The following is a 72,089-nucleotide window of genomic DNA, read 5'->3' as shown; positions in this document are numbered from 1 at the left end:
GGGCCTGGGAGGAATTCACTCCCGTCAACAGGTGCGGCTCCTGGCCACCGACTGTCCCCTCCTCTGTCCTCCCGTTCTCCCATCCTCAGGCAGCGCCATGCGCGGGTCAGGGCAGCCTGTCCTGACCTGAGTGCCTCCTCCTGGGTCGTCTGCCGGAGCACGACCATCCTTTTCCCAGACGTGCTGTTTCTGTTGGGTGGCACGTTAAGCGATGCCCCTGGGGCCGGAGCTATGAAAATGGAATCCCTCCCGGGAACAGAGCCAGTCCATCGCCAGCCCCTCCTCAGCCGCAGGGCTGCAGCCACGCAGGCTCCCAGCGCTCAGCACTGTCCTCCTAGGAAACAGGATCACTAAGTGACTTCCACATCCTGCCCTCTTCTGGTCCCCAGAGATCACGGGCAGCCCTGGCCAGTCCGTGCGTGCGTGGGCTCCAGCTCTCTTGCTGTTCATTCTTCTTGTCATCGAAAAAGACGTAACAAAACACTCACATCCTGATCCCTGTTAACGGCCCAGTCCCCCGAGCGATCCCCTTGGCCCTCTGTCCACATGCCCTCCCCCTCCCCCACCCGCAGCGAGGCCCAGCATCATCATGGAGGTGGAGGTCAGTTCCCAGGGCAGCAATAACTGGGAGTTCTCTGCCTTTGCCATTCCCCCCCCCACCCCGCCCCATGATGAATCACTCCGCAGTGAAGACGCTAAAGTGGTTTCTAACTTGGGACTTGTGTTTCTAAGACACTGAGGATGCTTCCTTCCAGGAGCAATTTCATCAACTTATCAGGGACTGAACCTAAGACAGAGGTCGCCTACAGAGACAGTTACAATTAATTTGAAATCCGGAATGATTGTGGCCTGGGTAAAAGCTTGCTATTATGTCTTCAGGCCCAAAGGTGATCTTCCGCCGCAGAGCCCAGTGTTTCTCCACTGAGGCCCTTGGCCTCCTGATCCCACTCTTCTCTCACTTTGTAACATTTGGAGACATGGTTGGTTGTTACCGTTCAATGTGCGTTTGCAGGGCTGCTCTTAGCATCTAGCAGGTGGGGCTGGGGATGCTGCCCAATGTTCTATAACGCACAGGGGAGCCCCATGCAACAGAAGGTCCCAGCCTCAAATATCCACGGTGCCAAGGTTGGGAACCCTGATGTACATTAGGGTTAGTTATGATTCATTCATTAATTATTTGATGCGCTCATTCATTTAGCACTCGACTAGGGGGGTTCAGTATATATCCAGCACTATTGCACATGCTAGGAGTTCAGCTGTGGCTAAGACAGTGGGGGCATCTGTTTCCAAGGAAATGGTATTCTACTGGTATACTCTGACCATAAGTACCTACGTAAATAAGATAATTACGATAAGGTGATCTATGCCACCAAAACTAAAGCAAAAATGTGAAAGAGCGAATTTGAGAGAGGACTCGGGCCCCATTAGCCAGGGAAGTCATGGAAAACCTTCCAGAAAGTCAGTATTTGCTCTGTGACCCGAAATGTGGAAACCAGCAAGCAAAAAATTACAAAGAAAAGTGTTTCGAACAGGAAATGGCAAGTGCAAAGGTCCTAAGGCAGGAAATGCTTGCCGTGTTTGGGGGAAAAGAAGGAAGACCTGTAAAAGAGTGAGTAGGAGGGAGAGGAAGCAGAAGAGAGAAAGGCAAGGTGGGCTTGGTCTCCTCATGGAGTAGGTGGTATGCAAATGAGTGGGTGTGGCTGTGAGAAGGGGTTTGCATTTTAAATACCCATGGACAGTTTCAGGCAGGGGAATTAATGATCCTGTTCACAAAGATAAGCCAAACCCTGGGCTCTGTGGCCTTAGGCATATCATTTCCTCTCTGAGCCGGAATATCCTCATGTTTAAAATAAAACTGGCCCATCCCCCTCCTGGATGGGTGCTAGGCTGCGGTGCCCCAGATGGAGTGCAGTTTGCAAATGGGAGTTAATCGTGACTGCGAAAAACGCGCTCCATCTGTGGAGGCCCCGAAGCCTCCCGTGCATCTCCGCAGCCTTCTAGTGTGAGGATGGCTCCGTTTCAGAGCTGGAGGAACTTCCTGAGACTCCAGGAGGCCAGAGCACTCACTTGCGATCCCATAAGGCAGAAGCAGTGGTGTTTGGGCTGCATCTTTTTCAGCTCAAATATAGACTGCGTGCTCCCCCCCTCCTGGGTGGGAGCTTCATGTTCTTAGCAGGGAAGTCGCCTCTCTCCTTCGCCTCCCTTGTCCTTCCTTGACCTTGCACCCTGTAGTCTGGCCCAGGAAGCGCCCATGGGCAGCTCAGAGTGAGTTCATGGGGCCACAGACAGACAGGGGCTGCTGGGTGCTGGGAGGAAGGAGCAGGCTTTTGGGAAGTGCTGGGAGGTTGAACGGAGCCCGGCTTCCCATTTCCCGTGGCCTTCTCTGATCTGGCTCCTTCTGTCTCTCAGCCTTTCCTCAGCACGGCCAGCCACAAAGCTCTCCAAAAATGCTAACCACCTGTTCCCTTCTGGGCCTTTGCACGGCTGCTTCCTGCATCCTACCTTTCCCTACTTTTTTTATTTTATTTTTGCTTATCCAGTGGCTTCCCATATGGCTCTGCATCCATGTCACCCCCTCCAAGTGGCCTGCCTGGACCACCCTCTTTAGGATGGAAGCACATTCCTCCCATCACTTTCTACCCATGGATTCTGCTGGGTTTTCTCTTTCTGGTGTATCACATATTCCTACCTGGTATGAAGCTCTATGATGTCCCATTAGAAATATACGCTACGTGAAGCAGGGATCCACCATGTGCATGGCTATATCCTCATCTCCCACCCACTGCATTACCCACAGCAGGTATTAATACATTTGTGTGGAAGGAATGAGAAATTTCATTCAGGATGGGAGACGCCTGGTGCTCCCAGGCAGCTGCTCATGAGTTAATCGGGTATGGAGTTGAGCTGTCTGGCAGGTGGCAGGAAACTAGCAGTTTGAGATCCAGGAACATACATGATGCAGACTGTATTAGAGTAGCACTGGTTGCTAAAACAAATAAACCCCCATATTTTGATGACTAAGACCATCTTTACTTCTGACTCACAACAGCTCACTGCAGATTGTCCTATTAAAGGGAGATTTTCCTCCAAGTGGTGATTCAGGAACTCAGGCTCCTTCAGTTTTGTGGCATTGCCATCCCTAAGGACTGCGACTCCTGCTGCTGCCAGTTGGTAGATGGGGAGAAAACGGGTGGAACTGGCATGCCCATTTCTCCTCCACCTTGGCTCGGAGAAGAACATCATCAGTTCTTGCACTCCATCCCATTAGTGAGAACAGAGGCTGGGAAATGCTGTTCTCACTGGTTAACTGCTCCCCACAGGAGCCCTGCACTAAGAAATACTCTGCTCTCTACGCTCCCGATGTTGATGGATGTCGGACTATGTTGGATTGTCCAGCTCTCCTTTTCTCTCCTTATCTCTGTGTTAACAACTTAGCCCAGTACCAGTGCCTACAAGTGGCCCGTAGGGACCTTCTTGCTTTCCCTCCTACAGACCCTTTCCTCTTCCCTAAGCCTTTGCAACACACGGATGCGATCCCACTCTTCTCTCCCCGTTGCAAAACTTCTACAAAGAATTCTCCACCAATCTCACTTTGCTCACAGAGTATTTACTTCTTAGCTTACTGACACTGCCCCCCTTCAAGGTCATCAATCACCTTCTAACTCAGTCTGATATTAACACATTCTCTCCTTGGCTCTAATGCTAACGTCTTTTCGGCAAAAATTTGACACTGAGAAGTGGCTCCTCCCGCGTGCAGCTCCGGTCTTCCCGAGGGCTGCTTTCCCAGGTCTCATCTCACCTTTCTCTGTCTCCGTTCTATTTTCTACAATGTTGACATCAACTGGCTTCTGTCCTTGGATCTGCCTCTTCCCTCCTCTGTCCTACTCTGAGGTGGAGAATGCCTTCGAGGACTGAAGCCTTCTGAGTTTCCCGGGGCTACCTTAACCAGTGCCACAGACGGAGGGCTTAAAGTAACCACAACTAGAGGATGGAGGTCCCAAATCCAGATGTAAGTCGGGTTGGATCCTCGGAGGACGTGAGGGAGCATCTGTTCCATGTCTCTCTCCTGGTTGGCTCTGGTGGCTCCAGGGATCCTTGGCGTTCCTTGACTTGGAGATCATTACGCTCTCTGCCTGTCTTCATATGCTTTTCCCTCTGTCTCTGTGTCTCAAGTCTCTCTCTCTCTCTCTCTCTCTCTCTCTCTCTCTCTCTCTCTCTCTCTCTCTCTCTTTCTCTCTCTCTTATTTATATGTGACAGCAAAAAGTATTACAATTCTTGTTACACATATAGAGCACAATTTTTCATATCTCTGGTTGTATACAAAGTTATTCACACCAATTCTTGCTTTCATACATGTACTTTGGATAATAATGTCCCTCCCATTCCACCATCATTTCTAACCCCATGCCCCCTCCCTTCCCCTTCCACCCCTCTGCCCTATCTAGAGTTCCTCTATTCCTCCCATGCTCCCCCTCCCTGTCCCACTATGAATCAGTCTCCTTATATCAGAGAAAACATTTGGCATTTGGTTTTTTGGGGATTGGCTAACTTCACTTAGTATTATCTTCTCTAATTCCATCCATTTACCTGCAAATGCCATGATTTTATTCTCTTTTATTGCTGAGTAATATTCCATTGTGTACATATGCCACATTTTAAAAATCCATTCATGTATTGAAGGGCATCTAACTTAGACTTGACTGACATATATAGAATATTCATCCTTCAACGAAAAAATACACTTTCTTCTCAGCAGCACATGGATCCTTCTCTAAAATAGACCATATACTATGCCATATACAAAGCAACTCTTAGCAAATATAAAAAAGTAGAGATACTACCCTGCATTCTCTCAGATCATAATGGAGTGAAATTAGAAATCAATGATAAAATAAGAAATAAAAGCCACTCCAACACCTGGAGACTAAATAATATGATACTTAATGAACAATGGGTTTCAGAAGACATCAAGGAGGAGATTAAAATTTTTAGAGGTGAATGAGAACATAGACACAACATATCGAAATCTCTGGGACATTATGAAAGTAGTTCTAAGAGGAAAGTTCATTGCATGGAATTGAAATCTCTCTTCTTATTATTATTAAAACAACAATCATTGGATTTATGACCTACCCTAAGTCCAGGACTATCTCATTTCAAGACCTTTGAAATTATTATCGGCAAAGACCTTACATCTAAATGAGGTCACATTTTCAGACACGGAGGGTTAGGACTTGAGAGTATCTTCCAGGAGACGCTACGCAATCCACTATACCTCCCAAATCTGTACCTATGTCGCCAGCTTCTGTCCTGGGATCTAGACCCATATGTTCAACTTGCTACCACATGTTTCCAGCCACAGGACATGGAAGAACCTCACATGCACGTGGCCGAACTGGCATTTAGAATGTATCTTCTTAATTATAATCATCCTTGATTTCCTGTCATGGGGGATGGCTCACCATCTGTCCACTCTTCCCAGCTAGGAGCATGAGACTCATTCTGGATTGCTTCCTCTCTTGCCTCCCACCTTCAATCAGGCACCAAGTCCTGTTGATCTGTCTGGGAAACGTCTCCCAGAATCCTCCTCTCCAGCATCTCCACCTCAGCACCTCTCTGAGCATCTCCCAGTGCTTCTCTACCTTCTTCTCTACCTTCCTTTTCTCCTTCCTGCAGTTTGTCATTAATGTTGCTGACAGAATGTTCCCCCCTTAAAGCTTTTGAATCCTATCATGGTGGAGGTTCCTGTTCCTTTATCTAAAACTTTGGAGTCTTTTAAAAATTCAGCATCTTTTGGGGTTTTAGAAAAGGCAGACACGGCATATTACATAGGTCTAGCAGCGGGCTCTGGAGCGGCACCCGGTTCTCAAACACAGAGACGCGAAATGGATGAATATTCACACGAGGAGGGATGAATCAAGACCGTGAATAGCCTCCTAGCAGCTCAGTCAGTGTTGACTGCCAAATGATTTTGTGCCAAACTCATGGAAAAACCCTCCCGTTGTCAGTTTTTAGGATTCCAGGAGTGTGGGTGATGGATTGTGGGCTTGTACTTTCTTTCTTGAAACTTCCTTTGGCTTCTGATGGTCGTTTTCAGCAGAGTTTGGGAAAGGGTGCCTTGCCCCGTTCCCTGGTCCACACACACGTCATGGTCATGTGGGGCGTTACAATGTTCATAAACATCCAAGATGGAAAGCCCTCGGGCAGACGTCCAGGTCCTCGTCAAGTTGCACAAGTGTCCACCAGTTCATATCTTAGTGACCCATCACTTCACCACCTACCTTTCCGCCTCCTCCCTTGAAGCATTTGTCTTTGAGTCGTGTGCTCTCCAAGTCAATAGCTGCACACAGTGTGGCCGGCCAGGTCCTGCAAAACAGAGTCCCAGGCTACTTCTGCAGGCTCACCCACCCCTTCCCTTTGTTACCCTCCCCCCTCAGCATTCGTACCCCAGGAACACATTACCCAGGTAGGTGGAAATCCTTAGACTGTCAGTTCAAACTCTGCCTGGCATATGCTCTTGCCTCTGCCTAAAATACCCTTTACACCATATTTCTGAAAACCACGATTCGTTTATTCTACAAGTGTCTCTAGGACATCTGTTCACCAGTCCCTAGTGCAGTTCTAGGGACACACAGAGAACAAGACAGGCAAATCCCCGCCTTCCCAGAGCCTACATGTTCTACCAGACTCAGCCCAGATATCCCGAGCCACCTGTGGTCCAACTGTTAGGTCAGCGTGACATAGTTTAGATTTTTGTAATGACAGCCCTCAATTTTCAAGAGTTCATTTCTGTATTAGTCAGGATGGCGTAGGCTTCGCTGCAGTCATAACCACAAAATCGTAATATCTGAACACATGCTTCCTTCTGGTGATATTGTGGGTCTGAAGGGGCTAGAAGGAGGCTCCTTTTGACAAATGGTGGCACAGGGAAATATGTGGCAATTTGTATGTTTCCTCAGAGACTTCTTTCTGGGAGCGACACATGACATATCTGTTTAGAGGTCTTTAGCTGAAGCGAGCAATAGATCACATGTTGGTACGGGGTCGGGATGCCCTGAGAAACCGAGGCCGTGTGGAGGCTGCCCTTCAAACCCTGACTAATTGGGAAAGATTTCAGATGTCACTCAGAGTAACAGACATGAGTTTATTAGAAAGGACAGGACAGGGGAAAGGGGGACACTCTCAATGGAGAGAAGGGGTGCTCTCGGAGAGGAGAAGGCCAATGTGTTCTCTTGCACTCTATTTTTATTGGGGATCCCAGAGAAGTTTCCAGAGAGTCCCAACCATGTCTACTTCTTGACTTTAGACCAACAGCAGATGACATAAGACTTTGGAGTCCCCACTGCCGTGACAACTCTAGGTCACTTTGATCCATGCTGACTGGTTCTAATTGGATTTTCACCATAAATTTTTATAGATTTTATGGTTAGGAGGAGTTATTTTTTTTCCCTTGGGTTTCAGGATCTCAAGGGTCACAAAATTCTCTCCCTTCAGGATAACTTGGGTTCCTCTTATCAACATTATTTGGGGCCCGCTTTCTCCTGCAGATATTAGAAAGTTTGCTAAGGAGTGTGACATAATTTGTCCGCTGAAGCCAGGCAGGGCTGCAGGTAAGTGGCTTCTTGGAAATGAAAGCATATAGGGGTCAGCACCGTGGGCCATCATACAGAATCATTCCCTTAATTTCATGTTACCACCATTCAGATCAGTCTGTCTCCTCTCCATAGATCCATCAGGGAGTAAGAAGGCGTCTGGGAGGAGGAAAAGCAGATTATCTGTGAATACATCAGTAACTACCATAATGAGCACCACCTGTCCAAAAATTTTGCATGGCATGGGTCAGTCTTCTAGGGGTTCTGAGGCAGGAAGGCCTTAGCTCTAAGTCAAGGGGGACCTGGTTTTGGTCCTAGCTAGCTCACATCTCACACATGAGCTTCTTGGGGACACCTCATATCTTAAACCATAACATTTCACCCGGCCCCCAAAAGCTCATGCCCACTTCACAATGCAAAAGTAAACAGCCCATTTCCAAGAGTTCCCACAGTCCTAACAGGTTTAGCATTGCACGAAAGTCCAAGTCCAATGTCTCCTCGGAGACTCTAGGCAAACTCTCAACACGAGCCCTTGTCAATATCAAAAGCAAGTTACATATATCCAGTATATAACATTTCCACTCCAAAAGGAAGAAATAGAGGCATAGAAATAATGGATGGGACCAAAGCAAGACCAAGATCCATCTGGGCCAACAAGTCCTATATAGCTCCAGGTTCTCAGCATCTGAAGCTCAGGGCACCATGACGTTCTCTTCCAAGGGCTTGTGTGTCTCCAGCCCTATGGCTTTGCTGGTTGCAGTCTGTGTCTCTGAACTTGATGTGGGGCCTTCGGGGTATTCCCTGTGTTGAACATGCCCAGCCTCCGCCATCTCAGGCAAGTGTGGCGTGAAGGACGATGGGGAAGAGGAGCTTCTCTTTGAGTCAGTGGAGGGGGCCGTGGGAGAGGAAAAGAGGGCTCTTTGTGGAAGAATCTCTCTGCGCTCTTGGTGGCACCTGCCCATCGTCCACTCTGAGGAATCCCAAGAGGAAACAAGTCCCTGGCACACACCTGGTTCTCTTCTAATTTGCTCGGCTCTCTGAGTCTGCTGAGCAAACTCCCGTCTCTCCCAGAGCAGGCAGAAAGAGCATGGCGGGAGAGATGAGAGGGAGGAAACATGGCCAGAGATGAGGGAACAGCATCCTGCTCCTCTCCGTAAGGCGGAGTGATGTGCAGCCAGCATCTTCCTCCAGACGCCCCAGGCTCCCTAAATTCTCTCCCTGGACATCCACTCTGCTTATCTACATATGCTCAGGCTGGGGGAGGATCTGAGAAGAGAGAACCATCAATTGTGCTGTCAAATGGGATGGTACAAGGAATTCGTGAGATGAGTGCCCGGCCCTCCAGAGAGCAGCCAGATGGAAACAGGTTCTAAATAAGGCCTGAGGGCTACCCTGGGGACACTCCGTCCTTGACATCTGTGCATCCGCTCTGGGTTCTCGGCCACCAGCCAGAGGTCTGTCTACAGATCTATTTCTTTACCCTGCCTGGCATGAGATGGTCATTGGGGCTGTGCCTGAAAGCAGCCCATTCACCACACCTGGTCCTTCAAGCCAGTTCTCTTTTTCCTCTTGGTCTAAGAAGGACTGTGTTACAAGTTGAAGGGCTGCACTGTTCCCCCCACCATCCTACCCAATTCATGAGTGGAAGCCAGAGAGGTGACATTGGAGGCGGGACTTAGGGAAGTAATTGGGACTAGATGAGGTCAGAGGATACAGCACCCCCAGGAGGGGACCATGGTCCTTATAAGAAGAGGAAGAGACCAGGACTTACTCTCTTCCCGCCACATGAGGGTGCAGGAAGAAGAAAGCCAGGTGCAGGCCAGGAAGAGGACCCGTGCCAGACACGGAAATGGCTGCTACCTTGGTCCTGGACTTCCCAGTTTCAGAACCACGAGGAACAAACCCCCACGGGTTAGGTCACCCAGTCTGCGGTGTTTTGCTCTATCTCGCCTGTGTAGACTAAGACAAGCTGCCCGTGCCCACTGGATCTTGAGCTCCATGGGCTGAGGCCAATTCACCCTTGAACAACCTTCTTTGTCTAGTCCATGTGTGGCACAATGCAATGACATAATTAATACTTGTAAAATGAATGGTGAGCAAATAAAAAAAAAGTTGAGGCAATTGCCTGTAGATGGTTCTCTCCAGGTTGTTCCTAATTTTTTGCTTCACGTAAGCATACAGTCCTAGGCATGCATACGGCTGCAAGTAAAAGGAAGCCGGCAGACAGGGCTCATGCTTGTGGATGTATATAATTTATTGAGTTTATGGGGCACTTCCTGAATGTTAGGCACCGTTCTGTGGGGTCTACATGCATTATTTCATTCAGTTCTTCAACAAAGTAGGCATTATCATCCTTTACAAATGACAAAGTTTAGTGATAAAGACATTTGACCCACTTCCTAAGGATGCATAACTAATACATGTTGGGGTCTTGGTATTAAGTTTAAGCAGCCTGGCTTTAGCATGCACCTTTGAGGATGATGCCTTGCTAGTATCTGCATATTCTATATAGTTTGCTGGAGAATGCATCAACCACTGTGTCATGGGAATCCCCTGGTCAAGTGTTCAAAGAAGACACTAAATGAGCCACAAAGACCACGCAGTGGGGTAGCTCCTCTCAGTCTATGTCAACTGCTGTTCCCTCTTGGCTTTCTCCTGGGCAGCCAGACTTCACGTTTGATTGACTCAGGGGGTCAAGGCACTGCAAGCCAATGTGGGTGTTTCCTATGAGAACATGTAATGATGTTCTTTTTTAAATGAACACAGCGGATAGTGGGAAATAGATAAAGGAAAAATCCTTTTATTTTCGAAGCTCTATGCATCTGGTGCTTCACATCCATTATGATGAAATGTTCTGTGCAGATGGACATCATTTATTTTCAGGTGAGAAAAGAAAGATAAAATTACATATTCAAGGGCACAAAATTAGAAGTGGCCAATTGGAATTTGAACCCGTGTGGGCCTAACTTAAAAGTTCTTTTTTTCCCCCCTTTCCACTGTGCTACATTGGATAATGTCACTAATTATAACAGAGAGGATAGCCATCATGTAGTATTATCAAAAGAAATAAAAACTATCTCATGAGAAATCTCTGGGCCTTTTCTTATGGGTACCAGTATGAGATATATGTCATCCTTCATACTGATTGATGGATGGATACCCTCACTTGACATCACTGAGTGAGCCTTTGAAAAGTTGGTGTAAGTTAGTTTGGAAAACAGAATATCTTTAGGTAAATTTTTCTGGGGAATCCATGTAAAGGCAGGACCCTAATGTACTCAGTCAATATAAAGGAGGAAACTTATTGTATTCCCTTGTAACATATGTAATATGGCTGTTCCGTCAACTTTCTCTTTAAGGGAAAAAAAATCTGGCTTTCTTAAAGGGAAACTCCCCTGCTGTGGTGATGTGTGGCCATCTGCAGTACATCTGCAGAACCATCTTTGATTTAAAAGCAAATCCTTCCTCAATCTGTATCAGCATCACCATAGCACCATCCGTGGGTCATTGTCTATTATGTGGTGCCAAGTTTTGAGGCATTTAAGACACTAAATAAATGAATAAATTTAGAGAGCAAATACCGGGACAGGACTGTGTTGGATGTGAGATGATTCTGAGATGAATAAGATCCAGTTCTTGGGTTTAAGGGTTTCAAGGTCTGCAGTGGAATTGAAGACTCTGAGACAAATCTACATAGATACAGTCAGCGGATCCTTTCCATAAGTGCCAGAGACAGACAGTGGAGAAAGAGAGCCTTTTTAACTAATGGTGCTGCGAAAACTGGATACCCACATGTAGAAGAAAGAAACTAGATCCCTGTCACCCTGCACAAAGATCATCTGTAAGTGGATCAAAGACCCAGGAATTAGATCAGAAATGCTAAAACTGCCTGAAGAAAATATAGAGGCAACATTTCAGCATATGGGAGAAGGTACCGACTTTTTCAACAAGACTCCAAAAGCTTAAGAAGTAAAACCAAGAATCAATAAGTGGGATGGCATCAAATTAAAACACTTCTGCCCAATAAAGAAAGCAATTAAGAAGGGTTGTGGCTCAGTGATAGAATGCTTGCCTAGGATGCATGAAGCACTGGGTTTAATCCTCAGCAACACGTAAAAATAAAATAAGATACTGTGCTCACCTAAAGCTAAAAAATAAATATTAAAAAAAAGAGTATGAAGGGAAGGCTTTCAGAGTGGGAAAAAAATCTTTACCAGCTACTCTTCTGACAAGGGATTAATATCCAGAATACATAAAGAACTCAAAAAAGTTAACACCAAAAATACTAATAGCCCCATCAATAAGTGGGCAAAAAATCTGAACAGATATATCCCCAAAGAAATACAAATGGTCAATAAATATGTGACACAATGTTCAACGTCGTTAGCAATCAGGGAGAGGCCCATCAAAACCATAGTGAGATTTCATCTCACTCCAGTTAGAATGGCAGTCATCAATAATACCAATAACAGTAATTGCTGGCGAGGATGTGGGGGGAAAGGTACACTTAGGTTTTTGATGGGACTGAAAAATGGAGCAATGACTTTGGAAAGCAGTGTGGAAATCCCTCCAAAGACTGGGAATGTATCTTGTTTATGTGACCCAGCTATTCCACTCCTTGATATTTATCCAGAAGAACTGAAATCAGCATATGGTAGCGATATATTTATAGCAGCACAATTCACAATAGACAGGTTGTGGAACCAGCTTAGGGCATCTGTCAACAGATGAAGGGATCAAGAAAACGTGGTATATATACCCAATGGGAGTTTTGCTTGGCCATAAAGCATGAAGTTATGTCACTTGCAGGTAAATGGATGGAACTGGAGGACACCATTCTAAGATAAGTCAGACTCAGAAAGTCAAGAGTTGAATGTTTCCTCTCATATGAAAGAGTAAGGGAGAGGGGGGCGTCAGGGGGAGAGGGAAAGGAATGGGGAATCGCACAAAAATACAAGAGAGAACAATAAAGGAAGGAGATTGAGAGGTAGGGGGAGGGGAGAACATGGGGAAGCACTGCGGAGTGAAATTTACCAAATTTTGCTAGATCCATCTATGCATATCCCACAATAAATCAGACATAGGATTATAACACACTAGTTAAAATAGCAATAATAAACGGGAGATCCGTGGACTAGAGTAAGCAGATCAAGCGAGGGAGGAGGGAAGGGAAAGGGAAGGTACTGGGGAACAAGACTGATCAAATTATGTCTGTCCATGTGCAAATATGCCATGATGAAGCCCACTATTGTGAATCATTGTAATGCACCCACCAATAAAAAAGTCTCATAGTCTGAAGGCAAGACAGATATGTAAACAGTTATATATGATAGTTTGATCCATGTGACCAGAGAAATGTTCTTTTGCTATCTGTCATCCATTTATTCGAAATTGTTTTATATTTAGTGCTTATTATTCACCATGCTGAAAGGCGAGGGCTGGTACAGTGGAAGAGAGAGCTGACCTGGGAGCTGAGTTCCCTTCATCTTATGGTTTTCTCTCACTCTTGCATACCAGGCAGCATGTCATAGCATCTAAGTGCAGCGGTTCAAATCCTCCCACTGCTAGTTACTTAGCTAGCAGCTCAATAATTTGTGCAGGTGACTTAATATTTCTCTGTCCTATGGGCCTAAAAGTGGTATAGCACCTACCTACCTGACAGAGTCATTATGAGGATCAGGTGAATTAATATTTGAAGCTATGTAGATGTGAGACCCAGAACACAGTAGAATGGTAGGTAATAAAACTGAGTCGTTCTAAGTGTTTGCCAAGTCCACAGTCCACCCATACTACCTATTATCTTTAAATTGACACATTTTTTAAAAAATGTAAATGTTTATCCATGGACTATCAAATATTGCAAATAAACCCACTACTGGTGGGTTACATTGCCATAGATCTAAAGACTGCTCAGGATACTTCCTTTGTGAAGCCATTTGTCCCCAGGCAGGACCAGCAACTCTATCCTGTTTTGCACAGAACTTTATTCCAAACTCTTATTACTGCTCGTCAGCAGGTCTGGAGATCCAGCCTTACTCTTGACCAGTTGCCCAATGTGAGGCTGCTCCCTTGGTTTGCCCTGACCCTGGAGACCCAGGAATGTAAAGATTGAGAGCCAGAAAAGCCCACTGGTTAAGACACCAGACGCACTTAGACAAGCTCTTTGCACAAAGCGCTTGGAAGCTGTCAGGTGTCATGGGGCTTTGCTGAACCTATGTGTCCATCAGGAGGCCATGCCCAGGATCAAGGCTTCCCACATAGGGAACCTATCTGCTGAGTCTGAGCACAGGGCAGCCAGGGAAGGTGGGTGTCTGGGTGGGAGGGGAACAAAAGGTCATGTTCTGAGGTTGTTTCTCACTATCTTTGTAAGACGGGGAGAAAAGGGGTGGAAGCTCAATCATTCTTTCCAAATGGCCCGAGGGGGGGGGCCAAACCCCAAGGTGCTGTGGCTGAAGGCAGGAATGAAAGCCCCTTGGAGTGGGTGGTGCCTGGAGGAACTCTGTTTATTCCAGGGGTGCAGAAAGCAGATCACATGACGAGCAGTAGAGAAAATTCATTCCAGACAGAGGGAACAGCATAGAATCAAAGGTGCCCAATACCACAGAGTACACAGTTAATTATTGACCTTTTGACAGTATTTTGAATGAACGTAGCAGGTCGACCAGGTGCAGTAAAGCAAGCCTGTAATTCCAGTGGCTCAGGAGGCTGAGGCAGGAGGATTGCAAATCCAAAGCCAGACTCAACAACTTAGGCCCTAAGCAACTTAGCAAGACCCTGTCTATAAAAGAGAATATAAAAAAACAAAACAAAACTGGGGGAATGTTGCTTAAGTGATTCAGTGATTAAGTGCCCCTGGGCTCAATCCCTGGTACCAAAAAAAAAAAAAAAGTTTCAGATATTGAAAGCAGCAGGTCACCTAACAAGCTTCAAGAGAAGAGAATAGAGAGGTGGGTGGGGAGCGAGTCCTCTAGGTCCTCAAGGGCCCCCAAGCCTCCAGGATGGGTATTTTAGAAAAAGGTGAAGAAATTTGAAAAAAATCCTTCTGCTGAACCACTGTTGTGGGCAGGTCACTCAGAAAACCCACCAAGTCCCAGGTTTGTCCAGACTGAAGAGTCTTTATTTAGCCGGCCACATGGAGACTGCTCCCCACAGGACCCATAACTGTCTCTGCAAGGAACAGCCCTCACCCCGGGCATTTTAGGATATTTAAAGGCAAAAACCACATCCAGGTTGACGTAGCTGCAAGCAAGCAGGGACAGGAGCTGGACTGGGCAGTTAGGGAGACAGCGCAATGGTCACATTGGTATTTCCCATGGGACTTTCCAGGTTGGCACAGCAGCAAGAAAGCAGAAGGGAAGTGGTCAAAATGACCCTAGTTGAGTGCCAGTCAGGGAAGGGTCACTAACGTCTAGACAATCTCTGACAAGGTGCATTGCCCAAGAAAAATGGAAACCAAAGAGAACAGTTTTACATGGAATAAGAATTGCTGTTTTGAGTTGCCCAGTGTGTTATCCTAGGTGACTATTAATGGGTACAGAGGTGGGAGCATTTCTTACATGATATGGAGTCTCGGGGTGAAATGGAGTCTGTTTGGTCATTGCCCACAGAGCCTGGCCCATAACACCAGCACTGCAGCAAGGGGTCTAAATGTAATTCATTTTTTCCAAGTAGAATGTCTCTTTGAATACCTCTGCAGTAAGCAGGCTGGAGAATCTGGTGCTAAAAGACATAAATGTGTCTAAAATACCCCACCACAGCAAAGTCTCTGAAAATTTTTCTTAATTGTTAGAAAAGACTACTTCTGTAGATGCTTAGAACGGTTTTTTAAACTCCACCCTTTGAAAAGACCATTTCTCTGAACCAGAGCAGCCGGGGAGCTGGGGTTCAGAGTCACTTAAGGGAGGGGCCGTTTGTTTCCCCACACCTTGTCTGTTCACATCGGGGCACGGTTTTTCTCTGATGTTGGGTGAGTGCCTAAAAGTCAGTGTAGACGTACAGCCCTGTACAGCCCGGCGCACATCACTTCATGGGTTAAGTCACCTCTGTCTACCCCGCCTGGAAAAGGCTTTGGAAAGTCCTCTGGCCAGAACGGACTTTGACCCATCCTATTTGAATGAGCTCTGTGCACATTTACCATGCCACCACCTCGCCAAGACACCTCAAGCCAATGCCTGTCCCTGAACAGCTTCCTGGAAAGTACACTCTGCAGAGGCGATGGGAGGAGAGCAGCAGTTTACAATGGAAGGCACAGGGGGAATGGACTGGATTCTGTCCTGGGTCTTGGGCCAGGGGCCTCCTCTGCTGCCACACCTCCTTGGAGGAAACCCCCTGTCCCCTGCCCTTGTCCTGGGTGTTCACTGAACCTGCCCTTCCTTGAATGTAGAGGTTAAACAATTTAGCTGGTGCATAATTTAGCTCATGAATATTTGTTGTCTGTAAGTTCTCATTCTCACGGTCATTGTCACCTCCCTTGTAGGACCTTTGATAAGGGAACCCTGTTATGCAGACTGGCAGCAGTGCTCACAAGCCCCAGAACAGGGTGCCCTTCTCATCTCTCAGGGCTCTGCTGCTGCGCCTGCTGCCTGAATGCTCCTTCATCAGCTCTGCTGCTTCTGCTGCAGAGCATTCCTCTCCCTCCCTTGGTTATTAGACTATGGTTCTGCTCTGAGATTGGCATTATTTCTCATCGTTCTGGAGACTGACCTCTCTTTCTCCTTTATGCAAAACTACTAACCTGCATGGCAAGGACCTCACCCTTATGCTCCTTCTAACTCTAATTACCTCCCAAGGCCCCATCTCTGATGGCCATCACTTTGGGAGTTAGAGACTCTACCTATGAATTTTGGGAGCACACAGTTTGGTCCACTGCATTACCTTTCCCAATTCCCTGAACATGGGGTGAGCCTCCTCTCTGCAAATCCTTCCTGTTGTAGCCCAGGTCAACGGTGCCACTGCGGGTGATTTATTTGTCTGTCTTATTTGATTGTGAGTCACTTGAGGGTGGAGCTTGTCCTTTGTCTCTGACTCCAGTATATAGAGTCTATAGTAAAAGTTCAGCAAATGACTTAACAGAAGAAAGTGACAAGCAATTATTTTTAGAAGAAATGCATAATAGATGAAGGTGATTATCTACTCCTTACATGATTGTTACCAGAACAGATCATGAATGTCACTTTATACTCCAGATCCCATGAAAGTCGTTTTTTTTTTTAATTTTTAAATTATTTTTAAAAACTATTTTAGGGCTTGCCAGCTCACTGACCTCCTAGGAAGGACAGGAGCAGGAAAATTGTTTTACATCTGTTAGTGATACCCTGACATTTTAATCAACGTGTTGGATCCTTTCTTTCTTTCTTTTTTTAATTCAGGAAGGTTGCTGAACCCTACTTCTTCAGCCTGGAAATTGTGGACGGCCTTCAGTAAGTGTGGTTAGTATGTGAACCTAAACCCCCAGTGAACGTCCACCTCCTTTCTTGGGGCTAACTACTTGCTCCCCCAATTCTACATTGGAGCCCATGGTCCTACCTTTTCTTCTGGATTCTTCCAGGTGTGCTCTCTGCACCTTCACTGCACCCCAGGGTTCAAAGGGGCCATGTAAGGGCTGAACTTCTGGAACCCCCCAAGGTAAGGCACAGCCCCATCACCACCCCACAACTCCCAAGGGCCTTGTCATTCTCCTGGTCTCCTGCGGAACTAGGCATGGTGGCCCTCAGCTTCTCCTTGGATGATTTCTCACTCTTGTTTGGTCAGCCTCCTTCAGAGCCCTGGACCTTCTGCTTTCATCTCTATATGTATATTTAACTGTGTGTCCACCAAGTTCTCCATGACCACAGTAGTGAACTTCAACCCTATGGTTCTGATATTTTAGGGTCACCTGGGATCTCCTACAGAGAACCATTATACCTGAACCCCAACTCGGACCAGGGGAAATAATCTCTTGGGAAGGAGAATACAGAATGGCAGTTACATTTTTTTTTCTAATCTAGTGCTCAAAAACTATGGTCCACCGCCCGGCACTGAGCATCACTTAGAACTTGGTTAGATATACAGATTCATGGATCCTGCCCCAGATCTGGTGATTCAGAGTCAGGGGCTGCGTGGTGGAGAAGGATGGACTTTGAGCTCTGGGTGGATCTGTGAGACGCTCCTGGTCCACTTTCCCTCTGCACTGGGAACTGAAGGCAGAGTGTTGCAGCAGAGTGGCTTTCCTGCCTCTGTCTGTATTTTGCGACCCAGCATTCCCTGGCAATCCCTAGCCCCTTTCTTGCTGGCCCGGCTGCCATGGCCTGTATTATACACTTGCTTCTTCAAGCATCAATTATTGCCATGCAGCACTGGTTAGTTGACCTGGGAGATCTTTTTTCTAAAATTAGCTACAGGTTAAGTAATGTGCTCCAAGCCTGCAGCACCTCCTTACCCCCCACCCCCTGTCTTTTTCCAAGAAGAGAACAATGTGTGGTCTAGTTTTCACCTGAACACAGAAAAATAAAGAGAAAAAGCAGTGACTTCCACGTGCTGAAGCGCAGTCTGCCTCAGGCATGTATGACCATCCACCTGAGGACCAGAGTGACTTGGAGCAGGGAGACAACCATGCATGGCAGGGGACTCCACCCAATAAGGACTTTCCTCCCGGGTCCCTCTATTCCTTCTGTGGACTCCCTTGCATGAGGCTTCTGCATGTCACTTGTGTCTTGGCATTGTGACAGCACCCTGGGGATGATGTGACTTTCTTACAGGTTTGGGAGTTGTACCTGGCCTGTGGGGGCAGGGGCACACTGCACACAGATTCTTAAGCACTCTGGACACAATGGCCCCGTGGACAAAGGGCCTGCACATGCAGTCGCACTACACTGTGTTGGGCACCACAAAAGACACTTCTTTCTTTCTCCAATACTGTTGCAATTTTCTATCAGCGGACCCAATCCAGTGTTCCCTTCCAGGGCTTTCAGTGTGTCCTTTAGCTTTTACAACTCATTAATTAATTTGCAGAGAGTGGCTCTTCTCCTGTTTCCCTACAAGTTAGAATCTGAGTGAAAGGGAGAGGGTGTCTTATGTGAGCTAAGGAGGTGGTAGGGAAGAGGGAGGCAGGATCTTTGGATTCATCTCAAATCCTTGGGCTCCTGTCAGCTGATGCAGAGTGACTGGTCAAAGGATCTCCATAAATGTGCAGACCCCGAAACAGACTGCATCAGATGCCATCTGCTTTGTGTTTTTAATGAATGTTCCATTTTCCATTTTAGAACAGTTTTGTTCTGCAGAATTATTGCAAAGATAATACACAAAGTTCCCATACAGAGAACACTCAAGTTTCCTGCATTATTGATATCTTACATTAGTATGGTATATTTGTCACAATTAATGAACCAATATCGATAACATTATTACCAACAACAGCCCATGCTTTGGTTAGATTTCTTAGGTTTTCTTCTAAATTTCCTGTTCCTGTTTCAGGATCCCACCCAGCATGCCCTACTACATTTATTCATCAGGTGTCCATAGATACCTCTAGGTTATGACATTTTCCCCCAATTCTTCGGTTTGTGATGAACTTAGCAGTTTTGGAGTGCTGGGCAGTTGTTTTTGAGAAAGTCCCTATTATGGTTTAGCTATGAGGTACCCCACCAAAGCTTGTGTGTGTGTGTGAGAAAGTACAACATGTTCAGAGGTGAAATGATTAGATTATGAGAGTTGACACCTAATCGGTGGGTTAATCCACTGATATGGATTAACTGGGTGGGTCACCAGGTAGGTAGGTAGGGTATGGCTGGAAGAGGTGGATCACTGGAGGCATGACACCCAGGTCTATATTTTTGTCCCTAAAGAGCAGAGCTCTCTCTGTTTCCTGGCTGTCCTGGCCTGAGCTGCTTCCTCCACCACGCCCATCTGCCATCTTGGGCTCAGAGTTATGGAACTGGCTGACCAGAGACTGAACCTCTGAAATTGTGAGCCAGAGTAAATTTTTTTCTCCTCTAAGTTGTTCTTGTAAGTCTCATGTGAGCTTAAGGAGGTCACTTTTGGTCACAGTGACATAGAAGTTGACTAAAACAGTTCTTCAGGGTTTGAGTCTTGGAGGGTCTCGGTGACCTGGCTTGAGGTGGTGTGTGTCAGATTTCTCCACTGAAGAGTTATTCCCCCTTTCCACATTGGTCTCGTTGGAAGGCGGCACTCTGTACAACTCACACTCACAGTGGGGAGTGATCCTTCACCTTGAGGGTAGAATATCTATGCATGAGCATTTATCCCTCCCCAATTCATTCATTCATTCATTCATTCATTCATTCATTTATTAATCAGTATGGACTCAGGATATTTATTTTCTACATTGGCCTACAATCTGACATTACTTCATAGATATTGCTCATATTTCCCCAGCCTTGGCATCAGGAGCTCTTTCAGTTGACTGCTGTATCCTTTTGGATATGTGCCCGTCGATGTGGACTGGGCTTCTGCTCTAGTTGTGGGGTCCTCTGTTCCTTATGGGTTATCATTGGCTGTTGGTTTCCGTGGTTGCTCTGCTCTGTGCTCTGTGGGTTCCCTTAGCACCTTGGTGTCCCCTCACTGGAGCATGTGGGTATTTCTGATCCCTTGGCCACAGGTATAGTCCTTGGGGGCCCAGCACATTCTTTCCCTCTCCTCCATCCATCCGCTCCCATAGCCACGTTGGCACCTTTATTTCTATGCCACTTGAACAGGACACTGAGCCGGAGGCTGGCATGTGTGGCAGCTGAAGCATCTCCTGCCACATTTCTCTTTCAGTCTTCGCCAAACTTCTCAAAGGAGATACGTGCATTTGATTTCTCGCCTCCCACATAGCCCTGATCTAACTCTTAACCGTCTTCACCCCTCTACTGAAATATCTCAAGAAGGTCTCCAAAGATCCGCACGTCGCTGCCTCCTACAATCCCTTCCAACATTCCTGTTGCTTTATCTCACGGTAGTTTTCAGCGCTGATGGCTTTTGGGCATGCTCTCCTCCGCGGTCTCCCACCTCCCTGGAGGCTCTGCCTGGGTCTTCTTTCCTGCCTTGTCTTTCTCCGCCCTGAAATGTCAGAGCTCTGTGCAATTCTAGGTTTTCTGTGAATTCACTACCTTCTCCCCGGGCTATCACCTCATGTCTGCCTCACACCTCCCTAAGTCCTCAATGCGAATTCCAGTTATGAGTGGATTTCTTTGGAAAATAGAGGAAGGTGGGCTGTTTACCAAGGAGATTTGGGTTTAAAATAGTGATACCGTGAGAGGATGCAGGAATCCAAACCACAAGGAATTAGCAGAAATGTCATGGTATTTGGGGACTTCTCTAGGCCATGGCAGGTGGAATTTCAGGGAATCATCTCTACACATCCAGAACTAGGGATTCAACAGCTTTGCTATTTTAACCATATAGGATTGGGGTGAGATGCGATGAGACCAAAAACAGATTGGGAGAGAAAACTGGAAAATGTTTTATGGCTTTGTTAGTCACAGTTCCCTGGGTCCCAGGGAGAAGCAGCAGGTGGCCACAGGCAGAGAGAGAAAGGTCAATGGAGCAGGAGCCTTGTGTTTTTCTGGGAGGAGCAGGCAAGACAGGGCCAGTGGGCTAGAGTCGGCGAGTTTAGATGGTTTAGTGGGTTCTGGGGCCTGTTATAGAGGCTGTCCTTGATTGTCTGGTGCCCGACCATAGATGTACAGATAGACTGTGGCTCCGAGTGTGAGCCTGGTGAAGGAGCTGGTTGGAGTGTGGACTATATCAGGTGCTCCCAATCTAGCCAGGGCCTTGAAAGTGAGTCAAGGCAGCATTTAAGAAAGAAATATCTAATACGTAGCCCCAATCCAGGGGAAAACAGATTCTGGGAGGGGGTGTGATAGCATCTCTTCTGTTAATTGGGGTAGTGTCACGATCTAGAATGGTATTTTGCTCACTGTTGTTTAATGAGTAGATCCTCAGTTGATAGTGGTTGAAAGAAAGTGTTATAAATTCTTCTTAAAAATTGAAGAAAGGGTTGAGAGTGTAACTTGGTTGTGGAGGACTTGCCTAGCATGTTTTCAGTTCTACAATAGGAAGAGAAAGATTGAAGGAAAACAATGAAAAAAAATATATATATGATATATATGTGAAATATAAATATATAAAACCCATTGGAAGATCACTATTGAGCTCAGGATTTTTAAAGGTCACGTTCAAAAGTACAGTATCAGTGCGTAAGAAAATTCAAATAATGAGCAGAAGCAGCTCATATGTTCAGAACAACAATATGTTTCAGAACAAAAGAAGGAAAAGAAAAGTCCACTGTGTAAATATTAGAATATTAGAAAACATTAAAATATTCGAAATGAACTGCAGAACCGTCGAACCATTCCATTTCAAATTGGCTCCACCAGGACCAGCAGGGGAAATAAGATTTATATGGAAGTCTAATTTTTACCCCTGGAATTTTGCATCTGCTCCTCCTCCCGTTGGCAACGGCACCTTGATTTTCCCTTTGGGGAACCACTCATCCCCCTCCTCTCCAGCCTTGAGGCTCACATCGGATCCATCAGAATCAAGTGAATAGTTTCAGATCAGATTAATGATCCAGTTTAGGCCAATGGGAATCAGTTGCTGAAACTCTGTGGGAAAGAGGACCTCTTTCTCCTGGAGTGGCTGGTCATAGGATGAAGACTGGGCTTGCTGGGACCACCTTGCCACCCCCACAGGCGAGCTCAAGTGAGACTGAAGCTAGAAGGGTAGATGCTGAGGGCCATTGCCAAGTAGGAATGACGCATCGAAATTTCCTTGCCAGCGTACCCCATGTTAAATGGACTTGCCTTGGACATTCGCTGTGACATTGCATGTGTGTTTGAGAAAGGTGACCCTGCTCAAGGACCAGGGTGGATCCAGGTTTAGGGTGTATCCTGCAGGTTTTAGGAAGTATCTCGCTCCTTGGGTTTAGGGTGTACCCGGTTTAATGGAGTTCTCGTGGAATTGAGAAAGTATTTGGGATGTGAATTGTGCGGCGGCAGAACTTGGATTTCCCCAGAACGTGTTTGTAGAGGGCCGGTGTGAGTTGGGAATAAAGAACTGCTGTTTGAATCTACAAAGCTGTGAGTGGCTCGTGATCTTGTGCCGAGCCAGACTGCGGCAGGTAGAAATCAGATTTAAAGGTGCAGACATCTGAATCTTCTCCTGGAATACCTTGGAGTATTCACATGAGTCAGCAAATTCCTTGTTTTGGTAGTTTGGGTTTCAGGTTGGGTTCCCTTAGCTTTTAAATGAAAGAAGTTCTGCCTAGTTTGGGATATGAACTGGTAAAGACTGAACCAGGTGCAGGAAGGTAGAATACCAGCCTCGTCCGGGGGAGATCACAGGTGGGATTGATGAGGAGAGGGCCGCAAAGTTGCTTTGAATGCACTGACCACCTGCTTCCTGACAGATCCCATCCCAGGGTGCCAGAGAGAATGTCAGAGGGCCTCAGGGTCAAAGTCAAGGATCCTGGAAAAAAGAGCGAGAGAGACAGAGGCACAGAAGAAGAGGCGCAGGCTTGCACTGTTCCAGTTTCTAACAAAGTGGACCCTCGACGAGATAAAGCAATAAACTTTGCTTGAATTCCACCAAGTCCCAGTACAGAGAGCAAACCGATGGCCGATGGACGGACATTTACAAAAACAAATCACTTGCTGCTCACGTGGATTCACGTTTGTGAACCCATAGCATTGTTTTTGAAAGTAAGATCTGTGATTGGCAGATAATAAAATGCGTAAGATGTAACAATAACTATAATCATGAAAAAATTCGCAAGGACTGGCCCCTTAACCATCCTATTTATAGCCATCTCCCTGTACCTAGAACAGTGGCTAACACCCAACATAGGATCAATACGTATTTCTTGAATAAATGAATAACTCATATTTATCGAATACTATATGCCAGACAGAGATGTGAAGATAAAATGTATTATAATTACAGATAATGATTATGAGAACACATACAGATCAGGCTGTGTACCAGGAACCACTCAAAAGTGGTTAACATGTATGACATCCATTAACTCACTAAACACTGTGGGTTGACTTGTGTCCCAACCTCAAAATTCCTGGGTTGAAGTCTGAACCCCCCAGTATCTTAGAATGCGACTCTATTTGGAGATAAAGGGCCTTTAAAGAAATAATTAAGATAAATGAGGTCATCAGGGTGGTCCTAATCCAGGATCACTGGTGTCCTTATAGAAGAGCAGATGAAGACCCAGGGGGACTGAGAGGACATGGGGAGGAATCGGCCACACACAGGCCAAGGGGAGAGGCCTCATTTTGTTGAAATCTTGATCTCGGATGTCAAGCTTCCAGAATTGTAGGAAAATAAATTTGTGGGGTTTAAGTCACACCGTCTGTGGTCCCCTGGCAGCCCCTGAAGATCAGCACAGTCGCCTTGTGTTACCATCCCGTCTCCTCCAGGGCTCCCACCCCTGAACCGACACCCTGTCGCATGCAGTGACAGCTGACATCTATTGAGGACTTACCCCGTAGCGGATGGGCAGCTAGATGGCTGCCTGCAATGCTAACCCTCCTGCAGCGCCTCACATCTTTTAAAACTCCTTCAGCGGATCACACCCACCTTGAGGACCCCTCTGGGTCATGCTATCTATCTATGGCCTTTCCTGCTCGCCATGGTGCTGCAGGGCGCTGCCCTTGGTCTGCAGTACCTGATGCCCTAGTGGTTGGTGACGGAGATCTCCTGGAGTCCAGCATCATCTTTCACTCCATGTCATCATTTGGCCAACTACACACCAGGGAGGTCGAAGGCTAAAGTCATTTATGTATTCAGCAAACCAACTGGCGGTGCTCTTCCTGCGTGCGTACCAGACCCGCGCGGGCTGCGGCCGTAAAAACACATCAGCTGGTACACCCTGTGGGTGAAGGTGTGCAGTGCCGCTCAGCCACCTCTGTGCCCTGAAACGAAGGTGGCCTTAACGTCTTCCTCAGAGGCTCAGGTGGGGATCAGTCAATAAGACGTTCGTACAAAGTGCTTGGCACGATGCTGTGACCCAGATGGCCCGAGCTCCCCCCAGAGCTGGACGGAAGTCTCCACAGGCTTCTTCTTGACCTTGGGTTGCCCTTCCCTCTTAAAACCATCTACTTTGGAAAATTTGTAATATTGAATTCTTTCCCTGCCCCTTTGAGATGAAAATCCTTTAAAAAGCCTCCTGCCGGTTTATAACCCAAGAATGTCTTTCCAAAGGACCCGGGAGCTGGCCTTGGAAGTGTAGCTGTCATGGGAGAGGGCTCCCTGTCTCTCTCCGTCTCTGAGGGAGGGTGGGAGCCCGAGTTCCGGGGTGGGGTGGGGGGTGGGTCTTGCTCTGCGGTGGGAAGTTGCCCGGGTGAAGATGCAGTCGGCCTTGCGTTCCCTTTGGAGAAGGCCAATGAGCAGCACAGGTGGCCTAAAACACTCTTCCCAGGCCTTACAAGCTTCCCCATGTTTCGTCTTCTGCATTTATTTTATTTTTTTCAAATTTTTTAGATAGACGTTTTTATAGATCTCTTTTGATTGATTTATTTTTATGTGGTGCTGAGAATGGCACCCAGTGCCTCACGTAGGCTAGGCAAGCACTTTACCACGGAGCCACCACCCCACCCCCTGGTCTTATTTATTTTTTTTTTAAGTGTTTTTATTAGGCTGGGTGCAGTGGAGCAGGCCTGTGTTCCCAGTAGCTTGGGAGGCTGAGGCAGGAGGATGGCGCGTTCAAAGGCAGACTCAGCAACAGCAAGGTGCTAAGCAACCCAGTGAGACCCTGTCTCTAAATAAATTAGGGCTGGGGATGTGGCTTAGTGGCCTATGACCCATTAGTTCCATCCCCAGTACCCCCAAATGTTCTTATCGGTGTGCTATAGTTAACGTAACAGCAGGGTTCGTTGTGACATAATCATACGTGCATGGAGCATAATTTGCTGTGTCAGTCCCCAGTGCTCCCTCACCCTTCGTTTTGGGTTCTAGCCTCTCTCTCCTATTGTTATAACCTTGAATGAAGGCTTCCCGGCTGCTTCACGTGACTCAGTGCAAGTTTTTACTTTGACATGAGTCACATAGTAAGTGCTCAATAAGTGCTATGCATTAAGCGTGTTATTTTGCTTCACTTTCTGACCTCAAGAGTCTCTCATGGTTGTCAGGGGAACAGTATAGGAAGTCACCCAGGTGGTACCGGACACATTGGCGAGCTCACTGATGGTTAATCACCCCTGATGGCCTCTTTATCGTGTGCAGGATGCACGTAGGTCATGCACCCACAGAGGTGAGAAGTGATCACTGCCCTCCCCGAGTGGACAGACACAAGACACAGAGTGACCTAGGGCCACACTACGAGGTTTGAGCAACAGTTCACACTGAGCTCTGGAAACACATGGACTGAACGTGTGACTGGGGAGGTTTTATTTCACCCAAGAGGGACCAGAAAGAAGAGGAAGGACGTGGAGTTTGTAAAGCAGGTGAATGTCGGGAGGTGAGTTGTTTGCTAAAACTGGGGGTCAGAGAGTGGAATCTGGGTTGGGGGAAGGGGAAAATCTGAAGAGGGAGACGTGTGTGGAAGCGGGATCGTGAGGGTAAGATGCAGATGTTACAAAAGGTGAATTTCAGCCATCACACCAAAGAACCTTCTTAAAAATAGAGGCCTGAACAGTGAGTCACCAGCTTACTGTCCCCTGGCGGGATCAGGATTGAGGGTGGGTGGCCCACCTTCAGGTGTGTCCCTAGGAAAGATTTCCTGTTGACTGAGGGCTTGGGGTCAGCCTTCTGAGACCTCTTCTGCCCTGAGCTGAGAAATAGCTTGCAGATTAATGGAGGACACTGTATATTGGAATTAAGTCCACTGACATTTAAATACCGGATTGGTGACTTCCTAGCCATAATCCTGGACATATTACCCACTCTCCCTGAGGTTCAGATTCTTTATTAACAATGTGGGCTTATAATGCCTATTATAAAGGTAAGGATTAGGTTTTGCTATTATTACAGAAAAGTTCAGATACCACTGACTTGAATGAAATGGAGACTTTTAAAATTTTTCTTCTATAAATGTAGCAAGGAGATAAAGAGGCAAGGTCACTGTGAAATTCCCTCCCCTTACGCTAGCTTTAGGGAACCCCCAACATCATTTCAACATTCAAGGCTACAGGAACTGTGTGTGTATGTGTGGGTGCAGGGAAGGTGGGTAAATACAGGTCTGTGTCCCTGATGAATTTCTGTTTTTAACGGATTGATCACAGCTTAGTTTCATGACCAGAACTCACTGCCCATTGCTCCCTTTCCCTTAATAATTAGAGTTCCATCACTAAAAAAAGAAGGTAGAATGGATATTGCTACAAAATCATTTATGTCCCCACCTTTGCTCCCATAAGGATGAAAGAGATAATTTATGTCAAATGCCTGAGCATAGTAGATGCTCATTAAATACCCATTCTGTTCTTACTTTACAGCAATTTGTCAGGAGATGGGACTTCAAGGTGGACCACACTAGCCCAGGGTCTTCCCAACTTTCTGTATGAAAGAGAGAAAAAGAATCATAAATTCCACTAATTGGCAGTAACAGGAAGAAATGGAATAGGAGAAAATAAAAAAGATAATTATAATTTCCATTTGCTGAGGTTAGGTGTCAGATGTTGTACTTAGGGCTTGGCATTGATTTTTCATAGTCGTCTTACAATATAAGACAAATGCTGTATTTTACCCTCTTCTACAAAAGAAGAAAAGGAGATTGGGACTGTTAACCACCAATCTGTGGTGGCCTGGTAAGTACCGAATGTTCAATCCAGGGTCCATATTCAAGGATGATGTCCATCTCCGAAGCCAGTGGTTTGAACCTTTAGACTGCGTTACCAAACCATCCATTCCTGCCAGTCTTCATCACGCCATATGTCCTTACCAAACTTCCACTCTCTGCCAGGCCTTGTTTTGAAGCCCAGCAATACAGACAGGGTGGGGAGTTCAAATTCATAGGCTGGTGGGGGAAATTAAGCAAGTGGTAACGTGGGTGAAATAAGGAGTGCAGGCGGGGGGGGCGGGGCAGGGAGCCATAGAACAAGTAGAAGATGACGGACAGGTGGTCCAGGAGGGCCACCGTCAATGGGAACTGCATGGAAAGAACCAGCAAGCAATGATTTGGGGCCAGGAGGCCCAGGGAGCAGCAGCAAGAGTCCAGAGGGAAGGTACTTGGCTTGTCTTAGGAGGAAGCAGAGGAGGGCCGGCCAGAACAGAGGCAGAGCTCGCACAGGTGGAGGAAGGTGGCCTCAGGGTGACATTCCTCCAGGAGCACCTGTGGCCACGAGGTTTGTCATTGCAGGAAAGAAAGCTCATTCTTGACTTATTTTTCAATGTTGGGTCAAGGTCAGGCCATGGGTCTTTGTCAATTTTTTTTTGTTGCTATAAAAGAATGATCCAGACTGGGTAATTTATAAAAAGTAGTCGTTTGTTTGGTTCATGGTTCGGGACTGGGAATCTAAGATCCAGGGGCCATGTCTGGTGAGGATCCTCTTGCTACATCATTGTAACATAGTGGAAAGCATCACCTAGTGAGAGAGAGAGAGAGAGAGAGAGAGAGAGAGAGAGAGAGAGAGAGAGAGAGAATTCCTTTCATGGGAGCCTCCTCCCACGAGAGCTAACACACTCCCAGGATAAAGGCATAACCCATTCCTGGGGGCAGAACCTTCATGACCCAGTGAAGGTCCCAGCTCTTACGCCATCCCCACAGCCGTGAAACTTCCATATGCATCTTGGAGGTGACTTTCAAACCACAAGGTCATAGGACCAGGAAAGTCACACTTCATTCCATGGTTGCCTGTGGCCCTATAGGGGATTCCTCATTAGAGAGAGGCAAGGACATTCTGGGGTGGCCTTTGCCTTACTCCAGGTGGAGCAAGTGTCCGTGTTGCTGTGGAGCATGAGAGAGTGAAGGGCAGAGGCGAGCTGCCACTGCTGACCGTCGAGAGCCCCTTGTGGGCAGGCCCGGTGGAGGGCGCAGGTGTGGTTGCTCAGGTGGGTGCGGAACCTGGGCTCCTGCAGGATCCATCAGCGCGTGCTAGAACCCACCAGGAGATGCTGTCCAGGCCACTCCATCAGCACATGGCTGCTCCAGCATCGAAACCTGGGGCGAGAGGTGGCCCAGCAGTTTGGGAAGCAGGCGGTCCAGGTCTGGCCTTAGTAGAAAGACTGAGACAGCTGGATGCCCCCAGGGTCCCGAGGTGAGGACCGGGTGCCCAGGGAAGGAGCCCAGAACTGTCCCTCAGAGCACTGCCTCGGGACCAACCCTGCTGCGTTGGGTCTTGAAGATTGAAAATTGCAAGAAACAATGGAGGGAAAGAAAAAATGCCAAATGGACAAGATTGGGGATGTGACAGGTGTCCATCTTGGCTCCAGAAGGTGATGGGACCGAAGTGGTCTGGCCAGGAAGAGGAGTGACTGCAGATTCGTTGAGCCGGGGCTCCCGTGCGGCACCAGGATGACGCGATGAGCTTCGACACTGAGGCGGGGGTTATAAATGCAGCTCTGGCCCTTCAGGATGGGAAGTTCCGTAGGGAGCCCCAGGGGACAATGCCATCAGGTCTCCGAGGTGATGGTCACATCGCCAGCCAGCCTTGAAGTCTGCACAGGGCTAGGCTGGGGGTCTGGGAAGGCAGGGACTCTGGGGGACTTCGCTTTGTGCAGTGAGCGGGGAAAACCACGTGTCCCTCTTTGTGCATTCTCCTCTGCTGCTGACCCTTGACCCTCACGCAACCCAATTTTTCTTGAGTGCTAAATGATGGAGACAGAAAATTAAGCTGGAGCCCAAGTACTTCATCTGCTGTTCGTTTCCTTAATTGTATTTCCTACACATTCTTTATAAATAGATTTAAGCAAGACACTATGTTCTTTAAATTGTGCATTTCTGTTGTTATGGAAACAGATGCTTTTATTTCTGCCCCCCCACCCCCATCCACAGCCATGAAGTAGAAGTTAGTACATGTTTTTTTTTTTCCAGGCAGGTGAATTATCTACTGACCCTGGTCTCTAAGAAGGTCTCCAGGGAAGGGTCGGAATGACCTGCCTTGGCCTCTCTGCAGGGAGAAGATCCGGTGAGCTCCTGAGAGTCTCAGAAGACACGGTCCGTCCTAACCCTTCAGATAAGTGCCTCACTCCCAGATTCATAGACTGTTGGAACTAAAGAGAAATCTCTAAAGAGATAATCCTCATAATAATCATTTCAAATCACCTTACGGTGCACATGCAACCTGTTAATTAGTCTCTGAAGGAACCTTGGAATTAAATCATTTGTTCGAAAACATTTACCAAACACTAATACGGCGCTGGGGCAGACACAGGTAATCAACCCAGAACATTGAATGGTGACTGTCACACGGAAGGGACTCAGCAGATATTTCTCTGTGAGTGAGTAAAGCTGTCCCCTCCTCCGGGATGCTGGGGGATATAAACATTTAATGGTTACAATGTTCTGTGCCACATGCTTGGATATGGATTGGTACGCAGCGTGGTGGGAACAGACACCGGATCATAATTTTCCTTCTCTATTTTTTTTTTTTGCAAGAAGTGAGAAAATTAAAAGCAGAAGATTAGAAGGGAAAATATCTGGCCATCTATCCTAGCTATTTAGTGGCCGAATTATATAAAGCATCCAGGTTTCCTGAATCCTATTCTGATAAGGGTTTTTCCTAGATGATGTCAATGTCAGAACAGCTCTTCTGAAGCCTTGGTAGGCACACAGTCACCAGGTGTAATGGACTGAATATTTGCCCTGGCTCCCTACATTGCATTCCTACCTCTTTATGAGATGGAATTAGGAGATGGGTCCTTCAGGAGGTGGTGCAGGTGACATACAACCCACACGAATGGGATTAGTGCCCTTCTAAAAGAGGCTCTGAAAAGCTTGCTTGTTCCTACCACTGTGTGAGGACATGGTCATGAATAGGGAAACAAGTCCTTGCCAGACACCAAATCTGATGGCACTTTGGTCTTAGATTCCCCAACATCTAGAACTGAGAAATAGATGTTATTTAGGCCCCAGATCTAAGGCATTTTTGTTATTGCAGCCTGAATGCACAGATACCCCTGGAGAAGTTACAAATGCTGGCTCTGCTTCTGTTAGTCTGGGGTAGAGTTTGAGATTCTGCACCTGTGAAGGCACATAAGGTCTATGGTAAATACAAGGAGCCTATAATGTCTCAATAAACACAAGGGCAGAACCTAGTTTCTGTTCAACTCACAAAGTATTCATTGAGCATTTACAATATACCAGTCAACCTACTGGGAGCTAGTGTTATGGCAGCTAAGGATAAGAGCATGTTTTCATGGAATTTCTCTTCAGGAGGAGCTGAGAAGCTGGGCAGGCAGTACAATAAAACTGATTCTGCTGGCTGCCATCTTCATGATAAGGCAACAAGGATACAGAGAAAAGTAAAGTTAGGGAAAGAGAACAGGCAGCATTTGAAGATGGGGAGTTTGTGGTTATAAAAGGAATTACAGGGAAGACTTCTCCACTGATATGAAGAGTTTAAGGAAATGAGGGAGGATGTAAAGATATCTGGGAAAGAGTATCTCAGGAGGAGGAATAGAAAATTCAAAGGCCCTGAGGCAGCAGGCTGGCAAGACATGGATAGGAAGTAGCTGTGGCTGTAATGGAACATTGAACAGTGGAATTTGGTGGAAATTGTTCTAACCAAAAAAAATGCATGATCTCTTGGGCCTTTGTAAGAACTTTAGCTTTTACTTGGAGAAAGAATTCTTTGGAATTCCATGTGCAGAGGAGTGATATGATCTCACTTGTGTTTCAAAAGGATCATCCTGACTCCTAGAGAGAATGACATTAGTCATCACCCTCGGTAGCCCTGGTGGGTCTCCCCTACAGTCTGGGATGGAGTTGGCCCTGAAGATGGTCACATGCCCTCTAGTGTGCCCTGAACTTTGCAGCCAGAGGACACTCCATGTGTGCTTACTCCTTGCAGGTGGATTCCCCGCAGAGAGCAGGCTCATGGGGAAGATGCAGATCCATCCTCCTCAGGTGTGCAGCTGATTTGGGGGGTGGGGGAGGGTGTTTAAATTAGGAAATATCTCACAATTTCCACAAGTGGACGTTAGTTTGATTTAGCCAATTGCTGACTGGTTTCATGCTAAGGGACTTGTATGGTCTGAGACACAGTCAATTCATTCCCTGTTTAGGAATGAGCCGGTTAGGGATGGGTTTGCTGTTCTATTATTAAAAGAAATGGATCTGTCAGAGAGCAGCATATATAGCCCTAACAGCCCACTTTTGGTGGATGAATGCATTTAAAGAAAAAAAAAAATAGCTAAGACCTGGACTGAATTCTGGAGAAAATCAGAGACCTGCAGAATTTTAAATGACAAGTCGTCTTAGATATTGCACCATCACCTTATTTTACTAACTCAAAACCTGATGCTCACGGAGGCCAGTGAATTGCCCATGGCCGGCTCATTACTAATTGGGGACACTCGTCCCCTAATCCCAGAGGCTTTTCTCTCATGTCACAGACCAGAGTAGGTAGCTGTGGCTCTGTTCCACAGGGTCCCTCAGGAACCCAGGTGCTTTCCATTTCTTTTATTTTATTTTTTTGGTGCCTCCATCCCACAGGTCCTCGGAGATGGCTGCTTTAAAGACTCTGAGGACGGTGCCCAGGAGGTTTTGACAAGGTGGACCGAGAGGTGGTGCGTATCGTTTCTCACATTCCCCCGGACAGCACTCAGTGTCATGGTCACTAGACAACGCTGTCTAGCTGTGTGCCCTGGAAGAAAAGAACGTGGACATCGATGGACATCAGTCCTGCAGATGTGGGGTCGGGCAGCAGCACCCAGCCAGGGCAGTGCCACAGGCCTCTGTGCATGTGCTGCCATGCTGCCCGGGCTCTCCCCCTCACCTCTCTTTCTGTCCACCCCTCTCTCCTTTCACTGATGTGTGGTGACCATCTACTGAAGACAGGGTTGTGGGGAGACTCAAGCTGAAGGAAACATGGACCCCGAGGGCCCGTTGGTACAGTTTAAAGGTCAAACAGGCAGAAGAGACGGACTTAGAACATGGGCAGGACGGATACCTGCCCCACGTGTGGCCAGAGTGCTCCCTGGGCAGCAGCAGGGAGCCAGCAGCTGGAGAGAATGGTTGGACTCCAGCCGTGTCCTGCACCAGCCGTGTGACCGGGGCCTGATGGGCCTCTCTCAGCTCATCCCCACCTTAACGTGGGTCAGTGGGATCCTCCAGGGGTGGCGCGGGAGGGTGTAAGTATTCCTGAAAGGCTGCTCTGGCAGGTGATGGTACCCCACGCACGTTGGTCCTCTTTGGTCAAGAAATGCCCAGAGGAGAGGAAAGGACTTCCTGCCAGAGAGGTGGAGAAGGCTGCTGGTGAGGTGGCTCTTCACTGTAGTGGGAGATGTAAGGGTCAGGACGGGCCAATTGAACATTCTGTGACTACAGGGTAGTGGCCTGGTTGTGGCTCCTGTCATAGTTGTAGCAAACGGTGGCTTAAACAACACACTATCTCTCTCTCAATTCCTGAGATCAGAAGTCTGAACTGGGTTTCGCTGGCTGGCATTCAGCGTTAGCAGGCCACCTTCCTTGGCGCTCTAGTGGGGAATCCTGTCCTTTGCCCTGTCCCGCTGCTGGGAACCACCTGGACCCCTTGGTTCATGATCTAGCTTCAGAGCCAGCAGCACGGAAGTGCAGTGCTTCGACCTTGACCCTCCTGCCTTCCTCCCACGTTGGGCCCACCTGCATCATCCAGGGCCATCTCACCTCTGCAAAGTCCCTTTCGCCATGTAGGGTAATGTTCACAGACCTGGGGACTAGGGTGCATCCTCCTTGGGGGGCCTTTATTCTTTCTATTACACATGGTGAATCTGTTGATCAGGAAGTTCTGACTCTGTTACACACCCTGCAGTGAGTTGGGTAGGGGGAAGAACATCTTGTGCCTTGTTTGGTATCTGCAGAACCTCTACTGGGTATCAGCTCAGCACCATGAGAGACAACTTGGTTCCTGTAGCTTTCTAGGGCAGGAAGGGAGAGAGAGGTACACAGATGATGTCTGGTTACCTGCCAATCATCCCTGTACTAATTAGCTAATCCTGGAAATTCTATATGACAAGATCTTTATTTCCTTTAAGTCTTTTTTTAAAGCATGTGGGAAAGAAATGGGGAGCTGGGGAAGAAGTTGCATTATTAGTTACTAATATTCATTTGGACTTCTTTGGTATAAATAAGTTTTGTATTTTTATTTATTTTTTGTTATCAGGAAGAAATTTAATGAAGATAAGAAAGCAGGAAATAAAGATGTTTGGTGCTTGAATGTGCAGGAAGGAGTAGAATCCATCAGTGTGGGGGTGGGTTTGGTTGGGCTCAGTAGCTAAAAGAGGGAGCTTTTCAGAATGTAGTTCTGGGACCTATGGATGATTATCTCCTTCAAATATGGTCTCTACCTGCCCGGTGTCAATCCTGGATTTTCTGGGCTGTCTCCACCAGCATTTCTCCCTGTGCTTGCATAGAATTAATATACGCTGATCCAGATCCCAGCATCTGAATGCATACAGTGTCTCTTCTCAACTTCTAAGCCTGTCTCCATTGGAAGCCCTCTAGTGGAGAGGGTCTAGTAATTCCAAACATACACGGGTGTCTCTGGAACCATCTCCAGATTGGAAAGGATGGGCAGGAGACTCTTAAGGGTGCTCCCCTCTCCATATGATTACATGATTAGCCAACAAAGAGACCCAAACCACGTCTTCTGACTCATCAGGATCTTGTTGTGTCTGCCACCATTTGGGGCACAACCTCAGGGCTGCATCAATGGAAATGGCACAAACATTTGAGCTGGTTTTGCAAGGCTAGAGTTATGGAGAGCTGCAGGCTGGAAATTAAATTGGATTAAGGACAGGTATTCTTTCCTCAGCACAAAAAAAAGAAGTTATAAGTGAGTATGGAGTTTCTGCTTCTGTTGAGTTAGACATGAGTTCTCAATGTGGGAGAGCTGAGGAAACCTTTGGGCATCCAACAGAAAGAGACCTAATGGAGAGCAGTCCTGCTTCAGCTCCAGCCACAGCAGGTAGTATGGGGCGTGGTACTGTATCAGTTTGTTTAGGCTGCTGTAACAAAATGGCAGACAGGTTGGCTTAAGCAACAGCTGTTTATTTTTTCAATTTTCTAGAGGTTAGAAGTCCAAGATCAAGGTGTTGGCAGGGTTGTGTACTCCTAAGGCCTCCTTTACATTCTCAATGACTCCACATGTAGCCTTTCTGTGTGATCAGGCCCTCCTGGTGTCTTTCTTCATAAAGCACCAGCCATATTGGATCCCAGTTCCATCCCCAAGACCTCATTTAAGCTTAATTATCTACAAAGTCTTCATTTCCAAATGTAGTTACATTATAGGTTAAAACCTTCAATTTTGATTTTGAAGAATCCTTGGGAAAATGGCTACTGGAAACCAATTTCATTCTAGAAAATATCCCATAGAAACATATTTAGCGAGAATTTACTGGGAAAAATACACATCAGGAAGAATTATCACTACAAATCCTCCCTAGGAAAAATATCCTCTGGAAAAAAAATATCCATTATAAAAATGCTCACCATGAAAATATGTAGCAGCAATTTCCATTGGGGGGAAATAATTACAAAAAGAAAGGGGTAGAGGAGTGTGATCCTTTGAAGAACTTTTCAAAGAAAAATGTCTTCCAGGAAAATTTTCACTAAGAGATTAAACTACCACTCACAACATATGCCCAGGGAAGTGTAGCAATGAATCCCACTGTTCTGTATAATTATGATGTACCAATAAATATGGGAAATACATGCACAGGGAAAATTACCTACTGGGAAAAAAATCGCACCTAGTATGAAAACTTCTGCAGAAAAATATCCCAAGTGGGATAAATACCCACTTGGAAAATATGCACACAGGAAAATCATATTTATTAGGAAAATGACCTTTGACTGTATTCCTACTGTGGAAACCAGGGAACCAGGTTTATTCTGTGTGTGCTGTGTCGTGTGAAGAGTGTCACACACATTAGCTCACTCCTCGTAAGGGCTCTATGAGGTGGACGCTATTGTATGCTCCATTTCACACAAGAGGAGACTGAGGCACAGTTAGGCTACTTGAAGTTCCTACGAGTGCTTATAAAAGGAGATTCTGTCCCAGGGCCTAGAGTAAAACACAATTCCTCCAGGAGCCACTGGGACACTTGAACACCCAGGAGAACATTCTTTGGTGCTTTGGGAAAACACAGTCCCTGGGGAAATATTCACCAAGACTCTCGCCTACCTAAGTCTTCAGTTTGGGTTGCATAAACCCAATGAGATGGCCAAGTCATGCGATGTTCTGAACTTTGGGCTGCAGGAGCCTTATTGCAAATTGGGGAATGTGCTGGGAGTCCTGAGCTCTCTTGATCTGTGGAAACCCCTACCTGCCTATGACTGACCCCATTTGGATGTCAGCCTCGTGAGATTGGGTCCCTGCCCATGTAGTTCACTTCTGCATTTACCGTAATTAGAAAAGTTGGTGCTTGATAAATAAGTATGTCTAAAAGAAGGAATGTCATCCACGGTGAGGGCAGAGTGGTTAATAATTGGGGTGCTAGAGAGAGATGTCCTCCAACTTGAGTCCCAGAGCCACCATTTCCTGGCCTTGGCTACCAGACTCCTTAACTCTCATTTCTTTGTCTGTGCTGTGGGGACAGCGAACCCTTCTCCTGTGGTTCTTGGGGGAATTCAGTTAGGCAGTGCCTGTGGGTGAACCCGGGGCCCGATACGTGGTAGGCCATCAAGAAATAATCAGAACCGCTCCTTCCCCTCATGAAGTTTAGAGTTAGGTGGCTTGTCCCCAAGTCCACCAGCACCCCCTTTAAGAATCTAGATGGGAGGCAGGAGTCCAGACAAGCTGACTATTCAAGTCCAGAATCTGCAACTCACTGTCAGCTCTGGAGATCAGAGGCTCTGCTGGGTTCCATCTGCTTCTGTAATAAAACATAAATTATTAAACCCATAAAATATTGATGAACTGTTTTATAAAACAGAGGGATCTTAATGTATCGATTATGATCGAGAAAGTCTTCGTGAATTTCAGGAGGAAAAATGACTGGGCGATGATAAGCGGGTTGGTTCGCTCCGTGCCCCTGAAGGTTGCAGCTCCGAGAAGGTGCCCCCCGAGTCCCAATATTCTCGCATCTGTGTCGTCTGGCATCTGTGCCATGGTTAACCTGACACCTACGTTCCCACACACACTAGAATCCAGCCAAAGAGAGATGATGGGGTGGGGACCAGTTCCTTGTTGAGAAGAAATAATAATAATTTTGGTTGGAGAGGTTTTTGCTTTTGGTTAGCGTCCTGGGTGACTCTGCAGACTCTAGAAAACTGGTGGGTTGGCTTTGTAGTTCTCTTCATTCCTGGGTGATCTGTTCAAGAACTTTCTCTCACTGACGTTCAGGACAACTGACCTCATCCTTTGATTTTAGGACGAAAACCTCAGGAGACGGAAGCGAACTGGCCGTGAGCCAATGCTCTCCTTTGACACCCGGGAAAACGGAGGCCCACAGGGAGGGAGCACCTCGCTCAGGATCTCCCGGTGGATGAGTATGGAGAGCTGACTTGGCCCCCGGGTCCCCGGACTCTGGGGCGGACCCTTCTTCTGCTTACTCAGAATGAAGGGGGACTTGAAAGAAAGGAGGAGAGTGTGCCACCATGTCCCCGAAACACCCATTTCCCTTCCCAAGAACGAATCAAGTCAAGAGCACAGTGAGCGTGAGCCAGACCGGAATGTCCAGATGAATATGATCTCAATGGACACTGACTCTCCCCGTCTCACGCCCTGAGACCCGGGGCAAGGGTGTCATCTGTGGAAACGGCTTCTTGCTCCTAGACCAAGACAACTGTTCCTTGGATCGCTGGGCATGCAAAGGTGCAAAGGAAGCTCGTGACGTCACTGCGTCCGTAGCTTAGCCCATAAAGCCCCTCTCCCTGAGCTCGGTGGGGAGGACAGGTGTTCGTCCATCCGGACACGGCACCATGGGCATGGAGGTGCTACTGTCCAGCCTGTTGCTACTGGGTCTTCTTCCTTTTCAATAAAGCTCTGTCTCACAGGCCATCTGCCTGTCTTCTTTGGTCTCCCAGCAACCCGTCCCTCTGCCCTCTCACAACTGGGTGGGGACGGTACACCTGCTGATCTCCAGAAACTCCCAGGTAGGACTCCACCTGACGGCTTTCGACAGAGCCACATCACTGCGATTCTTGGAATGTCCCGTGAAGGGAAGAGCCTGCCACCCTCCTTGAGGAAGCCGTCACGGCGACTCTCTGAGATGACAAGATGAGGAGCCTGGGTTCACAAGCTCGTGGGTGGCAGAATCAAGGGCTAGAAGCAGCCTCTTTGGGAGACTCTATTGCCGTTTCCATACGAACACCGTGCTGCTGTTCAGTTGAATCTGGAAGGCTTCGTGGGGGCAAGCGTCATGTGTCAGCAATGACGTGAGCCGAGGTCAGGGGACGGTCGCTGACTTCTTCTCTTTGCTTCTTCCTATCTGAGGTCTGATTCCAGCCAGGGACGTTGGCAGAAAGGGCACAGTAACGTTTGCAGCTAATATTTATGGAAAACTTTCTGTGTGCCAGGTCCCTGTGCCAAGCACTTTCCTTCCATGAGCTCATCCCTCTCTTTCAGAGTAGCCACTGGAGTGGGGAACGTCGTCAGCCCCAGAGGCGGAAACGGAGGCAGAAGGAGGTGAACTGAGATAAGTGAAGCCAGCCCTGGTGCCTGCTGAGATGGACTTAGTTGACACTCAGAGAGGATCAGTGATTTGGGGCACCTTTCTTCGTGTCTGGAACGGAACCACTCCCTTCACGTGACACAAGTGACCTCTTATTTCTTCTTGAAGCTACCGATGCTTTGGGTGTCAACTCTGACCACTTCTTAATCCCTTTCAAGGGTCCCCTTCTTGCTGCCAACCCCCAGTGGCTTCCAAGTCACTGTGATTTAATTATGTCCCCCCAAAATTCATGCATTGAAACGTTCCCCCCAAGTCAACAGTGCTGGGAGAGGAGGCTTAATGGGAAGCGTCTAGGACTCTGCCCCCAAGGATGGATCAGAGCTGTCGTCGAAGGAATGGTTTGGCTCTAAAAGTGAGTTGAGCCCCTCTTGCCTTCTCTGGGATGCTCTCTTGACTTGTGGTACATGCTGCCACGTTGGGGGCACAGCAAGAAGGTCTTGCCAGATGCAACCCCTTGATCTTAGACTTCCCTGCCTCAGAATCATAAGCCAGATTAAATTTCCATTCATTGTAAATTACTTCATTTGCGTTTTTTTGTTTTGTTTTGTTTTTTGTTATGGGCACAAATAAGCCAAGACACCAGAATTCTCTGACAGGCCCACAGTCCTTTTTATTAGGCATGCTCTCCTTGGACAATCTTAGCTAATTGCATGCATTTCACATGCATTACTGTTAATGCACGACTAACTCCCAATCTTTGCTGCCTGCCCAAATGCTCCTACAAATCGGGGTAATGCTGGCCTCACAGGGCAAATTGGTAATGAGTCCACCTGCCTGTTTTCTGTAAGAGATTGTGTTGAATTGACAGTATTTATTCCTTCAGTGCCTGGGAGAATTTGAGAGTACAACCATGTGGGTGTGAAGATTTTCTTTCTTTTTTTTTGGAAGACTTAAACTCTGAAATCAATATCTTTCATAGTTTTGGGGCTGTTTTGTTTATCTATTTCTTTTTGAGTGAATTTTGCAAGGAATTGATCCATTTCTTGAAATTAGTCAGTAATGCGAGTAGAGTGGTTCATAATATTCCTATTTTATCCTTTTATCTATAGAGTACACAATGACATTCTCTTTTATTTATAATATTGGCAATTTGTGTCTAGATCTTATTTTTACTTTTTAATAAAATACTTTTTGGTTTCATTGATTTTGTCTTTTGAATCTTATCAATTTCTTCTCTTAACTTTGTTTCTTCTGTCTGCTTTGGGTTTATTTTGCCTAAAAAAATATTTTTTTTCTAGTTTCTTAAAGGGGAAATGTAGATTATTGATTTGAGACTTTTAAATTTTTTCAATACAAACATTCGGCACTCTAATTTTTCCTCTAAGTGCTGTTTTAGGTGCAGCTCATCAATTTGGTGCTGTGATTTTGATATTATATGTCTCCCCAAAACTCATGTGTGAGACAATACTAGAAGATTCTGGGGTGGGATGATTGGGTTAGAAGAGCATTAACCTAATCAGTGCATCAATCCCCTGAGAGGGATTAACTGGGTGTGGCTGGAGGAGGTTGGTCCCTGGGGGCATGGCTTTGGGGTACATATCTTGTTCCTTGTGGGGGGAGGCCAGGCTGAGTCTCTCTCTACTTCCTGGTGCCACCTCCTAAACTGCCTTCCTTTGCCACACCCTCCACCTTGAGTAATCTGCCCCACCTTCAGCCCAGAGCAAAGGAGCCAGCTGCCAATGGACTGAGACCTCTGAAACTGCAAGCATCAAACAAACTTTTCCTGCTCTACCATTGTTCTTGCCGGGTCTTTGGTCATAGCAATGAGAAAGCTGACCAAAACATTCAGTATGTTTTTATTCAGTTCAATGCATCTTACAATTTCTCTTGAGACTTTCTGTTTGTTCCATTGATTACTTGGAAATGCTAATCATATGAAAGAGAATTGGGATTTCCCAGACTTTTCATTATCGTTGAACTTCATGGTGGTCAAGAAATAACCTATGTATAATTTCAATTTATTTTTTTTAGCTTGTGAAAAGTTTGTCTTAGGTTAGAACAGGGTCTAACTTGTTGAATGTTTCATTTGCATTTGAAAGCAAGTACATTCTAGTGTTTTCAGGTGAAATATTCTATAAATATCTATCAGACCTCATCGTGATGTTGTTGTTCTGCATTTATTGATTTTTTTTTTTTGCCTATCATGTCTATTTATTATGGAAAGGAGTTTAAAAGCTCAAACGTCAGTTGTAGATTTGTCTGTTTTTCTTTTCAGTTCTTTGAGTTTTACTTCACGAATTTTGAAAACTGCTAGTTTGTGTGGACTGTTACTTTTTGTTAAAATGATCCTTTTTTTCACGTATTGTCCCCTTTTACTCCTGAAAACTGTCTTTGCTCTAAAGTCCACTTAGTATAGCCACTCCAGGATTCCTTTTATTAGTGTTTGCATAATATATCAATTTTCTATTTTTTAGAAAACTTATAACCATTATATTTAAAATGACTTTCTTATATGTAGCATATAGTGGGGCCAGGTGCTCTTATTCATTAATTCTGAAAATCTCTGTCTTTTATTTAGTGTATTTAGATCATTTACATTGAACATAATCATTCGTATGTTTTAATTTAGATGTATCTTTTTATTTTTAGTTTTTTGTTTCTTTAGATTTTGTTCCTCTACTTCATCTTTTCTGCCTTCTTTTGTATATGTGAATGTTTTTAGTATTCTCTTTTACTTTCTCTCTTTAGATTTTGACCACACCTCTATGTATAGTGATTTTAATAGTCAAAGAGGGGATTATATTATATGCATTTAACCTATTTATTATCAATTCTTCATCCTCTTGAGTGGATTGCAGGACTATTACTGCCATACAGCCCCCTTTACCCTTCCAACTTTTATTTTGTCTGAGATATTACATCAAATTCATTAAAAATATCACTAGAAAATGATATATTTTTTAATTTTCAACTATGAAATTTTGTCTTAAAAACTCAAGAGGAAAGAATCATCATTTATATTACCCTAATATTTTCTATTTATTTTATTGTTCTTTTATTTGTTTTTTAATTGAGAAAGAAAAATTATATATTTTTATGAGGTACAGTGGGATTTTGATCTATGTAAATAGCATAGAAAGAGTAAATCAATCTAAAATATCTATCATCTCAACAAGTTGTCACCTTTATTCTTAATATTCTAAGATTAAAAACTTCTTTGGAAATTCCTTTACATAGTTTGTTTTCATAATGTACTATAAAGAATTTTCTTTGTCTTCATCCTAGAATGCTTTTATTTTAAGTACATTTCTGATACAGATCACAAAATATAAAATTATAAAATTCTTTTTCATTTAAAAACATTATAGTAATATAATAATAATGTTGATATTTTTGTTTATTACTAAAATTACAGGGCTTAATATCATAGCACTAACACTGTGGCATTATAGTTCTAGACTTCGTGATTTCTGAAGAGCGACTCAGGCATTTGAATGCTCATCCATTCCTCTTTTGGTAATATTTTTCTCTGTCTACTTTCAAGATTTCTTTTCCCCTTGTCTTGAGTTTCACAGTTTGAGCATGATCTGTCTTTGCATATGGACTTCTTTAAGTGTGTCCTGTTGGGGTCTACTGAGCTTCTTTAAATTTTAGATTTATAGCTTTTGTTAAACTTAGGAAGTTTATTTCTTCAAATATTTTTTTCAGCATCGTGCTCTTTCTCCTCTGCCTTTTGGACTCTGATGACATGAATATGAGATGTTTTGTTATAGTTCTTCAGGTCTCTATTTTGTTTATTTATTAGATTTTTTTCCCTCTCTGTTCTTTAGATTGGTCAATACAGCATAATTCCACTGAATATTTCCTCTATCATCTTCAATATGTAATTAAGCCCATGCAAGGAGATGTTCTAAAAATATTTCAGTTATTGCAATTTTTAATTTCTATTTGATTCTTTTATATATCTTCTCGTTCTTTAATGAGACTTCTGTTTTTCCATTTGTTACAAGGTTGTTTATGGTTGCTCGTTGCAATATTTCTATAATGACTGCTTTGAAGTCTTCGTCAGATAATGACAAGATCTGTGTCACCTGTACTTTGACATCTGCTGATTGTGTTTCCCCATGGGAATTAAGCGTTTACTGGTTGTTGGTAGGCTGGGTAATTTTGAATTCAATTCTGCACCTTTTAAATAGTAGGCTCTGTGACTCTGGGCCTCATTTAACTTCTGTGAGAAATGTTAGTATTTTTGTTAGCAGGCAATCAATCTCATTAGGTTCAGGTGGCAAGTTCCAGACCTCCTCCTGAGGACTCGAGTTCCAATGGTCAGTTCTAAATAGCTTCACAATGCTGTTTAGATAGATCAGATGTTTGCTCCACCCAGTGGTCAGTGTAAGGACACAGGCTGTGGGCTGTTAGTTCAGTGCTGAGTCTATTAGTTGTGCCGATCAGATCAGTTCCATGCAAGACCAGGGTGGGTGTGAGCACAGCAGTTCTGGACTGTCCCCTTCCCTGGCCTGCAGTCACTTTCCAGAGCTTGTCTCCCTTACACCCCTGCCACAATATCTGTGCCAGGGGTTCCCCATTTTCCTCCTTTGGCTGGAAAGCTGGGGCTTACGCGACCTTGCTGTGCCTGTATCCTGGGCCCTACTACAGGGGCCGGAGGCAGAAAAAGGGAGGAAGAATACCAGGTGGTGGCTGTATGGGAACTCTACACTATCTTCATAATTTTTCTGTAAGTGTAAAACTGTTCTAAAACACACACACACACACACACACACACACACACACACACACACACACACACACACTGTAGCCTCTCCTTGGGATCACAGGTGCATGGATCCAAAAGCCAGGTGTTCTCTCTCAGAAGCTTGGCTCTGGTGGCCTCCTAAAGGAACCTCTGTCCACACCACGGTGGGACTGCTTGGGGACTGGGTGTGAGGGGACAGAAAGAAGGGGAAAAATGGGGGCGAGCAGTTTCCTCTCCTGGCCCGGAGCAGGACCTGCAGACGGGTTCTGGAACTCTCTGTTCTTTCCAATGCTCACTTCTCGATTTCCACCACATTGCTTTCAGCCTGGGGACGCTGGGAGAAGGCAGTGCTCCGACCAGCTGGTTTGGTGGCTGGAATTCCACTCTTCTCCAATCCACTCGCCACGATTTAACTTTTAAAAATGATTGACTAGCTGCACCGACAGACATTCTGCATTAGGTCTGTATTAGGTGGGGGAGGGAGGGGGTGTGTGTTATCTTCATTTTTTTTTTGTCTAACTTTTTTTAAACTTTTATTATGACGTATACATAAGAAAAGTGCATAAGGTGTGAATCTGTAGTAGAAGCGTAGGAATGGACCCTGGGAAATAACCTCTCGGGCTCAGAAGGGCCACCTGATGGCTTCCACTCAGCCTCGGTGACAACTCCCTTCCTCCCTGTTGGAAGTGATCAGTCTCCTGACTTTTCTTTTTCTTTCCACCCACACCACCGTGCGAGGTGTTGAGCTATACCTTTTGCTCTTCATATAAATCGAATCGCACTTGATGTATTCACTTAGGCCTGGCCTCTCGGATTCCAGCTGAGATTTATCAACCTTGGGTGCAGATGCCACGCATCAGTTTTCATTTCTCCTTCATGGTGTAAACCGAGCAGTGTGTTCATTCATTCAAACGTTGATGGGCTTTGGGGTGGGTTCTAGTTGGGGGCTGTCAGGAGCAATGCTTGGGTAACATTTCTATGCATTTCCGTGGGGGCACATGAACCCCACTTTCTCCAGGAAATGAGTGGCGTGGCTGGGGCCTGGGTGTACCTTCAGCTTGCATGGTGACGGCGGGCTGTTTTCTCAAGTGCTGTTTCAATTTACACTCTCCGGCAGCGTGTGAGGATCCCTGTGGCTCTGCAGGGCCGTAGTCTTAGTCATGTTGGTTCCTATCATACATGACACAAATGATGTCCAATCCACATCTGTTAAGCCATTGAACTGACAGCTGGCGAGAGCTCTGTTATGTGTGACCGAGAATGAAATCCTTTTGTTCGAATTCTGAAAAGCCTTGGGTTACAACGCTCCACTTTCCATAGAAAGAAATGAGGACATGTCACAACAATTATCTCCAGTGGAAAATGTGCTAAAGAAAGCTAATGATGATTGGTGGAGGGGAGCAGAGAGACATGGTCCTTTGAAGACCAAAATGGCACATCGAAGGCCATCATCTCTTTATCTTAGAGTATAGGGTTGGTGGGGAAGGGTGGAGGGCCTTGGGGATGGAAATAATATAAAAGAGAGATTTTTTTTTTTTAATGAGAATCACAGGGCAGGAAAGAAACGAATAACTGACTCAATTCCATGGTCGAAGACAGCCCATGAGGTATTCGTGGTGATGTGTCAAGGATTACAGTTCATTCCATCAAAGTGATGGTGTTCAAGAAGAGATGGGGGGAGCTCAGGCCGTGCAGCGTCAGGACAGACAGCACCACTTCGTTTCTAGGCTCTGACTCGGGGTTCTGACATCATCCCATAAATTCCTTTAAATTCTCAGATCTAAAAAAAAAATCTTTAAAATGTGAGAGAGAGCTCAACATGCACACGTGATTTCATGGTCATACAAGGGCGATTTACAAAATTCATGACGTCCTTTTCAATCCAATACAGATGAAAAAGGAACCATGAGAACTATGAGAAATAATTTATTCTAAATTAATTGAAAATGGCCACATGGTCCTTCTCAAGGGACCCTCAGGGTTTTTTGAGGGAGGAGTATTTTTGCTAATGACAAAACCTAAGGCCTCGCCCATGCCTGGCAAAGCACTCTCCTACAGAGTTCCATTCCCAGGAAGAGATGAGTTTTTAAGTAACAAAATTTGACAACCGGACTAAATAACGAGGATAAACATTTGTTATTATCATCACATTTATTTTGCACATCAAGCCCCATCTCGGATGGATATTTACTGGATATTCTCCATGAATCCTGACAAACGTCTGCAAGGTAGGAAGCCTTCCTATTTTATAAATTGGGAAACTCAGGCAAGGAAACGTCTAAGTGACATCCCCAATTCACACAGCCAGTTCAGAGTTTCAGCTGGGAACCAAATACAGGCAAGGTCCAGAGTCTACATTCTACTTTTCTTCCCCTTTCCTCTCTCTTCCTCTTCCTCCTTCTTCTTCTCGATTTACATAGGGTAAACATGTTTTGGTGTCCAGATCCATGGGTTTCAACACACACACACACAGATTTGTGTGAATCTTGTCTCTCATGCTCTCCTTTGTAACCACTGCTCTCTGACGGCCCGCTCTTGGCCCTCACCATCCGCTGGTCTTTTCCAGAATGCCTGGTGGATGGGATCAGTGACACCGTCTGTGACCTTTCCCAGATTGGCCTCCCAGGTTCATTCAGGGGTTGGCTCCTTTTCCCTGCCGACTGGTATTCTATCTTGGGATGGAACCATCGTCTGTGTTCACTCACCTGCTGAAGGAGAACATTTTTGTCGTGGTCTCCAATTTGGGGGCATTTTTAATAAAATTCTATAAGTACCTGTTATAGTTTAGATGTGGTGTCCCCCTGAATCTCCCATGTGAGACAAGGCGAGAGGGTCTGGAGGAGAAGTGATTGGGTTACAGCCTTAACCTGATCCGTGAATTAGTCCCTGAGGGGGTTAACTGGGTGGTGACTGGAGGTGGGTGGGGTGTGGCTGGAGGAGGTGGGTCAGTGGAGGTGTGGCTATGGAGTGTATATTTGTATCTGGCCAGTGGACACCTCTTTCTGTGCTTTCTGATCACCCCATGAGCTGCCTCCCTCTGCCACACTCTCCCGCCATGACGTTCAGCCTCACCTTGAGCCCGAGGAATGGAGCTGGCCCTCTATAGACTAAGACCTCTGGAACCGTGAGCCCCTAAATAACCTTTTCCTTCTCTACAGTTGTTCTGAGCGGGTCCTTTAGTCACAGCAGTGGAAACGCTGACCAAATAATACCCACGTTCGGAATTTGGGGCAAACATGTTTTTATTCCTCCATTTAAATATAAGGAGTTTTATTTATTATTTTACTTTTGTGGTGTAACTTACAATGTCATGAGAAGCTCCTGGCTGTTTCCAGAGTGGCAGCCTCATTTGACATCCCCACCAGAAATGACCCAGATGCTGTGCGTCCTCGTCAACACTTACAACTGTCAGATTCAAAAGGATACCCACTTAGGCCTTCTGACAGGGGTTCATGGATGCCTCGTGGTTTTAATTTGCATTTTCTTGATGATTAACAGTGGCGCACATCTTCTCCTGGGCTTGTTTGCCATCCATCTCTTTCCTTTGGTGAATCTTCTGTTTCGAATCTTTGGTCCCCTTTTAAAACAATGGGTTGTTTTCTTACCGATGAGTTTTTAAGTGTTTGTAATGTATTTTAAATGCACATTCTGTTAGATGAATGGGTCTTAAATGTTTTCTACTGGTTTCCAGCTAATCTGTCCATACTCTTCACATTGCTTTTTTACAGAGCGAAATTTTTTTTTTAATTTTAATGAAAATTTTCAGTTTATTATTTTGTGGACTCTGCATTTGCTGTCAAATACAAGACCTTTTTACCTAACCAAAGAAACAAACATGGATTTTTCTCTCAAGTTTTTTTTTTCTTTTTTGGTGGTGCTGGGGATTGAACCCAGGGCCTTGTGCATCCGAGGCAAGTACTCTACCAACTGAGCTATATCCCCAGCCCTTCTTCCAAGTTTTATATAATCATTTTTTTCCATTTATGTGTATCTTCTATTTTGAATTAATTTTTCCCAAGGTGCAAGATATAGGTCCATGTTTACTCTTACAGGTGGCTGTCTATTCTAACACCATGTGCTGAAAATGTTATCGTTTTGAATTGTTTTTGCAACTTTGTCACAAATAATTAGCCATGTATTTGTGGGTCAATTTCTGGATGATTGCAGGGGTTGGCCAAGTTTTTCTTGAAGTGCTGTGTAGTAATATTTTAGGTCTGTGGGCTGTGGGGGGTCTCTGTTGTGTGACACTTACCGTAGACAGAAGAATAGGAATGGAGAGGCTGCATTGGCTTTGGGACTTAAAGAAAATCTCAGATTTCTATCTTAGGCTCTGAAGCTCTCTGAATTTTCTGTCATTTGAATTGTGGATAAAGAGGAGTTGAGTGTTTTGGACTCTGCCTTTGTCCCATCCTAAAGCTCTTTAGGACAGGGCTGTCATATTTGAGTCTGGGTCAGAATCACCGAGAGGACTCATGGAAGCAGTTCGCGGAGCCCACCTCCGGGGGGATGTCTGGACCAGTGGTCTGGGGTGAATCATGGGAATTTGTGTTTCTAGCAAGTTCTCTGGTGATACTGGTCCTGCTGGTCCTCATTAGTGCAGCATTGCCTGCCCGGGAAAGTGCGCTGAGCCATGTTTTGTTTTGTTTTTTGTCCTGGGCATCTCTGGATTTGCAGTTTAGGATACTTGTAGGGAACCCGCTTAGCGCTCAAAGATGTGCCTCCTGGGAGTGGACGTACCCCAGGCATGACAACTAGAATCACAAGGGATGTGAGCTGGTGATCAAATGTTGGTGTACGATTCTAAGATGCATCCTGAAGGTCTCTGAAGGTCCAGGGGAATGGTGCCCAGCTGTCCACTGTGGCCGCCAGCTCGATATCCTGCCTCAAGCCCTTGTTCCATGAGTCCCTATCCACACCCTCCCCTCCTGTTCCTGGGTTCACTTTGCAAAACAAACTACCGGCACAGAAGCCTCTGACTCAGTTTTTGCTTTCCTGGGGGAGCTCAGTCCAAGACATTTACTGTGGGTCTCTTTTCCTCTATCTAAATCAATTAAGTGGCTTAGTGACATTCACCTGGCAAGAGAAACAGAGTTCCCCAGACTCTGTGAGCAGAGGTGATGTGACACTCGTTTTGGTAGCCACAGCACACAAGCTAGTGGTTGGCATAGATGGTGGGTGTTCAGAAAATTATGAATAAGTGAAGCAGAGGAGTATTTTTAGACTTAGAAAGTGAGGGTGAGCGAAGGGGATTGGGCAGCCAGAGGTGGGTGCTCTGATTGAAAGGAGAAGCTGGCTCACAGGAGTAGGTAACGTGCTGGTTAAGACCTCAGCCGGAGTGTGCACTCCAACATTGCCTGGCTTTGTGGCCTGAGGCAAGTTGCTCTTTATATTTTACTTCCCTCATCTGGAGAGCAGGGGTATAATAACATGCACCTCACTGAATTTTATTGAGACAAAAGTCTGGGGATGTGTACTAAGCACCTAGCACTTGCCTTGGCACCTATTAGGTGTTTGAGAAATGTCAGTTCCCTTTGTGGCCGGCTACTTGCCTATTAGGGGTACAGAGGCAGGAAGCTGGAATGCAGGACACCTAAGATTTGTTCTACTTCTAAGATTGTAGGAGACTATGCAGGAGCCAGGTACAAATTATTAATGTTAAAATGAAAACAATAGTGCTTATTAGTAGTAGCTAATTATAAGACAGTGTCTGCTGTATGCCAGGTGCTATTCAAAAAGCTTTATTTTTTTGACCCTTTTGATTCTCAAACCACTTTCTGGAGGTAGACTCCATTATGCTTCCAATTTTACACATGATAAAACTACAGCACAGAGAGGGTAAGCAACTCGATCAAAATCACACAGTTATTAATAGGCAGAACTGGGATTTGAAGTGAGGCGGTGTTTCCCTTACTCACTGTGCCACCTTGGTGGATTTGAACTAATCTGTACTAGTCTGGTCATGGAGACCCCAAGTCTTGACTGCCACATCCCCTTGGTACTTAGACTAGTTGGGTGCAGGCATTACAATCTGCAGAGTCATTTCACACGTGTCATTTGTTTGAGCTTAAAAAGTGGGGAAAGGAAGGGGAATACAAGGATCTCCATAGCTCTGGCCACAGCTGATACGCTCACTCCACGCTATTTGATCTCAGGTTTAATGAACCTTCAGAGGGGAGAGCATGAGGTGTTGTCTCAAAGGAGAGTGGAGGAGTGAATATCTGCACACAAACAAATGCCAGTCGTGAGTTGCAGAGGCCATGGTTTGGGGGAATGCACAAAGGGGAGGTGGTCACTGTGCTGGGGAGGTGGTCACCATGCAGGGGAGGTGGTCACTGTGCTGGGGAGGGCTGGGGGGCTCCAGAAGAGGCCTCACCAGGCCAGCATCTCTGGGCTACCCTCCTTCCTCTGTCCTTGAAATTGCTTTGTGAGCCTCATCATCTTCTCCCAAAGGGGAACGGATTAAAATAAAAAAAAAAGGATGACAGCCAGCACATGTCAATATGTAAGCGATGGAAGGAGAATCATTGGTGTTTGCACAGAGCATTTGCCTCCTGTCCATTCCTGGCTGTTTATTTGAAAAGTTACCCTGAAGAATGTCAGGTTCTGTTAGGATCTGCAAGGAGTGAGATTGAGAGGCCCAGGCTCGGCTTGGCTCCTCTCGTCTTATTTGTGCACATGGCAAATGCAGAAATCCGGCGAGAAGTTTTTTGTTTTAAATTGGTCTCTTTGATGCGCCTGAAAGTGATGGATCAGGCTGCTGGCTTACTACCGGCAAAGACCTCTGTCTGTTCTCGCCACTCCACTCGCTCAGCCCTTCCACGGAAGACAGGGGACAGGCCGCCAGGAAGAAGAGGTGACTGAGTCCTGCTGACGGTGACTCTCAGGGGCCCTTCCCACCTCGGCCTTCCGCCTTTAGTGTGGTGGGGCGCGTCATCCAGCTCACCTGGCTCTCTGGGCAGCTCACTCTTTGTTGCAAAGGGGACTGGTGGGGTCTGTCCTCCTCCTCCCACTCTTTCCCGGGAGGCACGGTGGGTGAGCATTTCCTGATCCCTCCTAACCCCAGAGACGCCAACGTGAACTTGGTGCCTGATGCCGTCCAGTGGCCACTCCGGCTCCTCTTTCTCCACGTCTCTGTCCTCAGCTGCATGCCAAAGGGCATGACCAGGCCACCCAACTCCTCTGGTTTCAGACTAGGGTGGTCTGGAAGGAGCTGGAAGGCAGGATAAGAGTGCTCTCCAGCGGGGGCCACTGGTCGGCCGCCGCCTCCCTTCGCGGAGTCTGTGGCTCTTACAGGATGGCACTCCGTCCCCTCACCTGAGGATGGTGACAGCTTCCACTGGACCAGGCCTGCTTGCTTTTCCTAAATCCTCCCACACCCCCTTCAAGGGTCACTGTCCAGTCCTCTGGAACCTGGCCTGACGGTCAGCCTCTCTCCATGGGCAGATTACCTTTTCCAAAGTTGCCTGCACCCACGTACCTCTGATTCCACGGGCTCCCTTCCTGATGTGATGTGGACACTTGTGGGTCAGGGGATGGCGGGTCTATGTTCCTCCTCATTAAATTTGGGCAGGACAACGAAAAAAAGCAGAAATGGGACCCTGTGACTCCCAAGGCTTGGTCCTAAAGGGCAATGTGGCTTCTGCTCCCCCAGGGGAGGGCCTCCCTGCAATCTGCAATCGTGGGCAGAAGGTCTCACTGTCCACATCTGTCAGGTGAAGAGGCTGCAGAGGTGGGAGAGGGACGAAGAAAATGACTCCAGACCCCTCAGGCCAAGGGAACCTCAGGTGGCGAACATCTGAAGTGTCCCCAGGAAGGGGGCGGGCTGCTCCGTCTCACTGCTAATGAGCACCCCCACAACTGAAAATCCAAAATGCTCCAAAATTCAAACTCAGAGTTTTTGAGTCGTGATACAGTGCCACGAATGGAAAGCTCCACACCACCGAACTCTGTTTTAGGTACAAAATCATTAAAAATATTGAATAAAATTAGCTTCGGGCTATATGAATAAAAGGTCTATGCAACATGAATCAAATTGTTGGTCAAACTCGGGTCCCATCCCCAAGCTATCTCATTACGTATATGCAAATATTCCAGAATCTGGAAAATGTCTGAAATCTGAAACATTTCTGGTCCCAAGCTTTTTGGATAAAGGAGTCTGTCTCACGTTGAATACAAAATGCTAGTCTCTGTTGTCACTCAGAGCACCCGGCTTTGTTCTGTGGAATCTGCATCCTTTTTTATTTTGAAAAGATAAAGAATACTTTGCGAGGCCCTGACTGTCCATCACGAGATCCCATTTCCCAGAGTCACTGGGAATGCGTTGCCTCCCCGGGTGACGACCCTTTGGCCACGCTGCTTATCACCCGAGTTGTTCTGTCGGGAGGTGGAGAGATTCCCAGGCATGTTTTTCAAAGTTCCCCCGTTTGACGCTGGAAACCTCTTTCACTCATTGAATTTCATACGCATAGGCCATGTGCTCCTTGAGGTCAGGAGCTATGGCGATCTGTCCATCTTTGTACCCCTCGGTGCCTGCAGTTTAATAAATGGTTAGTAAAAATCGGTCGAGTGTCCGAATGCGTGTGTGTTTCTCTCAGGCAAGAGGTTTCATCGGGGCTTTCTCTCCTCCTTCATTTCTCATTTGAAAGGGACCTGCATCGTTGACTCTGACCTCTGAGTGGACATAATTCCCTGTGTTGGGGACAGACATGTTATGCTCAGGACAGAGAGCTCATCCCGCCCGGTTTGCCAGCTGCGGTCTGCTGACACCATCGCCCCAAGTTGTCAGCTGCTGACCAGCTCTTCTCCCATCTTCAAAGTCCTTTCCACCTTTTCAAGGACTGCCTCCAAACCACCAAACTGCAGCCAGAGGAGCTTTCCTAAAAGACGGAGTTTGGATAAGTTTCTCGCCCTGTTTAAACTTCCATTAACCCCTGGGTTTCTGCAGGAGAAACCTCATCTGTGCTGTGCATAAGACCTGGCGTGACCCCGTGAGCCCCTCCATGGAGAATTCTCACCACTCCAGCTCTGGGCCTCCAAGGCCCCTGGCTTTTCATCCAGCCTGGACAAAGCGGGCCTTTTATGCTTTGTCACTTTGTACCTGCCGTCCCAGAGCTTATTCTGCCGCCGCCTACCTGAGCCTTTCAATGCCGCCTGCTCTTCTCCCCAATCCTTTCCTAACTCCCCAGGCGGGAACCTCTGCTCCTCTGTATGTCCTGGGCATTTTGTCTGTGACTGTATCTCGGTACTTGGCTCACTGTTTGGTCACTTACGGGTGCACATGTCTGACTCCTCCATGAGTCTGCAGGCTGTTTGGGGTCCAGAACCGTGGCTCAGTCCTGGATGAATCCAGGGGCTCTGCTTCTGCTGCTGATTACCAGACCAGAGGCTTTAAGAATCAAATGACTTGAGATTAAAGCCTGGTTCTAGGCGAAAAGTACTGGCTCTGAGACCAAGGAGACTTATTTAACTTCTTCCAAGTCATTTTTTTTTCCTTTAACATAACAACAATAGTACCTATGGATAAACCTGTATTAAATAAGATGACCCATATAAAGTACTTGGCATACAGTAATAGCTTAATAAATATGACCTGTAATTATCATTCATAAAGAACAATGACCATGTGCTAAACATTAGCTCATTAAATCTCACAGCAATTCTACTAAACAAGCATTATTATTTCTCATTCTACAGAGCCGCAGGGAGCATAAGGCGCTTCCCGGGTTTCTGTGATTGGGATGTGCTGGAGTGATCAGCATGGGTTGCTTACTAGGGGGCCTCTGTACAAACTTGTTGAACCTATTTAAGCAGTACAGTCAGCCTCTGTCCTCCCTGGAGACCAACGTGCCCTTGTGAATGCCCCAGGGGGTCTGTCCAGCCTCCTGGCCTGAAGCGCCTTCCAGGTTGCTCTTCTAGGCCAAGCTGCCTGTGGCCTGGTTTGTTTGTTTTTGACTCCATTGAAAAGTGTCTTCAGGCCCTTCCCAGGTCAGTGAGCAAACTCTTCCCATCTGCCTGACAATTAAGATACAAAAGCGGACAGCAGGCAAACCCCTTCCGGTGCACTGATTCCAATCAGCGATTCTGCTCCTAATGACCAGGCAGGAAAGAATTCCCAAACGCAGACCACACTCTGGAATAGAGAGTCATATCGACGCCAACCTGTGGGGAGAACGTTCTGTCCCTTTGCCAGAATAATGTCTGGGAACAGGAATAAAATCCTCCTTCCCTGTATATTTTTTTTTGTCCTTTTAAGGAAGAGAGAACTCAAAACAAAGGTGTGTAAAGTGGTAGCTATTCCCCCAAAGCCATTATACGTCTGCGGGAACATGTCTGATGGGCCACCCCCTGCTGTCATCAGCCACATGATCTCATGGGGCCTGAGAAGAGTCCTGGGAGGGAGCCCTTGTTACTCCCATTGGGCAGATGAGCAGAGTTCAGAGGACTGACCTGATGAGGACCGAAGGATGTGCTCCAGGGTGCATCTGACTTACAACCCTCGACTCTTGGTCAAGACCTCACAAGAATCCCAAGTCCCCAGGTTGTGGCAATGGGGATGCTATGCCCAGGTGTTAACTGGATGCGTACCAGGTGTGAAATTCGGGGCTTTCTCAAACACTGGAATCATTTAGCTGGACATGCGCCTTGCTGCACAGCTACTGACATTTCTCTGGGATTGGCGAGTCTGCTCGGAAGTGTCATAGCCCAGGCCTGTCCCTCGACACTGCCTCTCCATGGAGGCCACTGAGGTCAGCAGTGGGGAGGACAGGATGGAGCTCCTGTTCCTTCAGGGGTGAGCCAGTGGGTAGCGCCTTGCCTCTGTGAAGCTGGGTTCTGCACTTGGAGAAGGTCAGCGGAGACTAGAAACACTCTCCACTCCTTCCTCCTCGACTCAGCGGCCTGAGGCTTACCTGCAGAGCAAGGGCATTAGTTTTCCAGACTCCCACAACGAAGTCCCACAGACTAGAAGGCTCAGACCACAGAAATCAAGTTTCTCACAGTTCTGGAAACTAGGTGACCAAGACCAAGGTGCGTGCAGGGTGGTTTCCCCGGAGGCCTCTCTGCTTGGTTTGCAGAAGGCTGCCTTCTTCCTGTGTCTTCCATAATCCTCACGTCTTCATGACTGCGTCTAAATTGCCTCTTCTTATAAAGACACAGTGTTAGCTTTGCATCACTGTGATCAAGACACCTGACGAGAACAACTGAGAGGAGGAAAGGATTCCGTTTTAGAGGTTTAGTCCGTGGTTGGCCGACTCCAGAGCTCTGGGCCAGGGGTGAAGAAAAACATCATGGCGGACGGGAATGGAGGTCAGTTCATGACAACCAGGAAGCGCAGAGAACTTGAATGCTAGGAGCCAGGGATAAAACAATCCCCAAGGTCACCTTCCCAGTGACCTACTTCCTCTAGCCACAGCCTACCTGCCTAAAGTTACCACCCACTCATCCATTTCAATTATTAATGAAATGGTTCATATGGATGATCAACAAGATAGATGGATCCACTGATTAGGATTCAGCTTTCATAATCATTTCACCTCTGAAGTTCCTGCAGTGCCTCTGACAGGAGCTTTCAGGTGACACCTTATATCCAACCACACCAGACACAGGTCGTGATGGGTTGGGCCCCAACCTAACACCTTCATTTTATTGTAATGACTTCTTTAAAAATCCTGTCTTCAAATACAGTCAAGCTGAGATGTTGTGGGTTAGAACTTTGAAATATAAATTATGGAGTTGGGGAGAAATACAATTTAGCCCATGACAGAGAGCCAGTAGATTTTCAGTTTCTTTTTTAAGCATAACTTGAACATCCTTAATTAATTTTGAGTAGGTTCATAAGGGGAAGACCCAGCCCTCTCTATCTTTGGGTTACCCATCTCTAGAACTGGCAGCGGGTGTAGGAGTACTACGGCACAACACATTTGAAAGGATAAAGCAACTCAGGTGCTCAAGAGTTACTTTCCACCACCACGGCACCAAGTTCTCCCACAGCGCCCCAGTTGTGGCTAAGTCCTGACTCGATTTCCCAAATGTTTCTGGCTGCTCCGTGGGTAGGTAAACGCTAGGGTGTAAGGCAGTTCATGTTGGGAATAATTCTGCTTGAATTTTGTGGGGTTGGACCTTTGTATCAATAGGGGTAATACCAAGTGTCACCAAATCTTGCTTTCTGTTCCTCTTCCCGTGTGTGCAGGTGGGTTAAAGCATCCACTCTAACTACTGAGTTCCAGCCAATGGTACGCAGTGATGTCATCTACTCCCAGGCCTGGTCAATATTTTGGAATGATTTTTCACTTACAGAAAAGCTACAAAGATCACCTAGACAGTTCCCACACACCCTTCACCCGGCTTCCCCATGTCAGCAGTTTGCACAGTGATGGGCACGGTGAAAACTACTACATGAACCTCCACCCATTTAATACCATAGGCACAGACTTCACTGAGCCCGGGGCCTGGTTTCCACTGATGTCATTTCATATGTGCCAGAATCCAAGCCAGGATGCCACGTGGCGTGTTGTCCCCACGTCTCCTCAGTGTCCTGAATCTGGGATAACTTGCTCATTCTTTCCTTGTTTTTCATGAGTTTGACACTTTTGAAGAGAACTGGTCAGAGAGTTTATAGGATGTCTCTCAATTTTAGTTTTTTCTGGTGCTTTTCTCATTATTAAACTGGGATTATGGGATTTGGGGGAGAAAACTACGGAGCCCAAGTGTCTTTCCTATTGCTCTGGATCAGGGCAGATGACATCTGCGTGACTCAGCTGACGCTAACCTTCACCTCCTGGAGAAGGCGGAACCCGCCAGTGTTCTCCACCAGAGGGGCAGCAATTCCCCTTTTCCATAATTTATTCGTTGGAAATGAGTCTGGAAGTCCGGGCCCTGCTCAAGGGCTTAGACTAGTTTTCCCTCTGCTTATTTTTAACTTCCTTCCCTGACAGTAAGAAATCTCATTCCCATTATCTACGATTTATTTACTTACTTGTTTAACCTTGGTATACAATCAAAATGGCATTTTTGCAAAGCTAATTAGGTCAATTCATTTTTTCCCTACTCCCAGCAGGGAGGCTGTGTGATATATTTGTAATACAGCTAGATTTATTTTTCACGCTCTGTATTCCATTCTGGGATCTCTGGACATCCTAGCTCCTTTTTAAGCAGGGTTTAGTTTTTTTTTTTTTTTCCTGACAGTAAAGTTTACTCTGTAAGAATTTTGAAAAAACGCCTGGAGTTATGCATCCACCACCTCAGAGCCCAAAGAATAGTCCACCACCCTAAAACTATCCCCATGTGGCCTCTGCCATCAGCTCCCTTCCTGCCAGCCCCTGGCAACTATTGATCTGTTTCCTGTTCCTGTCGCTTTGTCTTCATTATGTCACATAAATGGAATCATATACTATGACCGTGTGAGGGGTGGACTTCTTGCACTTAGCAAAATACATTTAAGACACATCAGTATTGCTGTTGAATCCACAGTTTGTTATTTTTTATTACCCATAGCATTCTAGTGTGCGGACGTGCTGTGGTTTATCTATCTGCTTAGAACTTTGGATTTTTTTTTCCTACCCAATAAAAATGTTGCTGCTATGATGGTGAAGACCTCACGGCATCCTTATTTTTGTCTTGCCCAAACCTTGAAGCAGCACACTCAGTAGCTCTTTGTAAAGTCCCTGCAAAACACACACACACACACACACACACACACACACACTGCTGTTCTCAAACCACTAGTGAGCAATGTCTATTTTGTTAAGGATGTTGTAGAGAGAATTCCAAAGAGATTTACATGGTACATCAAACACTGATTGGTTGGGTATTTTCAGATACTCCACCAATTCGTGTGTGTGTGTGTGTGTGTGTGTGTGTGTGTGTGTAAGAGAGAGGGAGAGAAAGAGAATAAGAGAGAAAGAGAGAGTGTGTGTATGCGTTTAAGAGAGAGAGAGAGAGAATATGTGTGTGTACATGTCTGAGTCTCCTCTCTCCCTTTCTCCACTCAGGACTGGCTCTGACTTCTGGGTCTCACTTTCTAGTTCCTTAATCTTCTTCCTCCCGTTTCCATCACTCTCCCTCATTCCCTCTGGACTGATGTTGCAGAATAATTTTAATTCTGATTTCTCCGACCTTATATCCCTTCAAACATCACCCTGCTCGTCAGATGGAAAACCGCGTAGCCACCAGAATCTGTCTTTCTCAGGAATACGTGTAGATTCTGATATTCTTTTTTTATATATAACTTTAAACCATTGGTGTGAGAGCTTTATGAATGAACGAGGCAACGTATGCGGGACACTCTGCATAATATCTGGCACATGTGTAGTGACTCTTATTCTTGTCCTTTTATTATTTCTACCAGCAGTAAACGATGATGCTCCATAGGATGCTCCCAAGCAAATTAGCATTCCTTAGATCTTCATGGGATGTTTTGCTTTTGACAAGAGAGAGACTTTTGGCCTGTTCAAGGTTGATGCTCAGACTCCAGAAATCCAGGAGTGCCTACCTCCAAAGTCAATTCTCGAAAGCCTTGCTAAGAGTGATTATTGATTTACGCTCTGCCCACCCCAGGGGCGAATGCTGCCTGCTTACTAAGGGGGAAAACCTGCTGACTACTGGCTTGGTAGACATTGCTAGGTGCCTGGAGAGGTTTCCTGGCAAAGGTTGAGAAGCCGGAATGTACCCATCTGTCAGGGATTTTGCAGGCCCAGCCCAGTTGGGAGGCCAGGGCTAGAGACATGGGATGGATCTTTGCTCACATCTCCACTCTTCTGATACCCACAGTCCGTAATGAGATTCTAGTTTGCTTACTGTGCATCTGGAAGGTGCATACAAAGTGCATTTCCGGTCCCACTTGCTCTAACCCACCAGCTTCCCCTTCCATAGCAGCCTTGGACTCCATTTCTCAGGATTTCCATTTCTCAGTCTAGCAGCTCTGATCACCTAACCATCCCTTGGAGACTCCTTGAATCTTTCTCTCCCTGATCCCACGCTCTCTTCTAGTTTGGAGGATTTTGCCTCCACAACATCTCTGAGCTCCATCACCCTCCACTGCCTCTAGAAAGATCCTATTCTCATCAGATCTTGAGGTTGCTGCAAGACTGGCCTTTCCTCGTCTCACTCCTGATAAAATAAAGCAAAGCGAACCCCAAGCGGCTCCCTCCATTGGTTGAGTTTTGCCGTATCACATGACATGTATTTCTCAAATGGACCACATGTACACTGCTGGTCAGCCGTTTCTTGGGTTTTTCTTGACCTGTGCACTGCAATGGAGACAGCCCTTTCGGGAAGAGGATAGTCCTTCTGTCCAAGACAAAGAGAGGGAATGTGGTGAACTTTTTTAGAAAAGATTTTCCTGGAAGAACATAAACGACTTTCATCATACTTTATCAACGGAAGCAAGTCTTTTGCCAAACCCAATGTCAGTGAGATTCAGAATCAAGATCGTACATGAAGGTGGGAAGCCAAATGTCCCTCAGCTGTTGGATGGTGATGTGCTAGAGTCTGTAAACAAGTCAAAGTAACACCTGGTATTTTGCCAGGGGAATGTTAGAGTTTGTAAACAAGTCTGGATGGTGCCTGGCAAAATGCCAGAGGGAGTGGTTTGAGAAATAACAAAAGTGAGCCATTAAGTGTGGAGATTCCTTATTGGTTGACTGATGTATCTAGTTTATGTTAATTAGATAAGCTGTGTGGAATGTATAAATAGCTCTGTTGTCCTATAATAAAGGGCTCCCACTCCTGCTGTATCAACGTACACAAGTTATTCGTCACCTCCCTGTTATTCTGCTGCAGCCGGACTGCGACAGTGATGTTCTTTTATTCTCCTATTATCTACAGGCCACAGGGCTTTTGCCTCAGATCTGAGATAAAAAATCACCAGTTTGTGTTTTTTTCCATTTATTTATGCTGCACTTTCCATAGCTGCACTTCACAGCTCCACTTTCCATAGTTTATCCAACCAACATGTTTTCATCCAATGTCTGTGCAAATAACTGGGACATATAAGATGCAAATCCTATCCTTGAAAAGTTAATAAAAAGAGAGAAGTAAAAAAAAGGCTTTAAAAGCTATCTTATAGGAAAATTCGAACACATACTATACATAAGAGAATACAACAAACTCCCTTGAACCATCCACCAGCTTCAACCATTATTGATTCATTTCCAAAGCACAAACCTTTGTCTACACCTCCTCAAGTATCTTCTGCATTGTTGGCCTTTAAATGGAATTTTTATTGATATGATTGTAGATTTACATGACGTTGTACGGTATGATACAGAGATTTATGTATCCTTCACTTAGTTTCTCCCAATGCTAGTTTCTTGAAAAGCCATATTCACATCACAACTAGAATATTAATGTTAATTCAGTTCACCAGTCTTGTTCCAATTTATTCTATTTTAATTGTATTCTTATACTAACTTGTGAATGTGTATATATGTGTGTATTTATTGTATCTATTTTACTTTGAAGCAAATATGAAAAATAACATAATCTCCTTCAAATTATTACAGTATATAAATATATATATACATATATGTATACACACACTTATTATGTATGTATAGATATATTTACAAAACAAGGAATCTAAAAAATAGTGCTATGACTGCCATACCTTAAAAATTTCACAATTCTTCAAGACCATCAAATGCTAAGGTCATTCTTGAATTTGCATTTTCCATAAATGTCACTTTTTAAAATCATTTGTTTGAATAAGATCCACACCTTGTGATTGGTCGGCATGTATATGAAGGCTCTAAATCTAATGTATATTTTCCTCCTTTGTCTTGCTCTCTTTTTTACCCCCTGCAACTGTATCTTTTGTATTTTAAAGCTTCCTATAGTTTGGATTTGAGTGATTGTGTCCATGTGTTACACTTTAAAATATTTCTCTCTATATATGTATTTTCTATATATGGTAGTTGGGTTCAAGGTGTGGTCAAATTCAGGTTCAATTTTTCTTTTTCTTTTCTTTTTTTTTTTTCCACATGACCCTTTCAAAGGAGGAATGCAAAAACTGGCTGTCATTTTTAGGCCGTTGGTCACCATGATCAATTTCTAAATTTGTTCATTAATCGGGGCTTACAAAATGGCAACCCTGTAATTCTGTTGTTACTTGATTTATTGTGTAATTGATTCAATACAAAATTATGGATTCTAGAAAACTCAGCTTCTCACTGTTGTCCAGCTAGAGCAAGGGAAATCAGGTATTTAAAAACAGTAAATTGAGTTCCCTAATAGCTTCCAGTAGTGACCAGTTACTTTAAAAACTTCAGGCATCGTTATGCCCTGGTGGGTGTGAATGAATGGACGTATTTCAATCCGATGGAGTTATTTTCCACTGATGTTTTATTTTTGGCAAATGGGAGTCTCTGGTGCTGAATTTCTTTGACACGGCTCTGGTCGTCTCCTAGTGTTCTGGGAATCTGGTAGAACAGTGTTAGGTTCACACTGTCCCAGGCCTGGAATTAGTCATTCTTCTCAGGAGCTCTGATTTCTTTTCCTGGGAAATGGTATTTCAAGACTACAGTCTGTGCTCTGGGAAGGCTCGCTGCTGTCAGAGTGTTCATTACCCTAGGCCGTGCTTCAGTCAATGGGGCTAAGACATTTTTTTTTTTAAGAGATAAAATAACACCATGACTTTATACGGATATCTCCAATCCAGTGTCAGTCTTGCAGGGGTTTGTCCTTAATCTTTTCTATATTACATCTGATTTCCTTTCTTCCACCCAGAGATGCTTGGTCTCATGAAAACCGAGAAAAATAGAGTACTGCAGAGGTTTGCTTTATCATTCCACACGCCACAGAATAACAATATCGCTGCTGCTGCCAAATTTGTGATTATTGAAAATAATTACATTTTATTTTGTATTTTGGGAACCCTTGCAGTTGATACTCTTGTATTTTAAAATTGTTTAAAATAATTCCTCCCTGGGATGAGTCCACTACCATTTCAATTCATTCTTAGTGCTTTTTTGTTGTTGTTATGGTTTAATTGATTGTTGAGATGTATTTTCAATTTTTAATCATTTGTTTTATTTTATTTTATAATTATATAAAGTACTTCACGTTTATAAGTAAAATCTACAAAACTAGATACATTCTCATAACTCTAGCTTCTGTCTCTGCACCTGTCATCCCATCCCTTCCCTCCCTTGTAGAGTTTTATAAAATGTATGGTTTATCTTTAAGTTTTAAAAATTGAAGAAAATATGTGTTTATACTCAACTCCTTTTTTTAAAAAAAAATAAACAGGAACATATTATAGACTGATGGTAGTTGTACACGCTTGTAATCCCAGTAGCTCAGGAGGCTGAGGCAGGAGGATCACAAGTTGGAGGCCAGCCTCAGCAATTTCGCAAGGCCCTAAGCAACTTAGTGAGGACCTATCCCAAAATAATAAAAGGGCTGTGGCTCAGTGATTAAGTGCCCAGTATCAAAAAAGAAAGGAACGTATGATATATAATTTTCTAAACTTTCTTATTTCCCTTTAAACATATATCTTAGGGTTCTCTCCATAATAGTATAGAGATATTCTTCATTTATCCTTTTTTAGTTATATATAATAGCCTTATTGAGTACCCCCAGGCCCCTCAGTTTTAGATAAGATCTGTTGGCTATTGGTTCTTTGCTCTGAGTATTATTGATATTAGTAAATAATCTCTTTTTCCTCCTCTCTACCTCTCCCAGTAAATATACTTTTACTCTCACTTAACATTTACAATCACCAGCTTAATTTAATTTTCATTTGATTTCCCCTTTTCCTACCTGCTCTTGATAGCTTAGCTGTATCAATGTCAGAGCATGTAGTAGTCCGTACTGTGCACACTCCCTTATCAGTCAAGCACACGTGTGTGTGTGTGTGTGTGTGTGTGTGTGTGTGTGTGTAGTGTTCTCCTCTGGTCTTCCTGTTGCTCTCTTTACAGTGATTTTGGCCAGCCAGGGCCTGCACACAGGTGAGCCCACTCAGGAGAGAATAGTCCCCTAGCGTTTTACTGATGGGAACGGTAGGTGCCCTTTCACACCCAGAAGCCCACAGAGCAAGGTACGAAAATCCTGTGCTCACATTTTCTTCCTCTGATTATTTTAAAGATGTTAGTCTTTTGTCCTAACGTAGGATCAGAAAGTTGGATGACCGTTTGCTATTCTTTCCCTTATAAGTGATTGGTCTTTGTATTTGGACATCCCAAGACATTTTTTTTTCTTTGAAGTCAAGAAACTCTATAAGATTCTTTATGCTTTACTTCCACCTTTTTAGATACGGCTTCAAATTTTAAAAGCATATTTTAGGCTAGATTGCCTGAATTGTTTGTTCTTTTTCTCTGTCTTCTTCTACCATTCTAATTATATTGGATTTTCTTTTACCATCTTCTCCATTTCTCACTTTCTTAAACTATTTCTTTTAAGTTCTTCTCCCATTTTGTCTTCTCTTTCTTGTATGCTATCACCTGTTTTTTATTTACTCTCTTCTGTAGCTTCTAGTTCAGTCTTTAATTCTGAAAAGCATTTATTCTTTCGTTTCTTATTATTGTGGAGTTTTATCCCACTTTTGAGGATGTTGTATTCCGATCGATGTGATTCTCTCATACTTTCTATTATTCCTTTGAATTTCTTTTCGTTTTCATTTTGGAATATTGTTATAAAGTTTCTTTCACCTATTCCTATAAAAAGCCTTTTGTGGTGCTTTATATGTTAGGAAATTATTCTGCTCTGAATTCACTGATCTTGTATTGATTATGACACAGTTAAGCATAATCTCTTTCTGATGATATTAATTTTCCTCCACTGTTTGGATGGAAGGTGGGTAAGGATAGATTTTCCGGCCTTAAAGTTCTGGGGTTCTCTTTTCTGTTGTTTTTGAAAAGCATCAAGATGTCAGTGACTTAGAGCCCCCCTCTCCACCCCTCCACCCCCCCCACCCTTCCACCCCACCCCGGCTTCTCCTTCCTTCATTCCTATCTGGACTTGGGTGTTCTTTGCCCCAGTTGCCCCTGCCCTGCTCTTGATTTTGGCCATTCCCAGGAGACCTCTGCCGTGTGAGACTTGGCTTGAAAGGGGGTAGTACGTGGCTGGTGAGCTTTGGATGTTCCTGGGGCACAGACTCCTCAGGCCTCTGGGGCTTCTGTGGACTCCCTCCTGTTCTCTTGCAAATGATGGCAGCCAACCCCTCCAGAATCCATTGCTGCTGCTGAGCTGATTTCTTGCACTTCTTAATGAATCTGTGGTGCTATTTGGAGGTTCTTAGAATCACAGTCTGCCAGGAACCCCACGGATCCCTCCTGCCTTGCACACAGCTCCTGCCACACAGCGAGAGTGGCCATGGATGGCCTCCCCTGGGTCTGTTTTGGTTTTGCATGATGTCTTGTCACCGGCTTTTGTCCTGTGTTTTCTTGGTGGAGCTTGGGTCTGCCAGCTTCACTGCTCTGCAAGTTTTTTTTCCGGGAGGGGATTAATTAATTGCATCTCAGGAGCATCTTTCTGGGGCTACCAAATGTGGTCTTAAAAGGACTACCATGGCTTTCTAGCCCCAGGCCACCCCCTGAGTTCAGAAGAAGCAGAGACAGTGGGTGATTTGAGGGTAACAGAAGGTCGCCTAGAGGGAGTCGTTGGTTAACTAAAGGACAGCGAGATGTTCAGGCAAGGGGACCAGCAGGTGAGTGGTCAGTGGGTGGGGATGTGGTGTATGCGCATGGGGCATGGCCTCTGGTACCTGCCCCGGGCCAGCTGAGGACTGGTTGAGATGGTGTCCCACCTCTTCCTTCTGTACAGGATGCCTGCTTCAGTTTCCCTGAGCCGCAGCCTGGTTTTCCAAGATGGATTGGTTTTTATATATTGCTAGTTCTCACCTCTCTGGTCTCTGTGCAATTCTCATTATTCATTGCTATTTACAGTCCTCTCAATTTAGAGCCATCTGTGAAGTTAATTTCAGTGCTGTTTACTTTTTTCCCCCCAAATCATTAATGAAGATAAAACGTTCAATGGAGCCGAGCTTTGCAGACATATCTGGGAAATTCCACCCAGGCTCCCTCTGATTCCTAGTCGTCAATCTTTAAATCTAACATGTTCTCACTCCTTTGGTCAGTTGTTCCTGGGGATATGGGGTTTAAGTTTGTGTTCGTTTAAATTCAATTTTTTTTCACAAAGACTCCATTAGGAAACTCAGCTCTAGTCTTTGACAGAACAATAAAAAAAGGTTTGATCTCACTAGTAATCAAAGATATGCAAATGAAGGCATTCTGGAGGAGTTTGTGTTTTCCACTGATAGAATTTGTAAACATTTTAAAAGTTAGCACCCACTGCTGGTGAAGTGTGCTAAAATTAATATTTCTCAATGAATTTAGCAATCGATATTGCAATTAAGCCTCAAGACCCATTAGAGGGTTTATCTTCTCTTCCCACAATTGAGAATTTATCCTGAGAAAATAATTCTAGAGGAAAAACAATTTGCATGAAAATAGTGGCTGAGTATTAATTGCCAGTTTACAAAATGAGAATTATGAATATTCACCAGCCATGAGAGAATTTTTAAATAAATTAAGGAGCACCCACTGAGTGCTGGTGAGCAATCCCACCGAGGGGGCTCTCAACTCTTGGTGGCTCTTGTCCCTGTTGACTGGTGTCTGGGTTGCTGCTGTCCTCCTCTGACACCGCAGGGTGCTTTTCCTCCGTGACGCCGTGAGCACGATTCTACTCTGCTGGTGAGAACCCCAGTGGACGGATGAGCGGCCAAATCATTATCAGGGAATGGAAGAAGGCCCAGAGTCGGAACTTAGAGAATGCTCGAAGCTAGTTTACCATGAGTGAGAGCCTGGTGAGAGCCGGAACTCGACTGAGATGGAACTCAGACAGGAATGTTCTCGGCAAAACTGTCCACCACATTCCCAAACTGGAATCCACCCAAATGTTCATCCATCGATGACTTGGATCCATAGGCAAAGGAATATTATTAGTCAATAAAAAAGAAGAACTAAAATCAGCTACCACGTGGATGAACCTCCGAATCACCAAGTGAAAGAAGTCAATGTTCACATTGGAAGACTCCGTTTACGTCAGATGTCCAGAGTACCCAGACCCATGGCCACAGGAAGCAGGTCAGGGATGGTTTAGAGATGAGGGGTGCTGGGGCAGTGAGGGGAGAGTGCTAGAGGGCATGGGGTGTTTTGGAGGGGATAAATATCTTATGAATTTGGTTGTGGTGGTGGTTGCTGTAAATGGTCCTGAAAACCAGTGACTTACACACTTTAAATGGGTGAATCGAATGGTATGTGACTTATATCTCAATACAATTTTTAGCAAAAAAGAGAGAAAATATCATGACGACTCAAAGCCCAATTAGGTAACCATTCTCTATGATGCGTAATAATTGAGTTTATAGCAAAGACCAAAGGAAAGAAAACACCTCAGTATCAATGCGACTAATGCTTTCATAAGAAAATCCCAACTTCATAACTATGCCGTAGCTTAGTACAACTCTGATTATTTTTAAGTTCCCTCATTTTACAGTTTTTGGACAGGCAAAGCATTTTGTGTTGATTCATAAGACTCTGGTCAACCACCTGTAACTTTTTTTTTTCTTTTTTTTTTTATTGGTTGTTCACAACATTACAAAGCTCTTGACATATCATATTTCATACATTAGATAACTTTTAAACTAAAGAATTCAAACCATTTGGTCTTTTGTTAAGTTTAGAAACTACATTCATTGAAATTAGGATTGGTCAAAAATAACAGAAACCTTGAGGGATAAAAATTATTCAAACAAAATGGATAGAAGCTCCTTTTCCGTCGTGTAAATATTGATGAGCCAAGGCAGGCTCTACAGTTCCGTGATCACTGAGGACCCGGTTCCTCCCAGTGAGTTAATCCATCATTTCAACCCTGCATCTACTGAATGATCCCTAATGGCTGCTCAGGCCTTGCCAACACATCAGCATTCCAGCCAGGACAAGGACAGAGAGGAGGATGCACAGTTCTTTAAGAAATGGATTTATTCTAGAAATAGGACACAACTTTCTGCTTAGCTCTCTTTGCTGGAACTTAGTCCTATGCTATATTTAGCATCTAAGGGAGGTAGGAATATTCTTTTTTTCTTGAGTGACCAGGAGCCCAGCTAAAGTTTGAAAGTCTTGGTGCTATAGAAGATGGGGACTAGCATTTCCTAATGTGAAGCATCTCTGCCTCTTATTTTTTCATATGCCTCTTTCAAATATGGAAGATGCATTCAGAATTCATGGGTTTGAATTCCAAACTGTCTTGTAAGATCTCTTACGGTCCACAAAAAAACTGTTCCCTCTTCTACAAGATCAGAAATTAAAATACTCCCACCCTGTGAGATGGGGTGGGGGGACAACGTTAAACTGTTCATCAATGTGGAATGCATTTTGTCACCTGTAAGGGGGTACACACAAACGACAGACGCAGCTTGGGCAAGAGACACATGGGAAGATGTCATAGCTATTAAACGTCGAGCCTCCCTGGGGGAAGTCAGACTGGACTTTTCCAAAGCTCTGGCCTCTCCAGGGAACAGTCCCGGGCTCCACCGTGAAGGTCAGGGGAGGCAGATCTCTCTGAGGCCTGGGGCTGAGTTTTGAAGGAATGGTCTCCCACCAGACGCCCCTGGCTGGTTGTGGGGAATGGAATGTGCTGGCATCTCTCAACCAGGGTGGACAGTAAGCCACCGTCCCCATCTCCCGGAGAAGGAGGCTGGGTCCCTGGGGGTGTGACTCTGAAGGGGAAATTGTGACCCTGGTCCTCCCTCTTCTCTGTTTCCCGGCTGCCCTGAAGCAGAAGCTCTGCCTCTCCAGTAGCCTTCATAGTGCACTGCCTCCCCCCGGCCCCAAAGCCACTGGACCAAATGACCGTGGACAGAAACCTCTGGAACTGTGCGCTACAATGAGTCTCCCTTCCTTATAAGTTGATTATCTCAGGCATTTCGTCCCAGGGATAAAAAGCTGACGAGCACCCTCATCTGGAGTTCTCCTTCTAGAAATCTGTAGAAAAGCAACGTACATCCCCTTGGAGGCCTGAACAATTCATGGACTCTCTCATTCTCCGAACAATCGAGAGCCTTCCTGGTACCAGCTCTTAGCTAAGCCCCGTGAGATTCAAAAGAGGCCCAAACAGAGTGTCTACCTTCAAGCAGCTCGTAGTAGCAAAAGGGATTTGAAATACATAAAAATCATGCTGGCTCACAGGACAGAGGTGGATATAGGCAGAGAGGGCGTCAGACCTGTGTGCAACAAAACGAAAAGAATGCGTGAGCGCTGGAAATAGAGGCTCCCTTAAACTTGGACCTTCTTCGTGCACCAAGCAGTTTTAGAAATATTCACTGAAGGGCACAAGCCCTCAGACAGGGAGGGTGCGTTCTTGAGAGTGAGGTTTTCTCAGAATGTTCTGAGCAAGAGTGAGAGATTGTGCCAGACGCTGTGGTGCACGCCTGTCATCCCAGCAGCTCTGGAGGCTGAGGCAGGAGGATCGAGAGTTCGAAGCCAGACTCAGTAACGGCGAGGAACTGAGCAACTCAGTGAGACCCCGTCTCTAAATAACACAAAAAAGGGCTGGGGATGTGGCTCAGTGGTTGAGTACTACTGAGTTTAATCCCCAGTACCCCCACCCCTAGCAAAAAAAAAAAAAAAAAGAGATTTTAAGAGGGAGTCTAATGTTGAAATATGGATGGGGGCTGGGGAAGGGGGCGGGCGTACAAAGACATCAGTTTTATTATTAATAAGATTGATCCAATCTAGGCTGGTGGAGAAAAAAAAAGAAGGACTTACATCAATAAGACAAATGGTACCTCCGGTTACCTTGAACTTGGTATTGACAGAGGGTGAATAGAGAGATTTTAAGAATCAATGAAACTATTTCTAAAATCTCAAGGCAATTGATTGAAAGACAGCGAAAGAAAACAGGCAAAAAAAAAATTAAAAAATAAAACCCCAGCCTGTCATTGCGAGCGAGGCCACACTGCTGGTCACCTGCTCTGATATCTGACTCTTCACGCAGCCTTCAGGAGCAGAGAAGGCAAAGGCGTCACGTGATCTGAAAGTGGACTCGGCCCGTGTTGTGTCTGTATTTATAGGAAGGGAACGATCTAGCTCACGTAGTCTAAGAAGTTCAACCTTAATGTATGAAGTCAAATCGGCCCCCTGGTGATGGTAGATTCTCTACCGTCTAAACCACCCTACAGTAATTCCTCTTACGTAAAAAGGGGGGAAAAATAAAGAAAAGAATCAAAGTGTTCTGATGCTAAAATGAAGCACATCCAGCATAGCACGCTCCAGTTTTGCTTACGGAAACTCCTGTTTTCTCCTCTGCAAACTCCTAGTTCACTTCCAAATTTCTCAGCCAGGATTCGAGGGTCCTGCTGGGCCTTAGCCTCAATCAGCCTGAACCATGGTTCTTGAACTTGGATTATTGAATAGGCCTCGTATTTCTGAGTGAGCTAGGAATCAGCTGGACTCTCGTGGGTCACTGTGTATGGTACCTCTTAGTTCCTGGGAATTCTCAGAAAGTAGGCTGACCTGATTATCAGATTGTGGCCGGCCCCTTATCTCGTAAAGTCACGGTCGGTCTGGCTCTCACTTCCTTCTTGCCTTGAACAAAAGGCTTCACAGATCCTTTGCCATGGACTTGGTTCAGTTATAGGAGATCCTGTGGGAAGCCAGACAGAGAGGATTCCTGGAGAAGACGGGGGACAAACAAATAGTTTCATAATTTGTGGAAGAGATAAAAGTTAACCAGAAAATTAAGATAGTAAAGTCTAGACTTTGGGGCAGGTGGGAGAAGAGGAGAATGAGTTTTCATTGAAGAAGTTCAATGGTACAGAGACTGAACATAGTGGAGAAGCAAGCCACTCAGGAGTTGAGGAATGGATGTTTTAGGTAGAGGGAAAAGCAAGGGCAAAGGCCCTGTGGTGGCCACTGGCTTGGGATTTTTAAGAATTAGCAGGATCATCTGTGTTCCTGAAGGAGAGTGTGCAAGGGTGGGTGGGATGAGACACAGAGAGGTGAGGGCAGGAGTGGAACCACACAGATTCTGTCCCAAGTGATCTGGTGGACAGTGGTCCCATCCCATGAAATGGGAAGAAAGAGCAAGATAGGGGTAGAAAATCGACAATTCTCTTCCAGTCTTTAAATTTGAGATGAATAATAGACAGGTGAGCATAAACGTGTGAAGGAGGCTGTCGGGGCCACGAGGCGAGTTCAGGAGAGATCAGAGCTACGGAGGACGTGTGAAGATATGGGACAGATGACATCATCGAGGGAGGAAATAGAGATGGAGGATTGGGGGCTGAAGACAGGCCTGGAGACGCTGGGTGGAGTACAAGACGAGCCGGGTACACCTCCGGCTGCCGCTGGTCCCGTAGCGTGAGCCTCTGCCAGAGGTGACCTCACAACTTCCCAGGTTGCTGGGAGTACGATGTTCTCTTGTTGGCTGGGCCCTGGGGTTCCTTGGGGTCCACCCATTGAACAGAATCCTTCTGAGAATACAGTCACCACCGAGGAAAGCAGAGTCGGAAGATGAAGAAAGACTTCTGATGACATCCCGCAAGGACCTGTGCCCAGCCACACCAACTGACCTGTGTCCTCTGGCAGGTGGGCCAGGAGGACTCTCTTTTCATTGACATCAGTTTGATTGGACTTTATGTCCCCTGCAGCTGTCCCCCATCGCCCTCCTCTGTATCCCATGCAGGCTTATCAATGTGTCTAAGTCCCCAAGGGTATTAAAGTCACAGCCGGGTGCAACCCCAGCCTCCTGGTCAGCAGCCCAGGGCTCCTGTTCACTCCATCTTCTTGTGGGTGCCACTGGGTCATGTATGTCTACAGTTGCTAGATGGCCTTTGGATGTCTACAGAGTGCTCTGTGTGTGTGTGTGTGTGTGTGTGTGTGTGTGTGTGTGAGTGTGTAGAGGTGCGCGCACACATAGGTGCACAAGGTGCAGCTGGGTACCTACCCCCTGGGTTCCTGTAAGCTGAGTGCCACCAACGTACCTATTTTGTTATGGGCTGGCTTGTGTCCGCCTCCACTTTATTAGTTGGTACCCTAACTCGGTCACTTCACCAACGCAACTCTACTTGAAGAAAAGGTCTTTAAGGAGGTCATTAAGGTGAAGTCTTTAAGGTGAGCTCTACTGCATTTGACTAGTGTCCCTGTGAGGAGAGGAAGTCTGGGCACAGACATCCACATGCAGAAGGGGGAGCCGGGAAAGACAGTGCTACTTGGGAGCTCAGGAGAGGCCAGAAGAATCCCACCGTGACAATGCCCGGGTCTTGGACTTACAGCTCTCAGAACTGTAAGAGAATTAATTTCTGTTGTTTTTGCCACCAGTCTGGGTGTGTTTTTGCAGCCTACAAACTAATGCACGCTCTGAGAGAGGAAGCTAAGGACAGCAAGTTCCCGGATGGCCTCACACCTCGCGCTTTGGCACAGAGGTCTCTGAGACCCCAGACTCATCCGCTGAACAAACCTTCACTGAGTCCCTTCCCTGTTCCAGATGAGGCTGAGTCCTGGGGAAGTGGCTGGGCTCAAGGGAAGCTTCCCTGCAGGAGCTCATGTCTACTGGGGAAGGAACCTCGGCGTGCCAGGGATTCCCACAGGGGAGCATGTGGGCCTGGACTGGGCGTCAGGGCACCTGAGAAGGTCAGGCAGACTGCCTCAGGCCACAGGCCACATCGCTACTTAAAGCAATGGAATACGGGACAGCAGGAGAAAAGCCCCACGCCCCCCACGCTCCTGAAGCACACCTGCCCTCTCCAAAGGCATTGGGAGGTGACCTTTCCCAGGACACTGTGCCGGCTAAAGCAACTCATGGCGGGATGCTGTGGGTTGTTAGTTCCCACCCCTGCCTTGAGAGCCCCGGGGATGCTGCAGGCAGAACCTGGAGATTAGAGCTGGCTCAGCAGGGTGTGCCAAGCTCCCTGCAGCGACCACAGGCGGACACAGTGAGCAGGTTCCCGGGCGCTTTGTCTCCTAGCTGAACTCCTGTGACTCAGGCCGGCTTCCTCATCCTGAACCCTCCGCCTGCCTTGACCTCACATTGTCATTTAATCAACTCTTCAACATCCTTGCTGACGTTTTGGATCCCCGCCAAAGCTGCAGCTGGATTCTCACTCTTTGTAGGTCCTCTGACCTCAGCGTGCCTCCCTCTTCTGAATTTTGAATTCAGTGGAATGCATCAGTCATAGGTCCTGATATTGTAGCGGGCATCCTGGGCCAGAGGAGGGATTTGACTTTGGGAGTCCCAACACACCAGGTTTGGACCCTCTCCCCAAACATCAAATGAAAAAAGGAAGGGTGGAGTAGGAAAGGAATTTTAGCGTTCACTCTGGCTGTCCCGGGAAGACAAGGGCCTGCTGTCCTCAACCCTGTCCTCAGCAGGTCTGACCTGAGCTTCAAGTGTCAGCCAGGGGAGAGCCGGGCGGGGGTGAGAGGTGTGCATCATTAGCTTTTTACCACTGTGGCCAAGACATCTGATAAGAATAACCGAGAAAAGGAAAAGCTGAGTTCGGGCTCATGGTTTTAAAGGTTCAGTCTGTGCTCGGCTGACGGCCTCACTCCAGGCCTGAGGTGAGGCAGAACGTCGCAGTGGAGAGCATCAGAGGAGCACATCTCAGCCCAAGGTGGCAGGGAAGCTGGGGGCAGGGGGCACAGAGAAGATGCACCCTCCCGGGTCACACCCCCAGTGACCTACCTCCTCCAGCCACAGGCCACCTGCCTGCAGTCACCACCCAGTGGGTCCATTCAAACTAGCACGGACTGGTGAGGTCACAGCTCCCATAATGTGATCATTTCACCTCGGAATATTCCTGCATTCACACAGGAGCTTCTGGGGACAACTCGCGTCCAAACCGCAGCAGAAGTACTCTAGTTGGAACTGCGGTCTGGTTGGTCATCGTTTCAGGACTGGCTCTTCAAGGAGTCGGCTCCAGGGAAGTCATTATGGCTTGAGGTTGTAACCTGGTTCCCGTTGATATGATTGCTTCTGCTTAAGGGGGCAGCCTCAGTTCCTGATACGGGGGCTTTGCTCTCATTGAGGAGGGCAGTCTCATCATGGGGTAATCTGCCTGCAGGGCGCCTTG

The 72,089-nt window shown here is 45.9% G+C and overlaps 1 long non-coding RNA gene and 1 other non-coding gene across 2 annotated transcripts; one reads left to right on the top strand and one right to left on the bottom strand.

Annotated features, from left to right (window-relative positions):
* Positions 1-29,420: 29,420 nt before the first annotated feature.
* On the top strand, positions 29,421-39,401 carry LOC110597849 (uncharacterized). The gene is made up of 3 exons (XR_002483642.3): positions 29,421-31,582; positions 32,171-32,244; positions 37,030-39,401. It is a non-coding gene; the product is annotated as an uncharacterized LOC110597849 (long non-coding RNA).
* A 7,492-nt stretch (positions 39,402-46,893) lies between these two features.
* On the bottom strand, positions 46,894-46,966 carry Trnaa-ugc (transfer RNA alanine (anticodon UGC)). The gene has a single exon. It is a non-coding gene; the product is annotated as a tRNA-Pro (tRNA).
* Positions 46,967-72,089: the final 25,123 nt, after the last annotated feature.

Source organism: Ictidomys tridecemlineatus, chromosome 6 (assembly GCF_052094955.1).
Source record: "Ictidomys tridecemlineatus isolate mIctTri1 chromosome 6, mIctTri1.hap1, whole genome shotgun sequence".
NCBI classification, from domain to species: domain Eukaryota; kingdom Metazoa; phylum Chordata; class Mammalia; order Rodentia; family Sciuridae; genus Ictidomys; species Ictidomys tridecemlineatus.
This window is presented reverse-complemented; position numbering and strand designations above follow the sequence as displayed.